This window comes from Plectropomus leopardus, chromosome 10 (genome assembly GCF_008729295.1).
Source record: "Plectropomus leopardus isolate mb chromosome 10, YSFRI_Pleo_2.0, whole genome shotgun sequence".
NCBI lineage: Eukaryota > Metazoa > Chordata > Actinopteri > Perciformes > Serranidae > Plectropomus > Plectropomus leopardus.
Genome location: NC_056472.1, coordinates 32,101,648 through 32,173,736, shown reverse-complemented (window position 1 = coordinate 32,173,736; position 72,089 = coordinate 32,101,648). Strand labels below are relative to the sequence as shown.

At 39.2% G+C, this 72,089-nt stretch overlaps 2 protein-coding genes across 2 annotated transcripts in view; one reads left to right on the top strand and one right to left on the bottom strand.

Annotated features, from left to right (window-relative positions):
• plcl1 (phospholipase C like 1) overlaps positions 1 to 36,178 on the bottom strand; it is a 97,220-nt gene extending 61,042 nt beyond the window's left edge. The window contains 1 exon segment of the mRNA XM_042494105.1: positions 35,230 to 36,178. Within this exon segment, the coding sequence (XP_042350039.1) occupies positions 35,230 to 35,409 (180 nt within the window). The 5' untranslated portion in view covers positions 35,410 to 36,178.
• Positions 36,179 to 47,369: 11,191 nt separating this feature from the next.
• On the top strand, positions 47,370 to 71,841 carry rftn2 (raftlin family member 2). Its single transcript, XM_042494057.1, has 6 exons — positions 47,370 to 47,842; positions 66,392 to 66,572; positions 69,405 to 69,513; positions 70,323 to 70,497; positions 71,501 to 71,719; positions 71,819 to 71,841. Exons 1-6 carry the CDS (start codon positions 47,704 to 47,706, stop codon positions 71,839 to 71,841), a joined length of 846 nt encoding a protein of 281 aa, XP_042349991.1. The 5' UTR covers positions 47,370 to 47,703.
• The last annotated feature ends 248 nt before the right edge of the window (positions 71,842 to 72,089 follow it).

The window sequence follows — 72,089 nt, the reverse complement described above, 5'->3', positions numbered from 1 at the left end:
TATATATGTACAGTATCACATTAGTCTTCAATACAGTGAGAGATATGGAGGAAAGTTTACCCCAGTTTATCTCCACATACCAACAACATTGTTTTGATACAAAACTGGTGGAAATTGGAAACATATCCCTTTCACAGTAGTGCATATTTCATGGGTTCACAGACAGAGAGCCCTGATACTACACGTCAGTGGTTTTCTGTTGTGGCACAGTGTCATTATGTTTGGTTTCATATCAAACCAGTTTGAATTTTTTTATTTTATTTTATTTTTTTATTCCAGCCAAACCCTGGTACCTACCAACATCACTGCAATACATTTGGATAACATGGCTGCAAAAAAGACAGAAATCACAAAATCTTTTTCGAATTTTAGCCTTAAAAATCTATAAAGTATCACATTGAGAGTCGTCACTCTCAGTATCACAGCCTCATGGTAAAGCTGTTTGTTGTCACATTTGCTTTTCGTCATGTCTCAGCATCAATCTGCGTCTGTGCTGTCGTTTCGTCGCCGTCTCCATCGCTGCGTTGAGTGTCTCTCAAGGGAGGCCCTACAGCAGTCTCCTAACCACTCTCCACCTCTCCTCAGCCTTCCTTCCTCCCCCTGTGCTCCACTTTTCACTGTATTTTTACCACCAAACAAGCATCTTTTCTTTTTCTTTTTTTTTCTCCCACAAGCTCTAACATTGTTGTCTCGCTCTCTCTGGTCCTCTCCCTTTTCCTCACAGCTGGATAGGACACACACAGGGCAATAATGAGAGCACACAACGCTGTCTGCAGGAGGCACGCTTTCATAGGCCATCCTGGATCACCGTAACCATGGAAATAAGTACCACTGTGGTGACACACACACACACACACACACACACACACACACACACAGGGATGTGGTGCTCTTGACTCCTCAGACACCGAATGCATTCGTTCTGAAAAATCTTTACTGTGAACAGTTTGTCACCATATTCTCTCCACAGGGGCGGCTTGGACCCCCGAGAACACATTGATGCCTCGAGGGACAAAAATACCAACAATGTCATCTCACGGTGCAACAAAATATACATCACAAGAAGAAACAATAACGCACACACATCATGCACGAGATGACAGAGGCTACGAGCCCTAAAAAAAAAAGGTTGAACACAGGATGCCCCAGTGACCGAGGGGTTAAAACCTGAACCACAATGAACATGACTCACATCCAGGCAGAGACCTTTGTTACATGTCATTCTTAATCTCTCTCTCTGATTTTTTGCCGTCTCTGTAAAGACAGTGAACCAAAAGAGGCATAAAATACAAGTCAAAATACCTGCTTTCCATCTTCAGAATATGTGGTACTAAAGGCTGTGTGCAGCTGATACCGAGGGTAGTCAGATTACTGGCCCACACTTAAAGATTTTCAAATCTTAAAGGGATAGTTTTTTGAAGTGGGGTTATATGAGGTACTTATCCATAGTCACTAGGTGAGTTTCCATCAACCCCCAAATTGTGCAAATTAAAACTGCAAATTAAAATGCACCTAATGGAAACATGCTAATTTCGAAAAAAAAAATCCAATCCAGTTTTAATGCTCTCATGAGGAGGTATTTCAGGTGATTTTAAAAGGCCATATTTCACAAAACTGCAATGGAAACACTTTTTTTGCTTTTTTAGGTCACATGATGCTACTTCTATGTGCCGTCAGTAGGAACTAGCTCCCTCAGGATGCAGCAGGAGCTACAAGAGCTGTTATTGCATCACTTAACTCTGAGAAAGTTGAGTGGATCATCTGGAAATTTAGAATCCACAATTCCTCTGTGAAATCGTGGACTATCAGCTCCCAGAAATCCCTCATACATGTCCGCTCCCACATATAGGGGGCTCGCCTTTCCATCATGGCTCCATAACGCGTCTACGTGGCCTTGGATTGGAAATAATGACAGCTAGTTCAGTGGCTGCAATAGAAATAAAGCTGCTAATGTTTTGAACATCCATCGCCATGGTTACTGGACTGTTACCAGGTGAGAGGTCGCAGAGCATCACTCAGTGAAAACGCAGTCATCTCACAGTTGTGTTTTATCGACATTTCGAATATCGCCTAAATTTTTAAGCGAAAATCTGCGCAAGTCTGTGATGGAAACCTGCATACTGTAATACATACAGAAAATTTTAGTAGAATTATATATATTTAAAAATGTAGGATATATTTATTCAATTTTCAGGAATTTTTGGGGCATCACTTTCCTGCTTGTTTAGTTTTTTTTCTTGTTTTGCTTATTTTTTAGATGATCTTTTTGTACCTATTTTGCTAATTTTGAGGCCATTTCTTGTTATGATCGCCTTCTCTCCATGTTTTAGAAAGAAATCAACCAACTTGTTTAGGTTTCAAAGGGTTAACTCCAGTTACATACTCTATATGTAACATCCTCTCCTGTCTGACGCCTGTTTGTGGAGCAGTTTATGAGTTTGCATCACTGTGTGCTGAGTAATAAATCCCTAAAAATGCAAGGTATAATGAAAAAAATGTCAATATGAGTCAGGATACTTTAAAACATTATGAGTCAGCTTATTACATTACTGCATTTAATTGACTATTCAAGAATTTTAAGTGCAATTTTATAACATTTTCAGGCATCACTACATTTTCAGGAAATTATTACATCATTAGGTGCTACAGGGACACGGCAAAAAGACAAATCCACAGTGATCGCATGCAACAGAAATGGAAATATGACCCTGAAATCGCCTGTGAGTGTGAGTTCAACAAGCGTGAAGGTTGAAGGGCAAAGTTGAGCTAATTTTGAAGTGACAGGAGAATGAATATGGAAAAAAACTAACAGCAGCATCCATTCTTGCGGTTTATTGAAAGTTGGAGTTCCTATTTGGCCGAGGTAAATTGCAGCCAGCGGAGAGAATATGAGGCTGACGCGCACTGCTGCACAGCTAATGGTTTGTTACCACAATGTTGTGGGTCACGCCGCTCCGAATTTCAATTACATCTGGCGAGAACACACCCGAGCACACAAACACGCGCTCTCTATCTGCATCGCGTTGCTCTCAGGTGAGCAATGAGAATATTTGCATTCACCCCAGTTTCATGCTTCACTGCCGGGCTCCAGACTGAAGTGACTCTCTAATACAGCACTCAGATAAGACCCGACTCCCCTCAGTGCAAAGGTAATTGCTCAGAAGAAATAAGCCCCTCAAAAAAACTCACATGCACACATATATTCAAAAATAAACATGGGCACACATGACAGCACACAGGTGCACACACTTCTGCACACACACACACTAAAAAGGTCTCACAGAGGAAAAACGAGCCTCGAGCTCTCTCTGTTGCAGTCTCTCCTGGTCCCTCCATGTTATTGGCTTTAATAAGATGTCTCGGCAAAGACGTCCTCGAGCAAGAGGGAAGGAAATATGGTGAGGTGATGGTCAGAGAGACAAATAGGACTAGAAATACCACCACACGGTTGCAAGCCACGGTGTAGCAGTCAAGGTGCACTCACAGTTTACATCCATGTCTGTAAAAACACGCTTCACACACATCGGCAGCACAGAAGATCTCTTCAATCAGCACAGTTTCAGGATGAGTGTCACCAATTCAGTATCTGACCAAATGCCTCCCCTTCATTTCATGACTCATGACGCTGAGTAACAACCAGAAAAGTGTTTTTGCAGAAGATTATGATGTCACAGTTGACCTTCAACTTCTTGGAAATAAAATATGAGAACTTCATTATATCCTTGTAACATTTTTGGGAAATTTAAGCACATGAATTCTTACATTATGGCCAAAAACATGTTTTATAAAGTCACCATGACCTTTGACTTTTGGTCTTTAATCAACAGATTCTAATCAGTTCCTTGTTGAGTCCAAGTGGACGTTTTTGCCAAATTTGAGGAAACTCCCTCAAGGCCATCTTCATATATTGCGTTAAAGAAAATTAGACTCTCTCCCTCTGTCACACTTAAGCTGACGAATCTTATAAAGGCAAAAAGCCCCACCCAAAAAAAATCTTACAAAAAGAGAAAATGAGAGTAATGCAAGGTCACAGTAACCTTGACCTTTGAATACCAAATTCTAATCAGCTCCACATTGAGTCTACTTGAACGTTTGTGCCCAATTTGAAGAAATTCCCTCGAGGTCTTCTTGAGAAATCACTTTCACAAGAATGAGACAAATGCAAGGTAACCGTGACCTTTTACCACCAAAATCTAATCAGGTTATCCTTGAGCCCAAGTGAATGTTTTTGCCAAGTCTGAAAAAAATTTCCTCAAGGGGTCTTTTGAGACACTACGCTCACAAAAATGAGACAGATGAGGTCACAGGAACCTTGACCTTTGACAACCAAAATCAAATCGTTACATATTTGAGCCCAAGTGAATGTTTGTGTCACAGGGACCTTGACCTTTGACCAGTAAAATCTAGTCACTTTCTCCTTGAGTCAACATGGACAGTTTTGCTAAATCTGAAGAAATGACAACGTTCTCGAGATGCTGTTAGCACGAGAATGGGCCAAACGGACTGATGGACGGACAACCCAAAAACATAATGCATTCAACTTCTGCTATCGCCGGCGCAGAGAGGCATAAAAACGAGCCTCGAGCTCTCTCCGTCTCTCCCGGTCGCTCCGTGTTATTGACTTTAATAAGATGTCTCGGCAAAGACATCCTCAAGCAAGAAAGATGGAAATATGGTGAGAGAGAGACAAATAGAAAAATATGCTGAACAGGCAAAGCAGATGACATAAGACTGAGACGGGAGAGAAGAGTCAATAAAACAGGAGAACAGAGCAATAACTGAAAGAAGAAAACTTTTTTTGTGATATTTTGAGTTTTGAAAATGGGCATAAAAACCAGTGGACATAAACCATCCAGCGAAGGGGAGCTCAGTATTACATTGCAGTAATACATTCAGCAGTTTCAATTCACTTTATGCTTCTGGGTCAATGACCTGACGTTCTGAATTTGCTTCAGCTTCTGGCCGCAACGACAATGTAGGCTGACACGTTATCTCCACTTAAGCATAGCAGAAGCTTCGGTCCTCTGTCAGTGTCTGCACAGGACGTGTTCAGGCACTGTGCTGCTGCTGCTGGCTCAGATGCATTTTGGCAGCACTCCCGGCTCAGTGCACAATCACTGCAGTTATATGATGAAATCAGAAATAAAGTAGACTTTAGGGGGGGAAAGGTACTTTGTGCATAAAGTGCAAGTGAAAGTCGAGCTGCTGTAAAGCTGGTAAAGAAAGCTGCATTTATCAAAACGTGTTTTTGTAAATATTTCTGAAGAATGTCGCTGAAATGTCTGGTGAAGACATACAACAGTGATGCTACACTTTCTAACCGCGGGATCAAATCCCTGACAGGGTGCCGGACGGCCCCCCAACCATTTTGTAATTCACAATAAAAATAAAGCAACGTCCTAAAATTTGACAAACGTCCTAAAATCTAAAAAATGTCCTGAAATTCTAAAAATGATTTAAGAAAACAAGAAATGCCCTAAGATCAGATAAATGTCATAAATCCTAGAAATTTTCAAAAATCCAAGAAATGTCTTCAAATCCTAAAAACGTCCTGAAATCATGCATCAAAATAAGATTTTTTAAAACAGTTTCCTGTCAGTGGCAGACTCATTAGACTCCCTCTTTCCCTCCTTCACCCTCTTGTTAAGTTCGGTGCTGCAATATTTGCGGACATTCAAAAACTTGTTGATATCCAAGTGTTTCGTAAAGTTTAAAAGCAGGTGTGTTTCTTCTTCCGACCAGAAATTTGGGATTTTCCTTTGCATGCATCTACAGCCTTGTTGGCGAGCTGGTTTGTGTAAAACGCATCTATGACAACTCACAGAGACGACTGTAAATGCATATTCTGATCTTGGCTGTATTTATGTCCAAATAATGCTCTTAAAATCTGAATAATACTGGCATGTTTTTATCAGAAAATGCAAAATATTAAAGTTCAAACACGTTTACATGGCCAACATCAAATTCATAATATTCCCATATTCTGAATAACGGGGGAATATTGATGTGCATTTAACCGTAGCTGATGTCTAAACAGAAAATGAACATTTACCTGCTTAAAATAACTCCTCCAACTGCTTATTAATGTATAATTTGAGAGACAGAGAGACACACAACACAACCTCAAACACGAGTGAACATCTCACACACTGTTTAGAGCGAACCATTCATCCCTGTGAGTCCAAACAGCTGAGAGGAGAGTTTGACGGACAGGGGAGGAGCAGAGAGAGGAGGAATCAAACTCCTGATAAGATAAAGCACCGAGGCCAAAACGGGGAGGAGGGACGCACAATGGTAACAGGACAGGAAGAGAGATGGAGTGAAGATGGAGCAGAGACAGTCAGGAGTGTGTTTACGTGTGTGTGTGTGTGTGTGTGTGTGTGTGTGTGTGTGTGTGTGTGTGTGTGTGTGTGTGTACATGTGTGCTGGAAGGCGCTGTAAGTGAGCGGGAGTGACAGGCGGAGATGGAGATGGAGAGGACAGCTTTGTGCGCAGGCAGACATGGGGCAGTGCTAAATAAATCAGCCAGCGCTGCAACTAAGTGTGACTGAAATGTTTACGATACGCCAGCATAACGGAGAGAGAGACGGGGAGAGAGAGACAGAGACATACAGGGAGAGGGAGAGAGACAACGAGGGGGGAAACCCGTCTGCCTGTCATCAGAGAGACAGAAAAATAATTTAAAAAAAAGGAAGAATAGGTTGTCGGTGGATCTCTGATAGAGATACAAGAGAACATTTAAGTGCTTGTTCTGGTGTCTAAAAGGTGCTCGTTAAAACACCCACACCTGTTATTTTCTATTTAAGCTCACAGCAGCGGCGTCAAGACTCAGACGCAGACCTATGACCCCTGAAAAACTCCTGATGCAGAATGCATGCGTGTTTCTGTAAATACTGTGAAGGGTGTCTGCCCACACAGATGCACTGTGGGCGCACAGAGTTCACACAGTCATGAATTTTGGGCAACGCAGACACAAACAGCCGACAAAATTTAATATATCAAGGAGTCCAACAGTTATGAGAATCAGTGTTGCCAGAGCTCAAAGTAGCAGTATAATTAATATTTTTTATAAATCATTTTGGATAGCTTTGCATTAACCCTTTGAAACCTGGATATTTTTATTTTATTTTATTTTTTGCTGCATTCAGAATCCTCTGAGCCCTGAGCAAATCATCTTGCTTTCTTTTGAAAGCAGGTTCAAAACAAAACCAAAAAAAAGGCAATAAGCAACATGGCAACACATTTTCCACAAATTGCAAAGAAATTTGGAGATGTCAAAAAAAAAGATAAATTAAAAAACTAAATTCATAATTTTCTCAATTATATATTCAAAAATATTTTACAGTCATTTTTAGCAAATTTTTCCAGGTGATTTCCTTGTTTCTTTGGGGATTTTTTGTTTCTACTTTCTTTCTTTGTATGTTCTATTTTTTTAATTTTATTATAATACCAGGAATAACACGCTGTAATGCAAGAACAATGCTGTTTCTTTATTTCCATTATTCTGCAGGAATCATCACCTGATGCTGGTGTGTTTTTGCCTGGTACATACTGTTTCAGCTCCAGTCTTTCCACATTATATCACGTATACGTAAACATGATGCAATGTGGGCGATGCCCTTAAGCGTGAAGGTGGAACAGTCACACAGGAGCTGGCTAATTACTGCTAATTGGTGACATTATGTCACTTGTGGTTGTGTTTAATCTGTGAATAGTGACCTTAGCTCTGTGTGTCATCAATGTTTAAATTTATCCCAATTAGTGTCTCACGTACCCAATCCCTCAAAGATGCAACCTTTTTGGCTCGTGGACCATTAAGGACTCTGAGCCCTAAAGTGCCGTATTTCACAGGAAACAAGAGATTAGAGAAAAGTGCAACCAATTACAAACTTTTGGCGGACTGACACCATAAATAGTCATCCGAATTAGCTATTAGCTCTTTCTGTTTGTTACGTACATGTGAATGTAAAGACAAATATCACCAGATTAATACAAAACTAAAGAAAACTTAAAAATGTCGAGTTTCTGGGTCTCGTTCTGCAGTTACAGTTCTGAGTGTCTTTTATTCTTATGAATTCTCAACCACTTTATGGGCATTTATTTTCAATATATATATAAGATAATGATATTGTTAGAAAGATATTATTGACATAAAAAAGTGCCAGTGGAGGATTTTCCACACCCTCTGACAGAGGTCCTAGCTAAGTCCTTAATGTCCTAAAATCCCAGAGTCATCCTAAAATCTAAGAAATGTCCAAAAATCCTGAGTCCTAAAATCCTAGAAACATCCTACAATCCTTAAATGTCCCCAAATCCTAGAAATGTTCAAAAACCCTGCAAACATCCTCAAATCCTAGAAACGCACTAAGATATCAGAAATTATCTAAAATCCCAGAAATGTCCCAAAAATCCCAGAAATGTCCCTAAAATCCCAGAAATGTCCCTAAAATTCCAGGAATGTCCTTGAATACCAGAAACATCCTAAAATCCAAGAAATGTCAACAAATTCTAGAAATGTCAAAAACTCTAACAGTCCTTAAATCCTACAAAACATCTTAAGATTCTAGAAATGTCCTCAAATCCATGAAATATCCTAAAATCCTAGAAGTGTCCTAAAAATCTGAAAAATATATCCTAAAAGTTAGACACATCCAACAATCCTGAAATATCCTCAAATCCTAGGAACAACCTAAAATCCAAGAAACGTCCTAAAATTGTAGAAATGTACTAAAATCATAGAAACTTCTTAAAATTCAAGAAACATCCTGAACTCCTAGAAACATTTAAGAATTCGAGAAATGTCCTAAAATCCTAGAAACATGTATGTAGCTGCTGCTACCGGCCCCTGGCCTTCTGTCACTTTGCAAACGTGGCCCCTACAAGCAAAGCGAGTTGAGTATCTGCTTCACGCGTGAGCTGTCTGATCGAATACCGACCTTTCACCTCATGTTCGCATTACCTGATCAGGGCTGACTCCCTGAATAGGAAAAAGCAGGCATGCAAATTGAAGCGATGGCAGTTTAACCTGATCTCCTGGTAATCCTGTCAGAGTTAGCTGCAGCAGATTACCTCCCACACTCTGACCCCAGGAGCCGTGAGCGAAGTATTGATGATTCGTCGTGTATTGCAGAGGGGAAAGGAGGCTAATGGGATTGAGCCACGGACTGCTGCCGTGTTTAGCCCACTGTCACACAGACGGACCGATATGGCAGGAACACTCACGAATATAGAAACTCTAATGACACTCAGGTACAACAAGACCTGTTTGTGTCAGAAATCCTTTCAAGTTTCAAGTGCACTTCTGATTTGTTGTCAAATGGATTTCACTGATGAATGAATGCTAACGTCTATTTATACACACACTGTATACCGCCACATATACGATGGAGGGAGCTACGAAAGAGGTGATCCATCTTTTTGAGCATTGTTGCTTCGGGTGCCTTCGTCTCACGCGGTCATCAATAACCAGCTGATCTGGACGACACAAAGTGATGAAGAGACTGGAAACGAGACAGAGGAAACACGCTCGGCACACTGTGCAGTTCTGCTGCCCTCCCGTCATATATGACACAAAGAAAAATGAAACACACACAGTTTTCACGAAGTCACGTGTGATCGCGAGCCCGGCTCATGAAATCACTGAATTAGCTACTAGACCTGGATACTAGTCCAGAATGTAATATTTCACACCTTCACACCTTCCTGACATTTCACTGAGGTACATGAAATATGACGATATAAGTGTGCAGCGATTTAAAAAAACAAACTTTGAACTTTGTGAGTAATTGAATGTCATGTCATGTGACATCACTTGCGACACATATTAGGACAATATATTGTTATTAAAATTGACTTTTGTTTCACACAGGAAACGAACAGCAGTCTCCAGGGGTGTAAATATAAACAGTGCAGGCAGTGCTACTGTACAGGGGCCCCTGACGTGAGCGGGTCCCACCAGATAAAGGGAAGGCCCCTGGCAGAACTGTGTTTTATTATAGCAAAAAGGGATCTTGTGCACCTTCAAATATGTAAACCCATCTCTACCATGGTGTAATAAATTTAAAAAAGTCAGTACCAACTTAACTGCAACAAAATTATAAGCTTATTCTACATATACTATAAAACTATGAACAAACAATTAAAAACCATTCAGTCAAGTTAATATTTTCTTATTTTCTTTGGTATTTATGTCCTTTTTATTAAAAGCAGTTTCTGCAACTTCAGAAGAGCAGAAATTTCCAGAGCTGTCTGATGACGTCGGAGAGGTTACATAATAAACTATTCAACTAAATGAAGCTTTCCCTTGAACTCAAAGACAGTCTCAAGAAAAAGAAATATCTGTTTAGAAACCTTTAAAAAAACATAATAACATAATTTTTTTATGCCAAAAGAGGCAGAAAAGATCTCAAAGGCGATTGTCAACAATTATGACTAAATGGAATAAATAAAAATCCGCAAGATGAGTGAATGAAATGAGGTGTTGAGATGTTACAGAGGAGAGGAGACTATTTCAGGGAGTAAACAGTTTCCTAATGATGCATCCGTCCTGCAGCAGTAACCAAAAACAGCAGAGGGGAGAGAACATCTTGGTAATTATTTTAATTAGCCCTTGTTTAAATCTGAATGGAGGCCCAGAGTTTGAGCTGCAGCACAGACGACTGTGTGTGTGTGTGTGTGTGTGTGTGTGTGTGTGTGTGTGTGTGTGAGTACAGGCCAGCTATGGATGTGCCCCATATATCCTACTGTCCTCAAGAGGAATCACTTTTTTTAAAAAGGTCTGTCTGTGCACCAGCCGGGTTCCCCGTCTCCCTGCCTGCTCATTAACGAACACGTCTGCTTATCAGCTCCTCCCTCCGTCGCTGCAAAAAATGTCAGAGTGATAAAAGTAGGAAAATAATATCTAAAGAGTAACAGCAGCCGTGAGCAGCTTTTTGTGTTTATGGATCAGCAGTTTCAGCTTTAACTGCCTCACGAGTAAAGTTTCATCCACGTGCAAGAATCAGTGTTAGAAAATCTAAATCTAAACGTGATTAAATCCAGTGCTCTTATGTCAACAATTTGAGAAGTTTTTTAGAAGTGGCCCAACCGTAATTTCCAGAAACCATAACCGAGTTACTCGAGATAATCCACAGACCTTAGTGCAAGAACTATTTTCTTTCTACAGAACTACACCTACCAACTGTATCACTGCGGAGAAGGAAGCGTGCATCTGCTCATGGACAAGTGGCTGGTGGTCATAATGGTGCCTGATTTAAACATTAATGGCGTCCTCCTCGGTTGGAGTGTAACGTTAGCTAGCTAAATGGTGCTAAGTGAGCTAGGAGTAGATGCATGCTTCCTTCTGAGCGGTGATACCTTTTGTTGGGCGTAGAAGGAAAGTAGTTCCTACATGAAACGGCTCACAACGAGGTCTGTGGATTATACTGAATAACCGGGTCATGATTTCGTTTGTTATAAATACGCCAATGAATTTATAACAACATTGATGATTATATCTCGCGCTGGCACAAGCGTCCATGAGTAGATGCACTCTTCCTTCTGCATGGTGCACGCTGTTCTCATACGTTGTTGGTCTGTATACTTTAAAAAAGTAATATGTCACAATTTATATATAATCCACATAATTGGGAAGGCTGTGATCATGTTGCACTAACGGCAGTGAAGACAGAAATAGTATAAAGAGCAAAAATCTGCGTCGGCATGGTGGCGTGATAGATGGGTCAAACAAACAGGAGACTGCCGTTTGTGTCACATGCGAAACTAAGTGAACTTTTTTTTTTTTTTTTTTAAGATGTCACAACCACATTTCTTTTGGTAACTTTAGTTTCCTCAAGATAAACTTTGTAACTTTACATTAAGGACCACAACTGCGCCATTTTTGGGGCGCTAGTTTTCAAACCACTGTATGAGAATACATTGCATGGTGGTGCGGTTGGCCGGTGTAGTTCAGCAGACAAAAAAAAAAAGTTCCTACATGAAACTTCTTACAACTGTGGATTATCTCTAGTTAACCTGGTCATGCTTTCTGAAGAGACATTGCTGTCGAAGCTTTCAAATGTTCACTTAGTTTCATTATACTGAAGAGAAGGCAGACATCTCTACAGCCGATATCTCCAACACTCGACATCTCAAAAGTATCCGGATAGATAAAAAGCCTTACAGATAAGGGAGAAAAAATATGTATTTTTGCTTTGGGGTGAACTGTCCCTTTAAGTCAACTGTTACGCACGTCACGACCGATTCTCTAAGCTTGTTTCAATTATGCTCTTTTTTTTTTGCAATATTTTGATGCTGTTTGTTTTTCAGTTTTCAGCATCTCCGCTCCATTTTGATGCACAAACTGAAAACACACTTAAAAAAAACAGGTGGATGAAAACACGCCGCAGTCCTCGGCCTCCCACATTCAACAGTTTTTACTCAGACTGCTGCTGTATACACAGCTGAGACCCTCCAAAAAAAAATCTGCCGAGAGAAAAAAATGGGTGTGTGTGTGAAAAAGAGAGCCAGATGGAGGAGTCAGAGGAGCCATTATTTTTTTCCCATCTCTGTAGCCAAGGAAACCAACCAAAGATGTCCTCATCTGAGGTCAGAGGTCACGGCTGACGTGCAGGAAACGGCTGCTGGAGGACAAGAGACGCTGATGGAGAGAGAGACTTGATTTTACCATTTAAGCTCAAAGTGATACGGCCGAGTGTGACAGAGACAGAGAGGAGTGCCTCCACGGTCCTGACGAGGAGGTTTTTATGGCTCGTGTGAGATGCATCCACTCCACCCAGCGTGTCTGGGAGCACGATGACCTCATCATCTGAATCCACAGAACGATATGTACGGCGGCGAGCGACCGCACTGAACGAGTCACTGTGTTCAGACAAAGCACCCTAATGTGTCTTTTCTGGATCCAAACCAGACTTGACTCAGCTGGAAAAGGTCAATTTACCCAAATCACACACACACATAAAAAAAAGAAATTATTTTCCCATTTAACCCCTTAGTGGCATCATCTCTTGTGCAGATTTGCTGAGATTTTGAGATATCTGTCTAGACTGAAAACACTGAACACATTAATCTTGCTTTTGACAGAGGGATAAATAATATATAATATAGGTACATTACTTACACACACTTTAACCCTTTGACACCTCAGCAAATTGGCTTGATTTCTTTCAAAAACATGGAAAGAAGGCAACGAGCAGCTTGACAAGAAATGTCCCAAAAATTTACAGGAAAATTACCTTAAATTAGCACCCAAAAAAAAGGAAAGGAGGGTGCCATGAAAAAATAGAAAATCACCTGAAAAAAAGCTAAATGAAATACAAATAAATAAAAAAATAAATAATAATATTTTTTCATGGCACCCTCCTTTCCTTTTTTTTGGGTGCTAATTTAAGGTAATTTTCCTTGGATTTTTTACTTGGTCATTTGATTCACAATTTATTTAGCTAGCTAGATTTTGGATAATTTTCTTGTCACATTTTTTTCTGAAATTTGGGGGACATTTCACGCCAAGTTGCTGTTTGCCTTTGTTTTCCATGTTTTTGTTTTTTTTAAAATTGCCATTCAAAGGTTTAAATATTTGCAGATGGCGTCTAAGCAACGTACAAGAAAACTGATGTTGATGTTTTTAGTTTTTGCTAGTCTTTTGTTTGTGTACTTGGATGTTTACACCGAGGGTCTGAGTTGACTTTGACTTTGACATTATCGTATTTCATGTGTGCATATAAACTGCAGCCATAGCAGTACAAGGTATAAAATAATGCAAATATGAAATAAAAAATATCAATTAGGTGCAAATTCAAAATACACACAATACAAAAACTGAATCAGGTTAACTGTAAGGATCGTAGATAGTATCTTAATATTGCTATCTTTGTCCAATATCAAATCAAATGATCAGTTGACAGAAATTAATCTGCAGTTATTTAGATGATTAATTTTTCTGACATTCATGAATCAAAAACAACAAAGATTTACTTTTTTTTCAGCCTCTTCTTGTCACAGTTTTGATCATTAGAAACTAAAGATCTTGAACAATTGTTGAAACAACAGTAGACATTGTTACAAGGACTGCCCCGTTCTTACACCCCGGTATTCTGAAAACTGAAGTCCACTTTTGCAACAACCTGTTTCCACGAAAATACAAAAACACCCATTACTCAAAAAACACATGCCAATGTTAAAAATTGCTGTTTGCAGCTCTGTGGAGGCTTCTGGAGCTCAAAGCATCTAAAATCACATTTGAAAAACTCGAAAGCAAAGTCCTCCTTCAGAAGCAACGTCCCACCGTCACCTCACTGTGGACAGTCCTCATTAAAACTATTCTCTGCTGCAGAAAAAGCCCCAATTAAAAGCCTTCACGGCGAGGAGTGTGGATGGTCCTGAGCTACAGAGGCTGCCTTTCTGCAAAGAGATGGTGAGTTTTTAAATGCACTGAGGGCACAGACATCGCAGAAAAAAAGTTCTAGCAGCAACCAAAAGCAGTAACACCTAAATGCTGGACAGGACGAAAACAGATGCAAAAAATACAAATAAAGTCCGCACACTAGATAATGCACATTTGTTGCCATGAGATGTTACTATTTTCATAATAATTTTCATATTTTTCATCCATATTTTTTTTATCAGAATATTTAGTATCTTTAACATTATTATTTACTTCACATATTTATTTATTTAACTTTTTTTAAAAACATTTTTATAATTTTTATTTTTACTTTTTAATCTGTATTTTTTCTTTTCTTTTTTTCTACATTTTTTTAAATTTATTTTGCATTATTATAAGTGTTTGTGCTATTAATATTTTAGTTTCATTTTGTCTCCTGACACTCATGTATTGCATGGGATACTTTTATGTACATAGTATGTCACATTTTATTTGTAGGCATCTCAGGATTTTGGACTCACATGTCAGGTCTGTCAGGTGACCTATTCATGCTCGCATTTATGTGGTGTGTAGCAGGGCTATAGCCCGAAACATCACACGTGTAGATAAATGTTCATGGGTGCCTTATCTAGTGTGCTGACTTTATTTTTATTTATTTATTTATTTTTTTGCAGATATGCCAAATCATTAGGTGTTAAAATGATGAAACATCTGCATGGTTTGGTGTCAAAACTATTTTATGTCTTCATCTTTTATTATCATGATCTTTGCACATTTGTTACGTTTTCTCTGACCTTTTTTTTTAAGTTTGTTTGAATTTTTTCTACACTTAAAACAAATACAAAGAAGTTTGCCATGGCCTCGTATATTTGTGTATAAATGCTGCAGAGTGAATGAACGTGCCTCGCCTTGCATGGATACCGATGTGATTAAGAAAACATTTTTGACCTCTCTGACCAGCTCTCACTCCTGGCAGCTCACCAACACGACGACGCTCCTGCAGAACGGAGTCGAACTGCGCTGAATTGTTTCTGGCACATTTACAGGAAACACAGTTTGTTATTGTTGAAGAAAAGAAGCAGGTGGGAACTTGTGTGTTTTCGCGACTATTTTTATCGAGTTCATTCATCTGATGGTTTACTTTTTTTCTGTCTTATTGCCTGAGTTCATCCAGCATCAGCGTGTCTGTTCTGCTGCTTCTTTTCTAATGTTAAAGGGTAATATTGGTATTTTTTCCAACTGGAGCATATTTTCCCAGCGTTTTTGAAACTGGTCCAGTATTGAGCGAGAGGTCTGCAGCCAACAGCAGCTAAACAGGACCACCCAGGCATGTTCTCACCGTCATTGTCCGTCCATTAAAAGTGTTTGTTTTTGTCACTGACAGGCTCACATTATTATAAGTTTCTGAAGACATTATTGAAAAGATCCCTACAGAGAAAGACCAGAAACAGCCTTCACCAAACCCACCAGACTCCATTAAAAGAAACAGACGTTTATAAAAACAATCTGTATGGAGGATATTTTTGGCACAATTCAAATGAAAAGTCCAAATAGAATTTTTTAAAAAAAAAAATATGAATTTACCACACCACTAGGAACAATCAGGCCATAATTAAACTTTATAAGAAAAATATTTTTTAAGAAAAGAAAAAAAAAAGATTATTAATTTACCACAATACTAAGAACAATCAGGCCATAATTAAATTTAAGAAGAAAAATAAATTTAAAAAAAGAAAAATATTAAAAAGATGAGAAAATATGTGGGGAAAAGACAAAGAGCAAGATACCTGGCAAGACATTTCCCAGAAATTACAAGAAATTAATAGATTCAGAAGAACTTTTTTTAGAACTTGGGAAATGTGCCTTTTCATAATTTAATCTTTACATTATGTTGCAGAATTACTATTAGAGAAAGTGCATGTTTTTCAAGTAATTTCCTTTTGTTTTTCCTTCAGTTTTTCCCCCTTTTCTTGTGCTGATTTTCATCGTATTCTTTAACAAAAAGGTCCATCTGTAAGGATCCCGTATCATAATGCTGTCAGACACGTGACACTGACGGAAAATATGAGCCTGTCAGTGGCAAAAAAAAGAGAGAAACATTTTTAGTAAATGTGAAGACGCACACGCCCAGAGTAGTTACACTGCAGCCTGTGTTGCTGCTGTGTGCTGCAGCACTCTCGCTCAATAATAAACCAAATATTCCAAAAATGATTGTTTCTATTAGTCACTTAGATACAAAAAAAACAAGAAAATAGAGGAAAAAATGGTGGAAAAATAAAAAAGTAATTCTTTATTTCTCTCACTCGAAATGCTGAATGAATAAGACCTCCAAAGATTATTTAAACTAATCAAACATTCACAAAGAAAAACTCTGGGATTTCACATCAGCTTCGCCACAATGTCAAGTATTGCCTCTGATCACATGACCCACCAAAACAGAGGCATTCTGGGTAAAACACCATGTGCAAAACAAGCATTTGACCTGAAGCCGCCCTCCTCACGCTCCCGCTGTCAGCTCCGTAATGTTTGTCTGAGCAGAGCTTTGGCTGCGTGTGAACTTTCCACATACTGTGCATGATGTCAGCCGGCTGCATACCATGTGGAACGGTTTTATTAAGAATTCAGTGGATGTTTTGGTTGGAGGGTTTTATATAGAAATTATAAATCATGCAGCATCGGCGTTTGGGGGAAATGGCGAATTCTTGTACGGGGTGTCATGAGTGGTGGATTAAAGGAGACTCGAGTCCCGCTCGTTACTCTCATGACATGTTTTCTGTCAAAGCTACAAAACACTCAAATAAAAAATTGTTTTTTTTAATAATTCTCCTGAAAACAAATGCCCTTATTGAGTATACGCCATCTGAAATCTGCTCGCAGTCACAATCCAGGGACAAAAAGCTTAAGGATAAGACTGGAGTGGTGCTGTGTTTTTCAGATTGTCAATAAATCCGTGAAAAGATCAGAACCAACAGTGTATTAGTCAGCCTCTAAATATTCCTCTGTGGCACAAGTCTATTTGTTCCCACTGCAGACGGAAATCTTTGCAAACACAAATATGTGATTTCACCCTTTTCCCAAAACAGATGGTCACTGTGCTTTTTTAGCAAAGCAAGTGCATTTGTTAGGGACTATTTTCAGAGGCGGATTAATACATGTTAGTAAATGAATTGTTTTTGTTGACAAAATGCCAGAAAAGAGTTAAAAATTCAAATTTCCTAATGCTCAAGGTGACAAAGCACATGTGGCGGCACATGTTTTAAATGTGGCAGCCTGCCACACATAAATGAATGAGTGGGAAACTCTGTAGTGTACGGGGAGCATAAATTAAATAATAAAGACCTTCTTATCTCTAAGGGTCGGAGAAACGCAGTCGTTAGGGAACTGCACAAAGCAAAAACCACATACTTTAACACAGTCTTACTAAACTAAAATCCTATCAACCAAAGTCAATTACAGAGCTACAAATAAGCAGAACAGTTAGAAATGATCAATTTCAATTTTTCAGAGCAAACAAGTGGACACTCGACCTCCTGATCCCACAAGATAAAAACAGTGATTAATCACGATTAACTGTTGAAATTCAGCAATTAATTGTGATTTAAAAAATTCATAGTTTGAGAGCCCTAATTTGAGCCTTTTTATTTGACATTCAAGGTAAATGTGCTGTTGTATGTTTTGCTTTGATTGTGGATTTTTGTCTTCCAGTGTATTTTGACAAATTAAAATAAAATCATTTTTTTTAAAAAAAACTATTGAAATTAAGTTGTTTTTTTTTTTTTAAACTGATCTGATTTTAAATATATATATATATATATATATATATATATATATATATATATATATTTGACAGCCCAAATTCTAGATTTTTTCTTTATTTGAGGAATTGTGGATCATGTGAAAAAAAAATAATTTTTTTTTTTTTTTTTAAATCTAGTGCTGTGATTAGTGAAACAGAAAGATTTTGTTCACAGCTTGAAATAGAATAACACAGAGTACTGAGGAGTTTATAAGCTGTAAAACGGATTGTAGAGGGAAGAAAAACAGCTGTGGGGAAATCGCAACACCAGAAAGGAGCGATAGCAGAGATGAAATGTTATTATTTTGGGTAAAAAACAGCCCTCAACAGCAGCAGAATATCATTTCTTACTGGAATATAGCAATATAGAGTCAATATATTGCTGTGGGAGGACAACTGCTGTATTGCTTCTTTTGTTTGTCTATTTCCAGTCTACCTTTCTGCTTCTGCCTTTTTGTATATTCACTACCTCCACACGATGATTCACAGCGATTTGTGCCTTGAAAAGCACCTGACCGTCCCTCTTGTTTCTCTCACACACTCTGAATCCTCCAGCCCTCCATGTCATTATCATTTTCCTCTTTTCTCTCACTCCCCGCCAATTCGTTCTGCAAGGCTGAATAAAAAGGATGAAATAAGAGAGAGAAAGAGAGCGCGCACTGGTGTGATAAATGCAGTAATTTCTGGGGGGATTTCTTCCAAAAGTCGTTACGAATGTATCACAAAAAAAAAATCCAACTTCGGGGTGAAATGATAAAATGGTGGATATAAGCGGAAAATTACTGGAGGACATTTTAATTCAGAGGTTTTAATTCAGTTTTACTGTGAGTTCATTTTACATGAATAGATGTGCATGCGTGTATTTTGTTTCATAGCGTCTTTTTTTGGGCATTAGCAAATGTTTTTAATTTTTAACGTCTGCAAACATGAAGATATCAGAAAAAAAAAGTTTTAGAGAAACACGTTTGCTGCCACTCTTCTTTGTAAAACTTTCACTTTTTTATTGCTCTATTTAATCTTTTTGTGTTCTCTGTACATACTGTACATATCTTTATTGTTATTATTGTTATTTTATTTTATTCTATTCTATGTTAAGTGCCCTCCTTTGTATATATATTTGAATTATTATTAGTATTTCTCTTCTATTCTAATTGTTAATTATGAAGTCTTCACTTGTTTCATTAAAAGTTGTTGCTCTGCTGTTATTTGTGTTCTCATATCACATTTCGACGTTCAAAAAGACATCGTCTGTCAAAATATATCGAACATTAGCTGCGCGTCGTCTTCAAGACATCTTGGATTAATAATTAAGTGGAATTTTGAACTAATTTTTAACATAAGTTTAATGTCTGAAATGATATCTTATGGCATGAAAGCAGATGCAGTTATGGCAAAAAACCAGACAAATCATTTCTTTTGAAAATGTTTAATTTGCACGCTAATAGATTTATTTACAAATTACAAAATATCCTGCAGAGTTTCTGATCACATGTAGTACATTGGTGAAAGTTTTTTTTCAATGGGTCCCGGCTTTGTTTGTATTGTGCACGTGCGGGGAAGTACTGTACTCAAGTTTAATAATAATAATAATAATAATAATACATTGGATTTATATAGCGCCTTTCTAGAACTCATGGTCATTTACAAAGAATACAAAAAAAGTTTAATTTTCAGTTACTTTTATTGTACTTGAGTATTTTCCATTTCTGTTACCAGCTGTGTCATTAAAATGATGAACACATTAAAGCACCAATAATCATAAGCTGGTGATATAATCAGTTCCTTTTACATTAAATTATGTCACATGATCAAATTGCAAAATAAATGTAACTGTAATTTGTTAGAGATACCAAAAAAAGGGTTAATTAAATTAAAGTTACTTATCAAAACACTGGTGATTACAAAGGGATTAATTTGTGTATTTTTGTCTTTTCATTTATTCTTGCCAAAAACTAAATTTTCTTTTTCTTGATGTGACATTTGAATACATCATGATTTTTTTTTAGGTTTTATTTACCTTTGTCTAATTTTACTGAGCTGACCTTGAACACATCACAATAAAACCGTATGCAGCCTTATGCATTGCTTCTTTTTTTTTTTAAGTAGATTAGGTATATACTGAGTCATTTGTATCCTAATTTATGATGGTGCAAGTGTTTGTTTCTGTATTGCATGTGTAACTGTTGTATTCTTATTCTATAAAAAAATACAAGAAAACAACAATGGATATATTTTGGGAAAAAAAAAAACTTTCCAACACTGAATTGAAGATATATTATTCTAAAATGGTGTGTGTGCTGTTATTAATATTATATCTTCAGCAGAGAAGAACAGCCTTTTATTCTGATACCACGATGCTTTTAGACGCCACGTGCTCTCACACACACACACACACACACACACACACACACACACACACACACACAGTGTGCTGGTGAACATATAGAGGAGAATTTAGCAGGTAAAGAGAAGCGAGATTTCCCTCAGGAGTTGGTGCAGAGTGAATTAAATTCACGAGGTAGCCAGAAACACGACTAAAAATCTGCTGCATGTTTGAAAACAAGTTCAAAATCATCCTGCTGACTAGAAATACTTGGAAAGTTATTATTATTTACATATTTTGCACAATGTTGAATGATTAAAATGTGCATGCACGTTTGGATTAATTGCATTAGTTGTACATTATTAGTGTTGGAAGAAGTAAGCTAGAAGCTGGAACAAACAATCACTTCTCAACGGTTTTTTTTGTACACAGTCCCCAACAAAATAAATAAATAAAGAAACTTAAAAGGTGATGATATGTTAATGTTGTGTTTACGGCTGTTTCTGCTGCCCCCAAGTGGCCAGTTTTTCTGTGATTAATGCAGGTTTAAAACCAGGGGTGATTAAAACGGCACTCATTAATATCACACACACAAACACTAATTACAGTCCTGAATAAAGGATGATCTCCCCTAGATTTACACTGCATTTTAAACACACACGCACGCACACACGCGCACAAACACACACGCACACGACTCATTTCCACATGAGCAAACCTCCGAATTTTAGAGGAAATTTAACAAGGTACAGAGAGATGTTCAAACACACAGTTTTTGGGTTAAGGACGGCGGGGGGTGTGGCGGGGGGTTAGAGGGGTAGTTTGTCATGGGTCCTGTATGTGGTTGCCATGGCAGCAAGTGTGTGCGGTGCCAGGGATCTCCGCTGGTCCCAGTGAAGTCACAGCAGCCGAGTCTGGCAGCCGCACCACATTCCTGCTCTCTAAAAGAGCTGAAACATGCCCTTCACACACACACACACACACACACACACACACACATAACTAGGCTCAACTTTCTGGTAAATCAGGACACACCCATTAGCATTATAAACCAGCCAGTCAGCTGGAGTGGACACTGTGTAATTATGAAGCACTGCTGCAGACAGATAAGAGCGCAGGGAGGCTTACTTACGCAAACTGGTGGTTTAGTCAGAATTCACCTTAAAAAAGTGGTTTTTCAAACACTCCTTTAAAAAAAACTTCTTCTTCATCTTAAACGAGCTGGTCTGAGAGCAGTTCTCCAGCTGAAGAAAGTTCAGGACTGCACATCATGATAACATCATTAGTGACATTCCTGCATTGCCGGCAAAATAAAACAGGAGATAAAACGCCTCAACATGAAACTACTCAACATGTTTCTCTCTGGTGGGATCAGAGAGGACTTTTTTTTAATTTCTCTGTGGCTCATATGTGCGGTCACATTCCCTCCAGCTGCATCCACATAACAGCCCGCTCGACATTATTAAAAAAGTTAAAACTTTGCACCAAAACAGTTTGTTTTAATGCAACTAGAGCTGCTGTAATAAGCCGGTTGATCAGCTGAGGAAAAGCAAAAATGCCAAAGATTTGATGTTTCCAGGTTCTGGATTATAAGGATTTATTTCGGGACGTCATTGGCCAATATTGCCTTAAAATGGATTATCATAAATGGCCAACATGCTGATTTCTGCCGATGTCAAGCAGAATGAACATGTACAAAACATCAACCGTAAATTCAAGAGCTTTTCTTATTTTTCACAATTATTAAATACACTGATAAGCATTATATCTCGTCTCTATCTGTTGCTGAGCCGTCACAAACCCCCAAAAATGTTATGAAAAGTCAAATTCTGACACCTATTCCTTATTAAACAGAGAAAAACAACTGTACGTCTTTTGAATTCAACTTTCTCGCGGCCACAGAAGACCTTCGTTAACTCATCACAAAACACTCTTCATTCAAACTCAACAGAAACAAAATAAAACTAAATCCTTAATTCACCAAATTAGATGTAAAAAAACGTGTCGTTATTCTCCACAGTCTCTCTCTGCCTGCTGGCCGCCAGCTGTTTACAGTCCTGTAACTTCTCCCTTCAACACTAGGTGTCACTGTGTCTTTCAGCTGCCTGTTCAGTAGAGACCAGAGACTGAGCTCTGATGGTGCATGCTGTGCACTACATGCAATGAGTTTAATAGAAAGAGGAGCGCCTGTATCTATGACGGTATTAAAAAAAAACACGCCTTCGGGATTTCTAAGTACTCTGGTACACTGTGACTCTGTTATAATGCCCAAACCTAAATATGATATTTTAAAATCAGGTCCTGTTTCTTGTCCTTGTGCCGAGTTAGTCAACAACTCGGGTCGAGGAGGCCAAAAAAAACATGATAGTATGGAACAGTTCAATTTCTGAAAATGAAAACACAAAAATAACTGTTTTAATGAGTAAAAAACTGTACTGAACTGAACCAGACTGCTTTATGGACACGAGCTTTTTTCACAGAGACATTTGAATAAATTTCACTGTGGCTTTTTTTAACGTGACTCGGCTTAAGGTCACCGACATGGCTGCTGGGACGTTAGTGAACACCTGCAACGTGTGGATGAAAGGCAGACGAAGGCACCACGGAGGAAGACCAGCGGGGCTATGGGGAGTGGATTTCAAACCAGAGAATCCCAATGGGAAAACAGCCTCTGGTCTGTGTGTGTGTGTGTGTGTGTGTGTGTGTGTGTGTGTGTGTGTGTGTGTGTGTGTGTGTGTGTGTGTGTGTGTGTGTGTGTGTGTGTGTGTGTGTGTGTGTGTGGCCCCCTAGGCTGAAGCCCAAAACAGCAAAACAACCCGACATGCAGTCTCTAGAGTTTTCCCCCGATCTATCCACCCTGAGGTGAACACCACGCACTGCTGAGCAGACACACACACACACACACACACACACACACACACACACACACACACACACACACACACACACACACACACACACACACACACACACACGCACACACACACACACACACACACACACACACACACACACACACACACAGCCAGCTGCATCTGCCTGGATGACTCTCCTCTGCCCCTCTCCTCCTTTTTCAGCATCTCCCCTCACGTTGACTCCTCTGCGCTTCACTTTTCTACAACCTGTCGATCCACATTCGGCGTCTCTCTTCATCTGTCTGCTCTGGAGATGCTCCCTCTCTGCTTCCAGAAATGAAATGTCATCTTCGTCTTTGTCTCTGGCGTGCTCAAAGAGAAACTGACAGTGATAGAAAGGCGAGACAGCCTGTAGAGCGGTTTCAACAGGAAGTGATTTGTAGATAAACGTCCTTGCCACAGTCACCCTGGCAGCCGCTCAGCTTCTCAACTAGTTTGTGATTCCAGTTATTCAAATCGAAAATCCTCTTTTATGTGTTGGTGTTTTAATTCCTGCACTGGAAACCTAGCAGAGTGAAGGTCACTCTTTAAATCCCACATCATTCGTATTAACTCAAACGACAGACATGAACACTCTCCCACATGTATTCAGTCTCTCTGTTATTTTATCTCACACTAATTTCCCACACGCACCCTCAAAGAAGACTTACACGCCCGTCATCGCTAAAACTGTTAACGCCCAACTAAGAACTCTTTTTTTTTCTGCAACACGTCCCTTTTGGGATAAACAATCAGCCTGAACGTGTGAAAATGGTGCTATAATTATAGTTTTCATGATGCACTTAACAGATTCTCGGATGATAATCATCTCTGAGTGAACTTCTGTTAATGAACTTTGCATAAAACAGAGTAGAATAAACGTCCCTAAAAAACATCCTCGTTTCAGGGCTGAAAAGCTGCTGGAAAAACAGTGACTGGTTGCAAATTTTGGCTTGAATGTTTTAAAATGTTTTAGATTTTTTTTGCACAACTCCAGCCGAAAACACAGCACTAAAAAAAACACCGCTTTTGTGGCACTGACCCTGCTAGAAAACCAGTAACGAGTCACTTTTTTTAAAAAATGTGAAATGCTTTGGATGCAAAGAGCTGCACAGTCACATTAGCAACCGGACAGTATCCAACCTCACGGCACAACAAGACAGACCTAAAATAATTTAGATTTTGTGCTGCACCTTAAAGCTCACTGAACAAACTTATTCTGCTTGCACGAGTCTGCAGGCTACATGATTTAGTTAATTAGATATCCCACTTTTTCACATTAAAACCTGCTGAAAAATACAATTGTAACGGTTGTAATTAGTCTATTTAAATGCATAATAGCGTTTTTTCAATTCTTCAACATCACTGCAAAAAAAAAGAAAAGAAAATGTCATCTGTCCTCAGCTTTTATGCCACACTCACTTCTTTCTGCCCCCACTGGAGCTGTCAATCAAACACACAAAAGCACCACCGACTCAGAGGCTTCGAGGCCAAAGTGACTTTTCTGACGCATCTCCAAGATCATTTACTCTCCCCGCAATAACAAAACGCACAATAACGACACATTTGAAAACTGATTTCACACCATTTTTGAGGCACTTTGGTGATTTCAGTTGAAGGTAAACGGGAGAAAAAACAAGAATTCAAGCCTTTCACAAGAAATTCAAACTTTGAACTTTGAGCAAATTGATTTGATTTCTTTCAGAAACATGGGAAATAGGCAATGAGTAACTTATTAAGAAATGTTCCATAAACAAGAAAATGAGCGAGGGAAAAAAAAATACAGAAAAAGGGGAAAATATATATATAATTATCATAATTACATATTTAAAATAATTTTACAGAATTATTATATTTTCAAAACTTCTTCCAAGTCTTGGTTGTTGTTTTATCTTTTTTAAAAGAATTTATTTTATTTTTGGTTTTGTTTTTTTACTTTTTGTTTTGTACCAAATCAAGCCAATATGGTCCGGTTTCAAAGGGTCATTCATCAACCGTTGATTCAACACCAAAGCAAACATGACCTTTGTTGACCTCCTGATGAGTTCTAGTTTTGGTTTAAATTTTGGATAAATGGAGTTTTATCTGTATAAATAGAAAAATACTGATTGATTTTTGTCAAAATGTGGCGGCATCATTGATTATCTGTCTAAGTTTTGGTTAGCAAAATGTAAAAGAAAAAAGAAAGGGAAAAACTATATCTATATTTGTCTTATGTACATATTTAAAAAAGTTACAGTAACAACTTTAATGTTTATATTTTTAACTTTGTTTCTTTCTTTCTTTCTTTCTTTTGACTAATATTCAGGCAATTTTCTTGCACTCTTTACTAATTTCTTGCTAATTTTGGGTAATGTCTTCAGAGTTCATCGGCTTTGCCCCATATTTTTAAAAGAATTGTTCACATTTTCAAAGGCTCACATTAGAAATTTTTTTTTTAACATACATTACAGTTATCACAAATTCTGTGTGCAGGTCGGAGAAATCTGCCCCGACGTTCACCACAGTTGTTTTCGACACTCTTGTGAGGTCCAGCCGGACTCAAAGATAAAACAATGAGATGCTGATAAGATTTCTGTCTGCGCTCTGATTGGCTCGCCGCCTGAGAGCCAGGTGATACGTGTAATCAGGTAATCACGCTGTGCAATCGTGTCACTCATGAGGCTCAGCGGAGGAACGAATTATTACGTAATGTCACTTGTTTTGTTCTTGTCTCGTCTTTAGCTTGATCTCTGGGACATAAAGTTTTCTGCAGGACGATGTGAGAAACATTACTTTACTGTTATCATTTTTTATCATCAAACCTACTGTTTATTCAGGGAAAGTCAACTGAGCATAAAGCTCTTTTACAGCAAAGTCCTGAATTCACCTCCAGTGGGCTCAAAGGATATATAACATATGATAGAAATCGCAATAAAATTATAACGTCCACAAAAACAAATAACTAGCAGCAATGTCAAGAATCATAAATAGCAATAAAAACTGTAAATATACGAAAAAAAAGCTAAAATAACAAACAAAAAATTAAATAAAATCTAATAATAAAATAAAAAACAATAAAAACAATACATTTTATTGTTTTTTATTTTATTATTATTATTTTTTGTCTTAATGTTTATAAATCTAGCCTCTTCCAATGGTGATAATATCCCCTGTGTGAGAGTCCAAACAGTCCAAATTAATGCATGCAAACACCTCAATTAAAGGGAAGCATCCAGTGCAAGATAAACAGAATTTGGTGCACCAGAATTAAGACCAAGACCTCACAGCAATGTCTGTCAAGAATTAAAAATAGCAATAAAAAACTGTAAAAATCTCAGTTTTGATTAAACATTTGCTAAAAGCATGTAAACAAAGTTCCACGTTTGTTATGTTCCAAATTCTAAATATTGACAGAAAGACTTTCGTTTTTATTGTAAATGCATATCTGTTCCAAATCTGGTTATGGGTCGGTGTCTTATGTCTTCTGAGAAGTTCTGAGTTTCTTTTGAGGCTGAACTTCGTGGCGTTCTTCTGATGAATCGCGTAACATCGTGATGTGTGTCGGAGCTACGTGTGCTTTGTCTCTGCTGCGGTCACACACATCAAACTCCTGACCAGCAGCTGTGATGAGGTGGTGATGTGGCACCAGTATCAGAGTGACACTGGCAGACAGAGGGCCCTCAGAGGCCCCTAATTGCTTTGCGCGCACACACAGGATACATTGTCGTTTCTGTTGACCGGCTTCCAGGAACACGTTGTTAACAAATCATTGTTCGCTGCTCGGCACGGCAGGATCGTGACGGAGAACTACAGCGAATACAACAAAGTGAGAACAATACCGGCAAAAAAAACAACAACGGAGAACATCAAAGCGCCGCCGAATGAGAGGCGGGAGGGAAAAACAGGGATTCGGAAAAGACAAAAGGAAAAGACAATGCAGAGTTTGAGATGCAGAGCGAGGAGTGCAGATGGGAGAGGAGAAGGAGGCAGAGCGGGATAAGAAAGCCACATGGCGCTCCGACTGAGACGGGACAAAAATAAACTCCTATCGAACATAAACACGGCTCCCACCGTGGCCCTCGTACGAAATTCCATGACTTTTCCATGACTTTCCATAATGGAGTCGAAGCACTTCTGTGCACTTTTCAAACTTTCATGGTCCCTCTCTTTCTCCTCTCTCTCTCTTTCCTGTGTATCACTTTGTCATCTACTGTAATTTAAGTGTTTTTTACAACATCTATTCTCTTCCTGAGGTTTCTACCATTTTTTCCTGTTATAGAGTTTTTTGGGAGTTTTTCCCGCAGTCGATGTGAGGGTCTGAGGCAAATTGTGATTTGTGATAATGGACTTTATAAATAAAACTGACTTGAAATGGGCTGTTTGTCAGCTCATGATGATTTAAGAGATAACTGGCATACAGCTGAAAACCACTACGAGTTTGCTCCAGACTGAAATATCTCAACAACACTTTTTCATTATGCACCACTAGCATGCTAAATTTTATAGAGGACTGAAACCGACAAAATCAAAAATAAATAAATGTGCCACAAATGCCAATATTTATTTAATTTCCCATTTAATTTTCCATTTTATTTATCAATGTATTAATTTTACATAAATAAATAAGCAAATAATATAAAAATAAATTAATTAATAATAAATTAAATTAATTGATAAAAAAAGGAAAATTAAATGGGAAATTTAAAAAAATCTAATCTAAATAAATATTGTCATTTTTTGGGCATTTTCATATATTTATTGACACATTTATTTATCTATTTTTGATTTTTGTCAGTTTCAGTCCTCCATAAAATTCAAACACATTTCTTTAAATATCTGAAGATTAACTACATGGATTGGCACAGAGGCTGTGTATCAGTACTCCATACTTTTACCATATCGACTGAAATAAACAGGACTGATGATGAAAACTGAGCCGGCTGAGCCGCAGCAGCTGCTGACGGAGTTAAAGAAGTTTTTCAAACAGTCAAAGGTTCTGCATTTAGGTTTCCTTTGATGCGCCGTGTTGATGTGCTTGCACTGTGCCATCGAGGTCGACCGATATTGGTTTTATCAGAGCCGATACTGATTAGTCCGTAGGGGTCAACCAATATTGGCTTTTCACGGCTGATACCGATTATTAATAATTAATAAAATTGATAAACGATATTTGGAACAGATATGTATTTGCAATAAAAATGAAAATCTTTTGTCAATTTTTAGAATTTGGAATATTACAAACTGAGCTCTTAACATCATATATGGCAAGTTCCCAGCAACTTTTTTTATAAAGTCAAGTGAAAATTTAAATAAAAAATGAATAAATAAAAACAGCTCCCTGAGGTTTTACAAAGTAAAAGTTCCTCCCATGCCGACACTTTCTGTCTGCGATCACTAAAATAAAATGCTGATACAGATAATCGGCAAAACGCCAAATATGATCCTTGATAATGGGCCAGGCCGATAATCTGTCGACCCTTATTGTGCTAGAAGATACAAAAAACTGCAAGTACGGCTCCAGTAAGACCTCAGCAGCCTCCCCGTGTCCACGCTGCAACGAGTCCTGATATGAGACCGATTTAGATAATCCGGGAAAACGCACCCATTCCCATTTCAGTTCCTAGACATCTTTAACATTCAGGAAATCCTGCCGAAATACTAAACACGGTCTGGCAGTCAAACTGTGAGACACCAAGGCCTCTGCTCTGCAAACACAACCGCACGAGAGAGACGGCGTCCTTCAGCGCTCCAACAGCGAGCAGTCAGGCTGCACGCCGGCCTGTCAGAGACACGTCCAACCATGTCTCCCCTGAGCCTCATCCTGGAAAAAACCTGTGTGTCCGACCGTGTGTGTGTGTGTGTGTGTGTGTGTGTGTGTGTGTGTGTGTGCGCGCGTGCTCTCATTCGACCGTTAATCCCGCACCGCTCTCCCCTCCCAGGCCTGACTGGCGTGTCTGCCGCCGCGCTCCGCGTGTGTGTGCCTTCTGGCCCGTTACACTGTAATGCTGTAAGCTAATCGTTGGGGGGGAAATTAATAAAGCAGCCTGAGCTCTGATGTGTTTAACTTGATTGAGATTAACGTCCCTTTAACCCGCTCTTTAAAACGTGATGAAGCGGCGGTGCAGCTCATCTGGGCGACTGGAATAACAATGCATGAGTGAAAACGAGGAGGAAACACAGATTTTTAATTTAGTTTGGGGTAAATTGCTATTACATTAAAATGGGGAAAAGCCTCAGTCTTTCTGCTGTACTCTATTAACAGATACTCAGGTTTCAGCCAGTTTCACAACTTCATTTGTCTCAGCTGCAGAGAAAACGACAGCGCTGACGTCATGACGGGTCTTCTTTTTCTGTTCGGCTTCTCTGGACTCGAGCTCGACATCCTTTAGGAGAACCAGCAGGCTTTTCTCTAAAGCCGGCCGAGCACATACAATTATTTTCTTATTAAACCGGAGAAGAAGGAAGAGTTATTTCTGGCGTCCAGGGTCAGGGGTGACTGGCCGTTGGAGCTTTTTCAAGGGTTGGATGGACGCGAGACTCAGGATGAATCATCAGCACAAAGACTGAACAACCGAGACAAAATCTGGTTCTTTGATATAAAGTCAGAGATAAAACATTGTTGAATGTTAACTTAATTCACTAACGTTAACTAATATTTAGAGCAAGTGTCATATAACCGGTTCAATGTGACCTTTGCAGCATCTCACTTCTGTCTCTTTTTTGCTTTGTGATTTTTTTCCAGATAGTCCTAAGAGTTTTAAAATAGTTTATTTAGCTTCTTTTATAGTTGAATTTTCTCAGCACACATTCAAAATCACCAACTATGGCTGCAACTCATCTGCAGATTCTATTTCTTTCATTAATCGATTATTATTTCATTCTAATTCTAAAAAAAATAAAAATACCGTCACGATTGTCTGCCTCCACGCACCAGTCAAGTTACACATCCACGTCTGTAAAAACATAAACGCTTCACACACATAAGACCTCTACAATCAGCACATTTTCAAGATGAGTGTCACCAATTCAGTACCAAATGACCAAATGATGACAAAAAGTGATTTACTGAACATTAGGCCGTCATAGAGAAGTTGACTTTTGAACCTTTTGGATTTTATTCTCTTAGACATGGCTGTAGAATTTTGTCCAAATAAGCGAATAAATTCTTGAGTTGAGGCCGAAAACATGTTTCGTAAGATCACGGCACCTCGTTCATTTCATTCTTGAGTCCAAATAGACGTTTGTGCTAAATTTGATGTAATTCCCACAAGGTGCTCTCGAGATATTGCGTTTATGAAAATGAGGCGGCTTATGCATGGACTTATTTACGTACTGGGCAGTATCACAGTATTACAGTATACCATGATATTTAGAAATCCCAACGGTGTGATTTTAAATACTGTCAAATATACGGACCCTCATCTTTATATTAACTTCATACTGGAGAGGCTGTTTTGGGATGTTTTGCAGCAGTGCACATCACGCCCGCTGCACCGCATGTGCGAGCAGAGTGTGTTTACATTAGTAGTGTTTGTTGCTGCAGAGCTACCATCTTTTACAACTACTGTATTTCCACAATTACATGTGCATTCTTCACTTATTTACACACACACCACTCGATTATGAAGCTGTGCAGATCCAGCATCATCAACACGGTCCTGCAAAACCGTTTCACACACACCGGCTCTCTGGCTGAGGATGTAATCTCTGCATCCATGCAACAGTTTCAGAGCGCGCAGACAGAACAAGGACTTAATTGCTTGCATGTGTGTGTATATGTGTGTGTGTTTTGATGGGGTGAGCTGAACAAACAGGGGTGTGTGTGTGTGTGTGTGTGTGTGTGTGTGTGTGTGTGTGTGTGTGTGTGTGTGTGTGTGTGCGCAGACACTAACACGGTATGTGTGGGCGTCTCAGGCACATGTGAGCGTGTGTTGTCGTAGTAACGTGAGCTGTGCAGGAGATTACCTCTCCCTCATTTCAACTGGTAACCTCAAAAAAACTCCACCTAGATGAAGACGTAATCTGCTGGTTTCGACTCAAGCGATGAGTGTGGGGCGTGCATATATGTGCGTGCGTGTCTGCTCGGTGCGTGCTAGCGTGCATGCGTGCATGTGTGTGTGCGTGCATGCGTGCGGTACAATGAAGTTCTGATTCTGGATCTCTGTGTCATTTATCTTTTGCTAAATATTAGGCGATGTATTTGATTATCTCATGTTTTGTGATCTGTAACAACTTTGTTTACATTTTCAAATAAAGTTGTTGAGGTCTAATTGATGAATTTGATTTAAAGCTAGAAACAACGTAGAAAAACGTATTGGACCAATTCAATTATTAGTAGTAATGAACATAATAATGTGTGTTAACAATTATGGTAATTAAATACTCAATTACCATAATTCTGAAAACAAGTTCTTAAGTAAGTAACTCATCCAAGTTAATGTGTTCAAACTAAGTTTCCCACATTATCTAAAAGAAATTCTTAAGGCTTATGTATTCAGTTACCATATTTATGAACACATTTTTTAAGTTAATTACTCACAAATAAATGTTGTTCCAACAAATTTTGTCATATTATTTATAGTATGTCATAATTACTATATTTATGAACAGACGTTTAAAGTAAATCACTCAACAAATATTTTCACATTATTTAAAAGGAATTTTCAGTGTTAATAGACTGAAACAACTAATTTGTTATCAAAAAACGGTTGCAGATTAGTCGATTAATTGTTGTATTATACTGCAAGTTGTCAGTGGTTGCCAGTTAATAATAATCTGACATATTTGGGCGGACTCTGAGGGGTATTGATACCCATCCCCGGCTGTCACAGCGGAGCGCGCCTGTCACTGACATCACTCCTCTCGTCTGTCCGTCCTTTCATCCACTTCCTCCCAGCAGTCAAAGCTCCCTCTGTTCAGCTGGATCTTCCAGATGGGTGTCGCTGCTCTGACTCACACTTCCCCCCCGACACAGTGCGGACGAGAGGCTGGCAGAAATCACCACCTCCCCCCCGTGACTCCGCCGCTGACATGAAATATGGAGCACGATATCGGCGTCACATGTGAGAAGGTCACAATCTATTTCCTCCTCCGGCCTGATTTCTGACACAGGTGACACAAAACCTGAGGAGGAGCGGATACGCCGGAAAATTAAAATATAATGATCCCCTAACATGATCCGCACTTCCACACTCGGCTCCTCCGAGAGGTTCGATGACCTGCAACCTGAGCACAGGTGAGGGTGGAAAAGCACGATGTCACCATGACGTCGCCCAGTCGGTCAGTAGGTGAGGGGTCTTTGCAGCAGTGGCGGAAAGTAATTAAGTAAATATACTTAAGTGCTGTACTACAGTAAATCTGCAGTTTATCACTATGATTTGCTAAATCACTGAAGTCTACCGGCTTATGTTTGGGACAGGATTTTAATAATTACAATAAAATTATTTAACCTTTTAATCTGAATAAATTGGCTTTATTTTACTATTATTTTGGGAAGAAAGTGATGAGCAACAAAAGAAGAAATGACCAAGAGGTTGGCGAGAAATATGTGAAAATTACAAGAAAATTACCTGTAAATTTGTAACAACAAAAAAACACAAAGTAAAACAGAAAAATATATGAAGCAAAAAACAACTGAAAAAAATGCTTAAATTATTCTTTTTTAAAAGTAAAACAACTTTAAATATATAATTATGAATATATTTCACTAAACATTTTCCCCTAGCTTTTTTAAAAATAGTCTTCTACATCTACTTATCTCTTTTTTTGCGTCTTTCCTGTTAAACACCACCTTCTTCGGTGCTCACGGTTTCAGTAAAATAAACTTAACGATTGATGAGGAGATCTTACCAATCTAATGATGTGTGTAGCATGTCCATACTGACAAAAGTTTAAACATATGCACATATTTGTATGCGTGATCTAAGCAGCCAGATAACGATATCTCCAGCAGGTCGCCAACAACACGGTTTTATGCATCCAAAGAACTTCGATGAAAATGAACTGCACAGAAACCAGACAAAATAAAAAGGGACTGGGCTTATATTTGAAGTTTTACTTTGATACTTTTTTCATCTACTTTGCTGCATGTCAGAGAGAAAATTGTACTTTTTACTCCACTACATTCATTTGCATTCATTTGACAGCTATAGTTTCTTTTCTGACCTAAAACACGAGAAAGGCTAAAAAAAAAACAAAAAACAGTGATTCAGGCATTTTTTCGTCTTTAAAAATGTGTGTATCCAATATCCATTATTTCACAAATTATGGCAAAAATCAGAGAAATGTCTGTTGTTCTTCTTTCCTGCCCCATTAATCCTCTCATGACTTCTCTGATCTTTCTGGTGACCCTTTGAAGGGGCCAAGCCCTTAAATTGGGAACCACTGGGCTTAAATATCACAGTCAAGTAATTAAACCTTCTTCTACCTTGAACAGCTACAAATGCTGCTTCCACATTAATGCATCAGTATTTAATGCACAATATGTTATTTTCTGTTGCTAGAAAGATATTTAGATGGATTTTCTATTAGTCATTTTGGAAAAATCACACAGCAATCACCAAACACAACAGACAGCTCGAATAACAACACCAAAAAACACAAACATGCACAACTGGTCACCTCCTCCATATACTACACCTAATCACCACAGACCAATGAAGTGCTCTACATATCATAAAGTACTGCATCCTCACACGCAGAGGCTCAACTATTTGCCGGGGGTCTCTACATCAAAACAAAAGCAAAAGCGGAGAAATGTCGTCACTGCAGTGTTTCTCCCAGTTAGAATTCCTTCAGTGTTTATTCAGGAGGTTTTTACCAGGAGCCGAATCATACGCAGAAGTTTCTTCCTCTCTGAAACAAACCAATCACGTGATTTAAACCGATCAAAACATCAAATAAAGCAGTTTCGGGTTAAAATTCAGAGTTTCTCCAATGAACACGGTATGAGCTCGATTGGCTCAAGTTTGCCTGAAATCTCAGGATCCAGTGGTTTTTTGGGGGGTTTTTTTGTTTGTTTTTGAAGAGGCTCCCAGTAAAAACCTAACCGGGAGAAGTTTCAACTGGCTGCAATCTGCAATCCTCCACTAGCCGCCACTAAATTCCCCCAAATCTCACACTGTTCCTTTAATCAAAAGGTTTTTGCACATTTTTTGCTCATCTACTTTTACTTAAGAGAAAGAAATCGAGTCATTCTTCCAGCCAAAAGCAATTAAAGATAAGATGAAGTTCATCCACAGTTTAAGGTGCATTTGTCTTTAATAATCCCACAGAATCATTGTTCCTGTTAGAGACTTTCTTGCCATCATATTTAATCCTTGTAAAATATGTTAAATCTCATTCTTATGAAGGGAAAACTAATCCTTAAGGAGCTTTTGATTGCATGTTTCAGTGAATCCACACGGCAGCATGCAGCAGCTCAGAGTCAACACAGGAGTCAGAAGTTGTCTCTCTGCTGTCCTTATCATCTGAGAATGTGGTATGGCTACTTTGAAATGCAGTCGGGGGACAAAGATTGAGGAATTTGAAAATTACGCACGTGTGACGCGCGTAAAAAAAACACAAAAGGACGCGAAATGAGGGATTATTGGCGGACGTGTGGCACAACATGCTGCTGTCACACGCGCGTCAAACCCCGGCGTGGCCTTGGAGGAGAAATTAAAGACCTGTTACACGACAGTACGAACTGAAGCGCTGATTATGTCACTCATTTTCGGAGATTTTTTACTGTGTTTTCGCGTAAAGTGCGCCATTGTGTGGCCCATTTTGGGCCAAATTGCCCCAATAAACGCTCTGTATTTCCAGTTAAATGGGACAAAAACAACATAGGGCAGAAGCATGCCGGTTTCTTTACCTTGATGATGCTGCTCCGGCGAGGTGCCGCCTTCACCGAGTCCAGGAGGATGGTGTCGGTGTCCTGGCCGCCACCGGGGAGGATGACACCGCTCCGCCGGCCGCGGGACGCTCTCGGCGGAATGCACTCCGGCGCTCCGTCGCTGCAAAGCCCGTCTCCATATCCATCGCGCTCAGACATATCGATGAGAAAGAGATGGAGGGAGCGCTCGATTTTAGAAAAAGAAAAAAATTAATCAAGTCGTCGGATCTGACCCGAATAAAGTTTGACTCGGCTGCGCGTGGATGCCATTTACAGGAGAACTGGTTTTCCGAAAAGCATCAGCCGCTCGGCAAGCTGCTCCGGAGCGAACTAATCACCCCCAGTTTGGTTAATTATGAGCAGATTTTCATAGTCACTGAGCGCCGCGCTGACTTGAGGCTGTTCGCTGGTCACAGTCCATTCCCGCTCCGCTCACTGACTCACCGCTGAAATCAGAGCATCGCACGCAGGTACTGTGCGTGCACTTGGATGAAAACTGGACTGGTGCGCTCCCCGGATGCGCGCAACAAGTCTTCACCGTGCCCAGTCTTGCTGCTTGTCCTCGAGGCGGTGAAGGCACCCCCCTTTCTCTCTGAGCACCAACAAACGCGTTAAAGCTTCAGCGCGTGACGAGAAATGATGAAACGAGGTGCTGGTGGTTGGAGGGAGAGAAAAAATGTTTGACAACAATCCAGCTTTGGCTTGAAGGCGACGCGGAACCCTACTCCTGTTCTCCCCCAAAACACATCGATGTCAAAGTGCAGAAAAAGAGCGAACTTGCGCTTCGGTTTGCGGCGAGAAAAGAGAAGATTGGCTCACATGTCGGTGCGGAGCGCACTGCTCTGAGCAAACACAGATCCTCACACCGTCTCGGTTCTACTCAACAGCAACAACAGCCGACTTTTGACGAGAATAGGGAACACAATTGACAGTCGCACCGCCTCTAACCCGCCACCCCTCCCTTCATCTCTCCACCGAGCTCCTCCCACACGCCGCCCGAAATCAGGAGTGACGCGCCGGGCGGCCAATGCGCTGCGCCGCCGGGAGATTTGGAAACAGACGGAGGCGCTGATTGGCGGAGTGTCGAGTCCAGTGCCTCCCTGTCATTTTTAAAGACAATGGGGAAGGCACTGGGAGCACTGGGAGCATTTTCGTCTGTGTGACTTGCAAACAATAAAAAACTGCAGAAATCCTGATGAATTAAAATGAAAAGAAAGTGTCAGGAGAGGTCAGAGGCTCATATAAACGAACCCCACACACTCAACTTAAAAAAACAGCAAAAAAACAAAAATGAAGAAAAAATAAACAAAAAACAAACAAACCCCACCTCAGTTAACATTTAACATAAAAATACAACAATATATAAATGATAGCAAAGATCAGAAAAAGTGACCGGTCAGTAAATACTAATCCAACAAAGGCATGATGTGCATGGAACACACACATACACACACACACACACACACACACACACATATATATGGCACCTTATGTATATACTATACATAAGGTGCCAGAGTGCATAAAAGAGCGTCAGAATAGAGCTTGTTAATTAAAAATGTGCCGGTGGAGGATCCTCACAGTCCCAGCTAAACTGCTAATGTCCTTACAATCCTGGAAACTTACTTAAGTCCAAGAAATGTCCTAAAGTCCTAGAAACGTCCAAAAATCAGACAAATGTTCTAAAATCCTAGAATCATCTTAAAATCCCCAAAATGTCCACAAATCTGCTAAGTGTCTTAAAATCCCCGAAATGTCCTCAATCTTAGAAACGTCCCTAAATCCTAGAAACAAGTGAGGGTAAGTTGAGTATCCTTGCTTTAGTGTCAATAACCACTCAGAGTGAGAATTTTTTGGGCCTAAAAACGCCTGTTTTGCATAAGAACCGACCTTGACGTTATATAAGAAGTTTTCACAGCACCAGCGGCTCGTCTGGACGAGCATCACGACATGTCGACATGAGGGGAGCTCATCATTGTTACTGTGTAAAGAACATTTCTTATTTAAAAATCTAATCTTGAAAACATGACGGAGCCAAATTCTTCTTCTTTGTTGGGAGGCGGTCTTGTGGATTGAGATGTGTACATTTGACCTCTGACCTCTCCTTATTGTCCAGTCGGAGCTGGTTCAGAGCGACAGGCAGACCGCTAAAGATTGGTCGGCCGTGGAGAGGTTTAATAAAAGTGTGATATATTATTCATCGCTGTGACAAAATTACCTTTTTTCTCACTTGGGCCTCTTCCAGGGAGGTCAGAGGTCAGGGTCAGGGAGACGACGGGGATTTAGCGTCGTGCTCAAGGACACATCAGCAGCGCCGATACAGACACTTGATATATAATGATATAATTCTCAATCTGCCTCTACAGCTGCGAGGGAGTGGAGGGAAAGATTGTGAAGAAGGCATTGAAAAGCATCATACAAAACATATTAAAGTGTAAAACCTTGCAGGAAAAAAAAGATCTCTCATATGAAATAATAGATTTATATCCCACAGGGGATAAAGGCGAACACGTGTCCTAAAAAAAAACACACATTATAAATCCAAAATGATCTATGAGCCTTTTTCATATAGTGGAAACACTTTGAAGGTAGATGTGACTTTAACTCTCTGAATCCCCTGAACTATGTTTTGAAGGTGTTGCCGACAGAGCAGATACGTGTGTGTGTGTGTGTGTGTGTGTGTGTGTGTGTGTGTGTGTGTGTGTGTGTGTGGACCTTGAGCCACACAGCTGTGGAATGTGGTCAGCTGGTGAGGCCTATTAGTGCATGAAGCTCACCACCAGTCGCACCTCTCTGTTAGTATTCGTGGAGCCAGAGTTCATTCGCAGAACGAGAGCATTTGCCGTGTTTATATTCTCTCACCATGACAGAAAATCCCAAAATAGAGGGTGGAGACTTTTCTGCCGCTTGTTGGTTCATGCACAGACTATACAGTGAATATTTTTATTTGTTTATATTTGTTATTTTACGTATCGCCCGATAAACCTGCTCACAGCTGCCTTCATTGTCATCATCAGAGGTGGAAAGTAACTAATACTTTTTAGGTACTCATAGTTGTAGATTTCAGGGGGGACTCAGGGGACACGTCCCCTTTAATGTGTCCTCCCTTAAATAAAAACTTTAAAATAGCAGACAACTTTTATTTTGACAAAATCAAAAGATGTTAATATCGTAAAATGGTGCAAAAAAATTCACCAGAATGCAGGAAATTAAGCATTTGATGCTCAAAATCTTCTAGCAGAGGAGCCCCCAAACCCCCAATTTAAAATCCCCTAACTGTACTTAAATTTTTAATATGGCTTTGTTGTTTGCTTAACGGAAAACTGGATCAAAACCAGTTTTCTTGTTTTGCGTTCTGACTCATTTCACATTTTTAAGAAATTAAGTTTTAATTTCTTTCAAAAACACAAGGATAAGGCAATGAGTATCTAAAAAAATGGACAAAAAATTGCAAGAAAACAGTAAAAAGTAACAATAAAAATTACCAAAAAGAAAACAAAGTAAGTGAAAAATAAAAACAGAAAAAACGCATTACATATATTTATACTTTTTTTCCTGTAACATATGTGTAATGTGTAATCATAATGATTATTAATATAGTTTGGGTACATTGTCTTTTTTTTTAATTCCCCCTTTTTAAAATTTAATTATCAGATCATTTTTCTGTCACCTTTTTCTTGCAGTTGCTCATTCTGTTTTCCCATGTTTTTGAAAGAAATCAGCCTGATATCCTCAGGTTTCAAAGGGTTAAGTAAAGGTTTGTCTGCTCTGGGCTCCGGTAGAAACCGGTCGTAGGACCCGCTCCACATATAAACAGCTCACGCTAAGGTCACGAAAACACAGTGATTTTTAATTTCAGATGATTACACACTAAATAAATAAAATCATATTCTATTTCTGAAATCCAGCACAAATAAAAGATTTTCATTCTTCTTCCACCGCCGCTGTCTGCAAACCAAATTTCCCTCAGGAGGACAACAAAGTTGCTTCTATCCGAAATGGAGACACATTCAGCTTCCTGTTTATTTCTTAAAGAATGTGAGTCATTGACATTTAAATGCCAGTTCCCTCGGCCTCGCTGCAGAATGACAAAAGGCTCAGAGGTGAGGAGACGGTTAAATTAAACTCAGACAAAATAAGAACGTTTTCTGATCCCGCGAGAGGAAAATCAGCAAACGGTAAAAGAGGAATGTGGCTCCGTCTTCAAGTGTCCCTCTGCTGCTGAAATTCGTGCCTTCATGCTACGCTGCCACCGAGGTGTGAGAAAGTCTTTTGGAGGTCCCGTGTGGTGTGTGTGAGCGTGCGTGCACGTGTGTGTGCACATGTGTAAAATGTGTGTGGTCAGTAGACAGGTGCGTGATGTTCTCTGCTCGTCTCCTCAGGACCTTGAAAGAAAAAACAGCCAAAGCAGAGGACATCTTTTGCAGAAACCCCGTCTAATATAAACATTGTCTTTGGATACATTTATAGTCTCTGTACGCCTTCGTGTACTTCTGTTTTTATTGGAGCACATTAAACATATTAGTTGTAGCTATTTCTTCTTTGTTGACTCTACCGTTACTCATGTAGACGGCTGCGTAAAACATTTAGCTGTAAAACAGGCCGCAGTGGGTGGCTAATCAGCTTTTTATCCCTTTGTTTCTGTACATTTACACCAGCTGAGCGACTGTTAAGCCATGCAGTCATTACAGTGTTCGAGGTATAAATCAGCACGAGTGATTATCAACAACGTCCATGTGCTGGTTCTTCAGAGTAAATTCTTGTGTCAGAAGGAATACTTCACCACATGCCCAAAATGTCAGCGGCCTCTGCTGGCCTTCACCTACAAACTGTCCTTCCAATTAGCAAGTATCGAGTCTGCATGTACCAAGACGAGACTCAAAATGACCACAAAGAGACTCAAAATGAACACATGACACAAAAATGATCACAAAGAGCCTAAAAAATAAACACAAAGGGCTGCAAAATGACCATGTAGACACTCAAAATGACCACAAAGAGACTCAAAAAATGGCTGAAAAAGATGCAAAATGGCCAAAAGAGACTCAACAAACACAAAGAGACTTAAAATGGCTACAAAGATGCTCGAGATGACCACAAAGAGATGCAAAAACTGTCCAAGAGAGATGCAAAATAAACACAAAGAAATGAAGGAAACTGCAGAATGAGAGGCAAAATGGTCACAAAGAGTCAAAATAACCACAAAGACACTCAAAACGCACACAAAGAGATGCAAAATTAACACCAAAAGACTCAAAGTTAACAGATAGAGATGCAGAATGGACACGCGGAGACTCAGAATGACAAAAAAAAAAAGGACTCCAAAATGACCACACAAAAAAATACTCAAAATAAACACAAAGGGATTCAAAATGAACACAAGAGATGCAAAATGAATGCAAACAGATCCCAAATATCCAAAAGAAGACTCAAAACGAATACAAGGAGACTAAAACTGAAAACAAAGAGACTCAAAATGAACACAAAGAGATGCAAAATAGCTGCAAAAAGAGACAAAATAACCACCCCTCAAAATGATCTCAAGCAGACACAAAACCAAAAGATGCACAAAATGATGATGATTTTCTGAACCGTTGCTTTAAAATCTCACCAAATGGGGCTGTGTGTGTGTGTGTGTGTGTGTGTGTGTGTGTGTGTGTGTGTGTGTGCCAGGTGTGTGGGGGAGTATCTGCATGTCAAAGTGATGCACCATGGGGAATATTTGCATGTAAAGACGAGCAGGTGTTGTGTACAGATCTTGCTCTGATCCCACAGTGTTTTGTGGATCTGTGTTCTGGGTCACAGTGACAGCAGAGTCTCACAGCTGCCCTCTGAAGCGCTCCCCGTTCAGCAAACTGCTCTCCGAAAACCACACGGGATGAAGCACAGATCCTTCCATGTTTTGTCCGGGTGCTTATTACACTCAATAATTCCCTGTTTTCCGTTGATTTTAAGGTCACGGTGACACCACAGGGCTCACAGACAGGGTCATAGAGCTGCCGTGGTGACTACAGTCAATACAGACATGAAATATCACTAATCCACAGGTGCACTGATATCTTTAGAAAGAGGTTCAAAGGAGATTGAAAAATTAAAAATCTCAACTCTTTAATATAGTAATATTAATCTGGGAATTTCTTTGCAGGACAAAAAGATTAAACTCCTTAGAAATAATTGCAATAATTGCAAATTAAAATCACAAATGTAGATTTTTTTTAAAAGTTATTTCCTGTTCTTGCAGCTTTTTTTTTTTAAATTAATGGCCCACCCCTTTAAAATCAGGAAAAGAGTACAAAAATGTACTTGAACACTATAAAACTTGAATTGGCTTGATTTCTTAAAAAAAATAAAATTAAATAAAAAAAAGTTACAAGAAAATTATCTAAAAATGTCTTAAAACAAAAGCCAAAAACAAAATAAATGAAAAGAAAAAAAAGAAAAAGAAAAAGTTTGAAAAAAAAACAATGCTAACAAGACTTGAAAAAAAGGTGCTTAAAATGTAATCATTCGGTAGCATCATTTTAAATATGTAATTATTTTATCATAAATCCAGTATTTCTCCTCTAGCTTTTTTCTTTTTCTGTTTTTTTTTTATTGCCTTGACATTTTCCTGTTGTTTGTGTTGTTTTTTGTTTTTTGAAACACTTTTCTAAATCTACACATTTCCTACAGTTTGTGGAACATCTCTTACCAAGTTACTCATTACCTTTCTCCATGTTTTTAGAAGATGCAACAGCAATTTAATCTCAGTTCAAAGGTTTAAATACTTGTGAAGCAGCACAAGAAAAGTGATGTCACTCCGAAAGGTTTAAATAAAGGTGTCAAACCTGAGCGGAGCCCTCCCTCCTCGACTATAATGCGAATAAACACTAGATGGTGCCATCAGCAAACCAACCAGCACAGAGCAAACAGTTGAATTCTCATCCCTGGTTTGAATAAAGATGCACTCATTTAATAATCTACATTATTACCTGTGAAATTAATAAAAATAAATAAAAACACATACAAGGAATTTAACTTTGTGTTTTGGTGCAAAACAATTAACATGGAGGAGGAGTCCAAATTCTAACTTTAAATAGAAAAAGATACAGAAGCAGAATAAAATGATGGTGCTATGGAGGAATTGTGCAGAAGTTACAACAAAAACATTTGTCAACACGTGATAAATGTGCAGCAGCTCCCTGAAAACCGTCTCTGAACTCTTCAAGACGTTATGAATTAAAGCTGAGAGGATGAGAGGAGACATTTGATGTGTTTAATGCACTGCTGTATAAACTGGTCACTTCCTGTCCACACTGAGGGCCCTGTTTAGTGGAGGAGGGCCCCGGGTTTCCTTCCCAGCGCGTCTTAGACGGGTGGAGCTCCTGAATGATAGTGGTTTCCTGCTGGAGGGGCAGTTATTTTTGAGGCATTATTTCATCCGCTGTACACTCTGTGTGTGTGTGTGTGTGTGTGTGTGTGTGTGTGTGTGTGTGTGTGTGTGCTGTAGAGTTAAGTAGCCTATAAGGACTACCACTCCAAAAAGTGTACGGATGGCATTACATATCAAGAAGTACATCCACATATAATTTGACATACAGTTTAAAAGGAAAAAATATCGACTTTGTTGTAGATTCTGATATCTAGAGGCGCTGTCGCAGATGAAACACAGCTTATTGTCTGACAGCAGCAGTGAGACAATCTGACAGCGCGGATCTCCGACAGCGCAGATCTCCAACACAGTGTTTGACAGCGCATATCTTCGACAGTGTGGATCTCCGACACAGGCTGGCAGTGCAAATCTCAGACAAGGCAGTTCTTTGACACAGCAGCTGGCAGCGCAGATCTCCGACAGCACGGATCTCAGACACAGTGGCAGGCAGCACAGATATCCGACACAGTGGCTAGTAGCGCAGATCTCCGACAGCGCGGATCTCTGACACAGCACGGATCTCTGACACAGTGGCAGGCAGCACAGATATCCGACACAGTGGCTAGTAGCGCAGATCTCCGACAGCGCGGATCTCTGACACAGCACGGATCTCTGACACAGTGGCAGGCAGCACAGATATCCGACACAGTGGCTAGTAGCGCAGATCTCCGACAGCGCGGATCTCTGACACAGCACGGATCTCTGACACAGTGGCAGGCAGCACAGATATCCGACACAGTGGCTAGTAGCGCAGATCTCCGACAGCGCGGATCTCTGACACAGCACGGATCTCTGACACAGTGGCAGGCAGCACAGATATCCGACACAGTGGCTAGTAGCGCAGATCTCCGACAGCGCGGATCTCTGACACAGCACGGATCTCTGACACAGTGGCAGGCAGCACAGATATCCGACACAGTGGCTAGTAGCGCAGATCTCCGACAGCGCGGATCTCTGACACAGCACGGATCTCTGACACAGTGGCAGGCAGCACAGATATCCGACACAGTGGCTAGTAGCGCAGATCTCCGACAGCGCGGATCTCTGACACAGCACGGATCTCTGACACAGTGGCAGGCAGCACAGATATCCGACACAGTGGCTAGTAGCGCAGATCTCCGACAGCGCGGATCTCTGACACAGCACGGATCTCTGACACAGTGGCAGGCAGCACAGATATCCGACACAGTGGCTAGTAGCGCAGATCTCCGACAGCGCGGATCTCTGACACAGCACGGATCTCTGACACAGTGGCAGGCAGCACAGATATCCGACACAGTGGCTAGTAGCGCAGATCTCCGACAGCGCGGATCTCTGACACAGCACGGATCTCTGACACAGTGGCAGGCAGCACAGATATCCGACACAGTGGCTAGTAGCGCAGATCTCCGACAGCGCGGATCTCTGACACAGCACGGATCTCTGACACAGTGGCAGGCAGCACAGATATCCGACACAGTGGCTAGTAGCGCAGATCTCCGACAGCGCGGATCTCTGACACAGCACGGATCTCTGACACAGTGGCAGGCAGCACAGATATCCGACACAGTGGCTAGTAGCGCAGATCTCCGACAGCGCGGATCTCTGACACAGCACGGATCTCTGACACAGTGGCTGGCAGCGCGAATCTACTGTTTGATCAAATTTCGGTCTAAGTTTGAGAGAGAAAGGCATGTAAGTCTTTCAATCCAGTGCTATAATCTTTGTGTCCGCGGTGGCAGCGCCATGATTTACAGACAAAATGAAAACGCAGAGTTGCAGCCTGAAGATGGAGCAACAGCCTGAGGGCCACCGAAACATTAACTGTAGGGAAGGCTCCACAGTTGACACCAATACTATCAAGATTAATAATCAGCACTACAGGTTAGAGGAAAATGTGATTTTTGATTTGGGGATGAACTGTTGCTTTAATGAGCACAAATACTGACTCACGGCTGCATCATACAGAAGCTATTCTTTATATACTGCTAATAAATTATAAATAAAGGGTCGCTGATCAGGTGGACATATATTTATAGACAGTTTATACACAGTAAACATTTTTAGGATTTCCACTGCTGTCCTCCTTTCCTCTAATAGCGCCTCTCATCCACCAGCTGCTTCCTCTCTTTCTCTCCTTCCTCTCATTCATTCAGACAGAAAAAGTTACAAATCAACAGAGAGGAAAACACACATATTAATCACATCAGAGTAAATTATGATGTTTGTAATTAACAGCTAATACCATTATATTACTTAATATCTTGTACATAAAATAACATCACGAGGTGTAAAAGTCCGAGTTGTTTTCCCCAAACAGTTATTCTTTAACAATTATCGCTCTAAGGTCGTCAACAACGAGACCAGATGAGCAATTAATGGAGCTGAAATGGATCCAAGTGTGTGTGTGTGTGTGTGTGTGTGTGTGTGTGTGTGTGTGTTTGACAGGCAGCACCTGGCAGTGGTTTTTGCATGAGGGCCTGCAGCTGGTGTTACTGGCTCAGATCCTCTGCTGCCACTCTGACTTCAGTTTCCCCTTCACTCTACATGGTGAGTGTGTGTGTGTGTGTGTGTGTGTGTGTGTGTGTGTGTGTGTGAGACTGTTCTTTAGAAATGTTGCGGTTTCTGTGTGCACTTGGGAGATGAGGACAATTGCCTTCACCTGTTTGTCTGACCTTGAAAAAAAAATCAATTTCATAGATAATATTTGGATAATTCGACAGACTAAATTGTAGAAACAAAGACACAAACTGTTCATGATTAAAGAGAGCAGGATGTCAGATTTAGCGCCATCAGGTGGTGACGTCGCAGGTTGCAACCAGGTGAAACGTCAGTGTGCCAAGCATGCAGGAAATCTGCAGTGATCAATGCATGAAGCACTAATGACCCTCTCCTGAACCATAGGCTGTATAAAATGATGGATGTAGCTGCGTGATCTTACACATCAGTCTGAGGACTTAAATACACACAAATAAATACCTATCTATCCATCTATAGAGAGAGATGTGCATGTAGAAGCACTTTCTTCAGGTCATATTCTTGTTTTTATTTATACTCATTTTAGTAATGAGTGAAGTAATTTCCGTGTACCTTTTTACTAATTTCTGCTAATTGTTTTTAATCAAGTTGCTCATTTCCCTCCTCCCTTGTTTTTTTTTTTTTTAATTAAGACAATTGCTCAGGTTTGTTAAGTGTTAATAGTCTGAATTTACAAAATAACAAGTCACTAAAACAATCAAATGCATGTAGTTAATGAAAAAGTGTAATATTTCATGAGTAAAATATCTAATAGTATGTACTTAGTTTATGGTCCTGAACTAACATGTCAATACTGTTGCACTTCATATGCATTCACCAACTATTCAGAATATGAGACGAGGACTAATAAATGTAAGCTGTGATGCCGAAAACAAAGAGAAGTGAACCTGCAGGAAACAGAGAGGAAGTGACAGACCTGGGATCAGTTAAACACGTTTATGAGTTCGTCTCTGCGTCTCTAATGAGCCGCCTGCTGCACATCAGTTTTCAACTCTGTGCTCTTAATGGCTTTAAGTGGAGATCAGTGAGCGACAGAGGTCAGAGGTCAGCAGCGTTAAGGTGTGTGTGTGTGTGTGTGTGTGTGTGTGTGTGTGTGTGTGACACCGTCCGGATGTGTTACAGATTCATTAGATGAACATGAGAAGAAAAGGGCAGCAGAAGTCACAGTTTTAAGTTACAAAGACCATAAATGAAGAAAGTAAATCCTTATTGTTGCCGCGGTGATAAATGTTCACTGACTGAATTACTGAGCGGTGATTAGAGGAGCAGACGGCTCACAGCAGTGCAGGCAGAGCGGAAAAAAGTGTGATTACAGTGCAACAGTGGTGGAGGCAATAAGTAAAACTACCAATAATACACTGTGAAAATACTCCACCACATATCTGACTTACATACAAGTATGATCAGCAAAATGTACTCCCATATGATGTGCTCAAGGAGCATAGGACATATGTGGTTTTTTCAGTTTCTGGCCATAATAAATGGTGTTATTTTGGCAAATTTTATTTCGCCTGTCTCATGGGTTTCTTTAAAAATCACTCAAAATTTTAAGGAGAAAACAAACTGACAAAAATATGAGAAAAAAATACTCAGAAAATTTAAAAGAAAAAAATCCATTTTTTTAAATCAACAAAAGTTTTAAAAGAAAAACAAAAGCGAACACACATTTTTTTAAATCCCAAAAAATAAAAAAAGAATGCCAAGAATTGTTAAAGAAAAAACAAACAGCCAAAAGTTTTTAAGAAACCACCAACATTTTAAAAGAAAACAAAGTGCCTAAAATGTGAGTAAAAAAAAAAAATAAAGTCAGAAAGTTAAAAAAAAAATAAAAATTAAAAAAAAGAAGACAAAAATTTTTAAAGACCAAATTTTTTTAAAAATCGCTATACCTATATATATAATTTCTGTTATTCTTATATATTCTTATTTTGACTTTAATTTTGTTTTGTTTGTTTCGGTTTTTTATTTATTTTTCACAACTTTTCAGGTAATTCTCTTGTACTTTTTACTAATTTCTTTATTTCGAGGTCTTTTCTCTCTGCATTGCTCATTATTTTCCTCCCATGTTTTTGAAAGAAATCAACCCAAACTGCTGAAGTTTCAAAGGGTTAAATCATTGAGCTATTCAGTCTCTTATTTTGAAATGGCAAAGGGAAGTTGTAATTATTCTGTCGGACTTGATTGTGGAGGAAACTTTTTTTTTCCAGAGACAGCAGCGGCGGCTCCTCCTCTCCACGCTCCAGACCTGCGGCCACATCAGCGGGACGTTTCTCCAAAAATACCGCTCCGTGAACAGCAGCCTCTGTCCGGTAACCGGCGGCTCTCCGGTGCTCCGCTGATTCATCTGTGAGCGCTCAGAGGGATTAACGGGAGGACGGAGCGGGAGGTGATGGAGCGGTCCCGTTAAAAGTTGAAGCCAAAGTGAAGCTGTGTGTGTGTGTGCGTGTGTGAGTGTGAGTGTGTGTCGGCGGCTCCTCCGGTGCTCCCACCGCGCGCAGCGAGCGGCTGTCCCCGCCTCGGAGGCCATGGGCTGCGGCTTGAGGAAACTAGAAGACCCGGAGGACAGCAGCCCCGGGAAGATCTACTCCACTCTGAAGAGACCGCAAGTGGAGACGAAAACGGAGACAGTGTACGAGTATGTGCTGCTCGACTTCAGCCTGGAAGGTAGGAGCACGCGTTCTGATCAAAAATCAATCGATCAATCAATAGATTTCTATTTCTGGTTACAGATGAAACTTATTTTTGATCAAAATCAGTCAGTAGATTTCCATTCATACAGATTAAAGTCGCTTTATCCAAAATGCAAAGCAGAACCAGATGCAACAAAGAGTCATGTTCGCATTAGTGCTGAAACAATAGGCGATTAATCGATTAGTTAACCCTTTCAAACCTTAGCATATTGGGTTGATATGTTTTTACAAAAAACACGGGAAGAAGGGAAATACCCGAAAATGTGCAAGGAATTCGAAAAATGCAAGAAAATAACCGGAAAATTAGTTTTAAAAAATATAAAAAAAAATATGCAAATGCATGTAGTATAAAATATAATTGTATAATAATTCTGTTACTTAATCTTAAATGTATAAGTAAGATATATGTTATATAAATTTACAAAAGGAAAAAGAAAAAAGAAATAATAACAATAGAATAATCCTGTGTCATAATTTCAAATAGATAAGTAAGATAATTATAAGTTCAGTTTTTCCCTGGCTTTTTTCTTTTATCCCTGGACATTTTTCCATAGCCACGACTGAGACAGATTATCGAAGATGCCACTAAGGTATGTCCATAATCAATCAATCAGTCAATCAACCAAGCAGTATTTATACAGAAACATACAGAACAAACTCCTTTTTATCCAAAATGCAAATTAAAACCAGACCCCATCTGGAGGTCAAATATAACAGAGTGATGTTTGCATTCGTACTGATACAATAGTTGATTAATTGATTAGTCAAGTGAGCATGTTGGTAAACAGCCTCTCTTGATCAGCTGTATATCTTTGTGTCTGCGGTGGCGGGTAATTCGAAAATGTGGAAGTACAGCCTGTAGTTTTAGGAGGGACACGGAGTCGCTGTTCATCTACACAGACTGCCGACAACGTTTTTAAACAAAACTGGTTGAAAAGTGGTGAAATATCCCTTTAACTGTAATATGAGATCCGGCCAGGCAGCATAGTATCACATGGACCAGTCCACATCACATCACCCACCAGCGGGAGCGTTTATTGGGCTGGTGGAGCGCAGTGCATTCTGGTAGTTGTAGGTTTTTTGCATCTTGAGCAAAAGCAAATGGCAAAGTCCTTTTTTCTCTGGTTATTATATTTGTGTCTTTTTGCTGCAGAGACGGACGAGTTTTATGTGGAAACCGTCTTTATATCTGTGAAATACTTCTTTCAACATTTAAAGCAATAAAGTGCAACTTACACATTAATGCAGAAGGAATATTAATCTAAAAAAAATAATCAGTCAGAATAGTAAAACACAGACGGGGTTCATTGTACTGTACAATGAATACTTCTAAATTAACCCTTTGAAACCTGGAGCAACATCACCTTTCTTGTGCTGCTTTCAGACACTTTATAGAAGTATTTAAACCTTTGAACATTAAGCAGTTTCTTCCAAAAACATGAAAAAAAAGGCTCTGAGCAACTTACTAAATTTAGGAAAAAGGTACAAATGTTGAGGGAAAAAAAAGACAAGAGATAGGAAAAAACGATATAATTAAAAAAATAATAATGCTAATGATAATAATTGCATATTTAAAATTATGTTACAGAATTATTGTAATAAAAAAGGCAATGACCAACGTGGCAAGAAATTACAAAACAAACAAACAAACAAAAAAAACAGTATAAGATGACAAGAAAAATAACTTGAAAGAAAATATATAATTAAAAAAAAAAAAACCAAAAAATAAAAAAAATGTCAAGAAAACATATAATTTTATATTTATTTGCTATTTTTTCCAGGTCATTTCTATTATTTTAAAAATATTTAGTATTGTTATTATTATAATTATTAGTATACTTTTTGTGTGCTTATTTTCAGGAATTTTTTTGCAACTTTTACTAATATGCTAAATTTAGAGTGTATTTCTTCTAAAGTTGCTCAATCCCTTTTTCTTATGTTCTTGAGAGAAATCAGGCCAGTTTGCTCAGGTTTCAAAGGGTTAAAAGTGCTTTTTTTTCCTCTTTTTTTTTTTTTTTTTTTTAAAATATTTTCCATCTTTAAAAGGCCTAAATGTGGCCTTTATTGTTCCTTACTTTGACTTAAACATTTACATCTTCATTTATTTGTCTTTAAAATGTCATAAATAGCAGACATCCTGTTTTTGGTAGCTTTGTTGGAGCATGTTACCACTTCATTATTAACATGAGTGGGTTGCATTTACCCGTGATGTTTGTAAAGTGTCTGTTAATGTTTTAAGATTTCACTCAGTTTCATTTCAAAGCTCTTTCAAAGTGTGAAATGTGACGGCATCTAACGGTGGACTTTTCCCTGCAGCAGAGCTGTGGGTTCAGCCTATCTAGAAATAGGTCACACAAGGTTTTTTCCTGCCTTCTTCCCTTGGCACACACACACACACACACACACACACGGACACACGCTCATCCGCACACCCCTTCCCATGTGAGAGGCATGTAGAAAACTGCAGAGAGAAGCCCACCTGCTGTGGAGTTGCCATTTTTGGGGGATAATCCCTTCATCTGGTCCTCAGACTGGCTGTTGTGACTGTGACCTATTTGGAAGGAAACGGTGATTAAGTTCTGAATGGGAGCCGAGCACGTAAACAGCAGGCCGGCACCATCGGGAATCACGGAGGGAAAGTGCCGCTTTCCAAATTAGGGGGGTCAGGGAGGTAAAGCACGTAATGACTTTCAAGGATTGTCCTGCGAGGATCCAGTCCTGCCCGCGTTACATCCGATCACGTAGACTCACCTCAGACTAACGAGGATTTTATCATCCAATGATGAGCTTCCAGAAAATGTCAGTTCAAAAAAGTGACAGATGTGCATCACACCTGTCAGATCAACACGAAGGATCAGTGTGTTTGTAAGTGACCGCTGATCCATCGTGTGTTTACATCCTTCAGCACACTGGTGTCGTAAACAGGGAACACAGTTTTTGTCAGATTTTCAGGGTTTATTGTAATGCTGCTACTTTAAAAACTCACCAAGGCGTGTTCTGTATTTCAACAGTTTTTGGCCATGTTGTTGGCAAAGTTTGTTTATTTTTTGGGCTTTTTTTTTTACAAAAAATTTTGTCCTTAAAAAAAGTTAACTTTTTTTATGTTCTTTGCCTTTTTTTTTCATCTTTTAGATCTTTTTTTTTTTTTTTTTTTTTTAAAAACATGCCTCCCAAACCTGCGGGCCTTCCAAAAATAAAAATCACCAAATGACTGTTTATCACAGCCAGAAACTTCAAAAAAAAAAAGAAAAGAAAAGAAAAAGAAGAAGAAATTAGCACTGGATTTTCAAATTTCTGAAGGTCCTTGAAGACATCATGTGGGACAATGACGTCACTCAGGGACACTCAAGGCAAAATATTTGCAGCTTTGGGGAGGATTAAAAAAAAGCCACCCTCCTGGTTTTGGAAAAAACAAAACCAAACAAAAGCATGCAACATAATACCAAGAACGCAGAAGAAAGTTACTTTTCTCAAAAAAAACAACCTCTCCCTCTACAGCAGGACACTGTGCTTCACAATAAAAGCACTGTGCTTTAAATTCACTGTACTTCAAAATAAAGTGTATTTTTCACAAACTTCATTTATGGTGCATTCAGAATGGACCTGAGACACACGAGTCGGGGACGTCTGCACGAGACCACATGCACCTACAAACTGCAAAAAACAGCAGCGTTGTTGAACAGAAACGAACGAAGTCCAGCCGCTCACACTGTTTACGTTCAGCGTGACGTTTGTTCGGTGAGACTGTTGATGTCGAAGGAAGCAAAGCTGACGTCGCGTTAAGTTGTTGATTTAAAGGTGGCGTCAACGGTCGTCTTCTGTTTACCAACTACGAGACCTAAAACTGGACTCTTATCATCACATATATCCAAAAAACGATGTGTGTGATGAAACACCACTTACCCAGACTGGAGCAGACCTGGTCCATCCTGGTCCATCCTGGTCCATCCTGGTCCAATCCGTCGTCACGCCCAAATCTGCTCAACAGTGGCGACATGTCTCCGTCTTAAGAAACAGAAAATATTGATATATATAATATTTGAGAAGCTGGAACAAATGAATTTTTGCTATTTTTGCTAAAAAAAAAACTCAAACAAATAATCTGTCATCAGATAGTTGCTGCCCTCCGTAATTAAATTAACCGACACTCAGAATTTTATGACATTGAAGATGGGACTTTATTTAATGAGAATCAGCCAATTATGGATGAATCCCGAATCCGCTTAATAAGATCAATATCTGTCAGTAACTGATACTATGAATCAATAAATCAGATTGGTGACAGGCCTCGGCAATATAAAGATATTATATGGTATCGAGATATGAGAATATATATCATCTTAGATAATAAGTGTCGTTGTATCAAGGTATTGGCTATTTTTATATCATTATATGGAATAAATTGTTTTTTTTTCCCTGATTTTAAAAGTTGCATTACAGTAAATTTTCTGAACTTTTCAGACAGTTCAACTTCTTTTAATACTAACCCTTACTCACCTAGTCAATAAATCTATATTTCTAATGATTATTGATCAAAAATGTAATTGTGATCATATTTTTTGTGCCAATAGTCACTCTTACAATGTTGGAAGAAAATTTAGAAGGAAATTTAGTTCAAAAAAATAAATGTTAGATACTGTCTCCCAGTTCTAGCATTAATGAAGTGCTTTTGTTTTTTTTACAACATATTATATACAGCTTTTGTTACTACATTTTTTTTGTATCTTTTTTTTGGTATTTTTATTAGGTTACTTTTATTTTTAGGTTATAGTACGTTAACTATGCATTTTTTCAAGTGCATCACGCTAAGAAAATGTTTTTTTTTTTTTTTTTACAAATAGTTGATGCGTTTTGTTTTGAAAAAAAATCCATTGACGCCTGTCATGTGGTAGTTCGTTATCCTCACTGGGCGACTCGACCGGCTGGCTGGTTAATCGTCTAATAATTAACGTCTCTGGTGAACGCCGCTCTGCTGCATGTGCTTTTGTTTTAGGAGTTTGTTTGGAGGCGCAATGATTCTTTGTTCCCGTCATCAGCAGGGAGTCATGAGTTCTGCTCCCAGACACACTCATAAATACAGACAGGGTGTGTGTGTGTGTGTGTGTGTGTGTGTGTGTGTGAGTCATAGATTGTGTCTAAATCCACCTTAAACAAACACTGATGATCAGAATAAATCTAAAAAAAAACGTCTCTCTTTGTGGTCTACTCGCCTGCAAAGTCAACACGGAAATGTTGAGTACCGTAAAGTTATAAATGTTATAAATGTTATAAAAGTAAAGTTTGGGTCCCTAACATTAAGAAACTGCCATAGGCTAACACGCATGTTGGGCAATTTGCAGAATTTATAATTAGTTTATAAACTGATCTGTAAGCTTAGCAGCTGTTATAACAAGTAGTGGACATATAGTTCTCTTTTCCATTAATGTGGTGTTTAATTTTTTCGGGTCTTGTGTGTCCCACCTGTTAAACATGACGTTATTATACCTAATTTTACATTTTAAAAATTATATTAATAATAATAATAATAACTTTATTTGTGTAGCACCTTTTAAAAAAGTTGATTACAAAGTGCTTTGACAGACAAAAAGGTGGAGAACAGTCACACAAAGTCCAGAACAAAATACACAAAGGGGTCAACAAAAATAAAGCAAATAAAAGGAATAAAAGTAAATAAAACAGGCAGATCACCAAAAAGGCAGGTAAAGTAAAAAATGAAAAAATTTTTAAAAAGTTTTAGAATATATTTGCCCTTTTTTGTAAAGTTCTATTCTTCTGATGTGAAGTTATTTTAATTAATTTTTTAAAAAAAATTAATTTAATTTGAATTATGTCAGAAACATAAACTACAGTAAGTTACCTGTCTAAGCCACTCAATTCAGTGTCCTCCAAAATGTCTCAATTGAATAAGAATTCATCGGTTAAAATATGCAGACTTCAGGTTAAATAAAAAACATTTTGAACTTTGAAAATGTCAGAAATGGATTCAGCATCCTCAATAACCCTAAAAACCACGCCGATGTTGTTGAAGTACCGTCAGTAGTGACGGTACTTCAGTTGCTGAAGTACCGTTGCTGAAGTTGCTGAAGTACCGTCAGTACTATAACTTAGCATCCGGCAGTTTCGTAATACTGGGGACCAACACTTCACATCTATAACAGAAAACTTTGAACTCAACGTTTCCCGGTTCAGAAAGAAAGAAATGTGCGTCGCGCAGCCACAGAGGAAACTGCAGTGGCTGCTGGGTAAAAACTTGTCTGAGCTGTTTGGCGTGTCGACTGTCTGCAGCTGTGTTTGGGAGATTTCTCGTGTGCAAACGTGCTCGACAAATTTCAGACTTTTTCACCTGCAGTTGATCAAACCGGCGCTCACTGGTCTAAATTTGGTCACTTGCATCCTGAATGCTTCCACATGTGAGTGAAGTCATCGAAGCCTGATTCATTTTCACTAAACAGCTGTTTGTTTGAGTGTTTAATCGCTAAATGCTGCTTTTGACGAACGGAGAAGAGAAATCCAGACTGCATTTTCACTGAGTTAACAGTAAAAAAAGGGTTTTAATGTGGAGGCTGTCCGTGCTCGCGGGCTGAAATGAAACGTGCCAGTTTTCGTCCGTCTCAGAGTGTGAAGGCGCCATAACTGGCAGAGCCAAAGAGAAACCGGAGCGATTCCAGTCCAGACGAGTCATGTGCAGTCTGGTGACGGCTGGCGTTTCTCTCCGTGTTTTACAAGACTTTAAACCAGATAATCAACGTGCTCTCTCACAAAATGACAGGAGGCAGGAGGCAGGGGACAGGGGACAGGGGACAGCAGCCCTGTACATGTTTGCAGGATTTTAGGACATTTATGGGATTTCAGGAGACTTTTAGAGTTTTAGGACATTTCTAGGATTTTAGGATGTTTCGACACATTCAGGACCTTTCTAAGATTTAAGGATGCTTGTAGGATTTTAGGATGATTCTAAGATTACAGGACATTTTTAGGACTTAATGACATTCTTGGATTTTAGGATGTTTCTAGGACTCTGGGACATTTCTAGGATTTCTGGATGTTTCTAAGATTTTAGGACATTTCTATGATTTATAACACTTCTAGGATTTTAGGATGTTTTGGGTGTTTTTAAGATTTCAGGACATTTTAAGGACGTCAGGACATTTCTAGAATTTAAGAATATTTAAAGGATTTCAGGAGGTTTCTGCATTTTAGGGACATTTATAGGATTTTAGGACATTTCTCAGATTTCAGGATGTTTCTAAGATTTTAGGACATTTCTACGATTTTATAACACTTCTAGGATTTTAGGATGTTTCTAACATTTTTGGATGTTTTTGGATTTCAGGACATTTTATGGACTTTAGGTCATTTCTAGAATTTAAGGATATTTAAGGGATTTTAGGAGGTTTCTGGATTGTAAGGACATTTATAGGATTTTAGGATGTTTCTAAGAATTTTGGAAGTTTCTAGGATTTTAGGATATTTCTAGGGGCTTTAGGTCATTGGGGTCTTAGCTAGGACCTCTGTCTGGGGGTGCCGGGGATCCTCCACTGACACTTTTTCTGATAAACAAGCTCTATTTTGATGCTGTTTTATGCTGTCTGTCATCTTATGTAAACTAAGAGTACAAAAACAGTTCAGTGTGAATCACTTTATTTTTTATTGTGAATTAGAAAATGGTTGTGGGGCCACCCGGGACCCTATCCGGGGCCAGATTTGGCCCACGGGCCGTAAGTTGAGTATCACTGCTTAAAACAGTTTCCTTGTGTTAATCACTTAATTTTATGATTTGCTAGAAAAGAAAATTGGCGTCGTTGGTTTCATAGTCAAGTTTCTTTTTGCCAACTGGAAGCTGAAACACACAAAAAGCCAAAATGTTCTGGCTTCAAAGCGGAGCGTCTCCTCAGTCCAAAACGAGGCTCTGCAGGCTTCGCTCCACGATAGAGAGGATATTTGATGTGCGCCCAATTTCACTCGCTGTTCTCACCTCCCAGACGGAGCCGAGCCAGGGACAAAATGCAAACACCCGCTGACTGCAGAGCAAACAAAGGTGCTACAGTCTCCTGATTTCATCCACACCGCCTAAAAAATAACTGTGCAACTCAGGATTTGTGAAGAGATTGTCTGTGTGATGAAATCACCAGAAATAATTGGACTAATTTAATGTCCTGTTTACTGCAGCAAACTTAGAATTACAGCAAAACTGATAATCCAACTATTATTTCTGTTTTTTACAGTTTCTGATAACTGGTGTGACTTTGCTGATTTTTATTTTGGTGGGCCAATGACTTTGGATGGCATTGATGATGAATCACCAAAGATTTTAGGTTAAGTTAAACAATTTCACGCTCAAAAAATAGAAAAACAATTGCCCAAAAAGATTAAAGAAAATTGCCTTTGTTTTTTTTTACAGAAACAAAAACGCTGCCGACAAACTTTAAAGGAACATCCAAAAATGTTTAAAAATCACCAAAAAAAAGAAAAAAAAGCCAAAAAGGTTAAAACACCCACAAAAAGTTGCTCAAAATCACCAACATTTCTGAAAAAGAAAAAGAAAAAAAAAATGCCCAAAAAAGAAAATAAACATAAACAAATAAACAAATATTTGGCATGTGTCACCCTTTTTGCACCGGCCCCTCCCCCTCTCATAAATTACCAACAGTCCCTAATGATCAGAAAACGTCCTGGATCTAATCATCTGTCATTCTGTCCAAACTTGGACTATTTTTCTCTGGTCATTACATTTCTAATGATCGCAGTTATAAAATATCCTGTTTCTGCTCAGTATTGATTATTAACAACTACTAATAACTGCACCAAGTAAAGCTGCCTTTTGATATTTTTGCAAACATTAAGGACTTTACCAACCTGCTGGAGTAAACATAAAACTGTGAACATAAAAATGTGAACAGCCACAGACTCTGCAGACGTGATCAGCTCGTCGTGAGTTTTACTCACAGTTTGCGTGATGAACCCGGATGCTTCGGATGATTTAGGAGTCGATTTGATTTGCAGGATGTGAGGAGAGTCGCAGGGTGAAGCCTCAAAATCAAAAACCCCCACAAAGTCAGCAGGGTGATAAACAAATTCATCAAACAATAAAACTGAGATTAAAGCAAACGCGCAGCAGTTGAAGGCTCCCTGCTCTGCTAATTTGGCACAGCTGCCTTTAATGATCCTGAGCTGCAGGTCAGGTGATGATAAATAAAATCAAAATTATAATGGCTTGTTAAAGAAGTCTCAAACGTGCAGGTTCTGTGTTTATTTTCAGTGTGCTGAAATCGCAGGTTAACGTTATAAAAGTTCAGGATCAATAATCTCTCAGTGTCTTCATGCTTTAATTGGGCTTTTTGTCAGCGGAGAGGTGTGAAGAGTCGCTCGTCTTTGTGAGATTCTGAAATAACACATCTGTCGGTACGTGCCATTCCCACCGAGCACCTGGCTAACAGATGCCTCACAGGTCGACGAGCGCTGTTTGTCTTTTTGAATATCTCGCTGAACTACTTGTCTGTAATAATTTATGTTCAGGCAAGTTCACCTGCACCCTTTTCTACACAAAACACCCAGATTTATTTAAAGCCTGCTGTGGTGTCATCAGAGGAGGAGGGCGTCTGAGGCTTCAGCCCGAGTGTCGTAGAAATAGCCTCAGATATATGCAGATTCAGAAATAAGAGGAGGCCTAAGGGACTGTTCTTTATTTATCATTTCCAAAGCTACAAATGTTGTTTCTTCTTTTTCTGGAGCCTCCGTGATTAACTCGGGGAAAATGCATGAAGAGTTCGTCCCACATGATGTGTTCAAAGACTGTTTTTTATGCAGATAAATGGTGTCATTTTGGCAATTTTTATTTTGGTGAGCCTGTGGGTTTGTTACTAATCACCTAAAATTTTAAAGTTAAAAAACAGCCAAAAACATTTTAGAAAACAAAAAAATCAAAACTTACAAAAATCACCTAAAAGTTTTTAAAGAAAAAAAATCACCAAACATAAGCAAAGAAAAAATTACTCCCAAAGATTTGAGAGAAAAAAAATGCAAAAAAGAGGGGGAAAATCACCAAATATTTTGCCAAAAATTTTAGAAAAAAACTTACAAAAAGTTTCATAAAAATCACCAAAATTTCTAAAAGTAAACAAATTGCCAAAAAGGTTTGGAAGTCATGGTTTCCTTAAAAATCTAGGGTAAAATAAAGATAAATTCCTTCTGTGCTTTAAGAATTTTTTGACATGCTTCACCCTCTTTGCACCAGCCCCTCCCCTCTCATAAATTATGAACAGTCCCCAGTTATCATAAAAAGTCCTGGATCTAATCGCCACTCCGTCCATGCGTGTACTCGACTTAATGTGCTTACTTAGTTTTATAAACTATACAGTTTATAAAAACACTATTTTTCCAACTCTGGTCAACACATTTTAATTATAGCAGTTCTAAATTATTCTGTTTCTACTCAGCACTGATAACGAACAACGACTAAAATCTTTAACATCACAAATCATAATTTAAGTTAAAAAATGTATTTTTTAGTGCATAAAAATGCATCAAAATAGAGCTTGATGGGGCGTCAGTGGCTTAGTGGATAGAGCGGGTGGCCCATGTACAGAGGCTGAGTCCTCGCTGCATGTCATCCCCTCTCTCTCCACCCTTTTACACGTATACGCTGTCTTATCAAATAAAGGTGAAAAAGCATTTAAAAAAAAAAAATAGAGCTTGTTTATAAAGAATGAGGATCCCCCTCAGACCTCGGGCTTTGGCCCCAGTGCCGTTAAATCCTAAAAACGCCGCTGACACTCTGCAAACGCTGATCTCTGAAGTTTACAGTCACCAGGACGTCTTTGTAAGAATCATCCCTGCACCGCTCCGCTCTTCTCGGGCCTCTCTTTTTCTTTTTCTTTTTCTTTTTCTGGGACACACGCAGAGTCACACACCTCCTGTCTGCCTCTCACACACACCATCACCCCTGTGTGTCTCCCAGTGCCGTGCCCAGTGGCTGCAGCGCTCCCAGTCAGCTTGGCCTGGTTTTTCACTGAGACTGAGAGGAGAGTGGACGTGGAGCCAGAGGCAGCGCAGCAGAGCACCGAATGGTTAACAGAGTTATTGATCTGTTCAAAGCAAACGGCTCACTGTGCTCCTCGCTGTCTGTGCACAAAATGCACTTTTCATAATCAAGCTTTGAAAATATTATATTACAAATAGTTGTCATGGTGCCACTATGTTTTTAGATGTTTTTTTTTTAAATATACTACATGCTAAGTGTATTATTATTATTATTTCGATTATTACAGAGATGTCAATGATTAGCAGCAATACTGCATTTTATACATTATTTATTTTTGTGCAGTGTCAGATACTAACACTTATTTTTGTAACCAACATTAGTCCTAATCATAAATATCAAATGTTAATTAATTTGGAGAATTTTTACCCTTTAAATGTCAGGCTTTTGTCATGATGCCACCATGTTTTTAGAGAAAAAGAAAACACACGCAAAAAAGAATTATTGGCAATATACTATCTGCAAAGTTTTTGTTTTTTTTTAAATGCATTTATTTTAAATTGTATTTTATTATTCTTTTTTATTATCAGAGCCTATTTCATTGATTAGCATTGGAAACACGAGTTTTTTCTCCATATGCCAAATATGATAAAAAAATGTGGTCATTAGGTGGAAAATAGTCGAAATGACAAAGTTAAAAGCCCAGAATGACACCCGGAAATAATACAAGTCCTGTTTTTCTGCTTTGATGGCTGTGGGATCAAACATGTCAGTCTGAATGTAACTATTTAGTTTCCACAGTGTATTTTAGACTCATTGTAGGAGCTGAACTTGAAATAAGATCAAACAAAAATACACAATCTTGATGAAATTTATATCATATGCAAGAAATATTCCTAAAATGTGCCAGACAGTCCCTAAGGGTTAAGCTGTGGTTGTATTTTTGCATCTTTGTAGTTTTTATGTTTGTTTTTTGTATATTTTCTTTACATTGATTGATTTTTATTGACATATTTTCATATATCGAAACAAAAAAAATCTAAAGGATAAAAAGTAAAAACACTTATTTCCAACATGGTCCCAAGATGTTAAAAGTCAAAGAAGATATTCAGCCTACTGTGATATTTGTAAACGTGCACTTATTGATATTTTATATTTGTCCTTTTTTTCCTGTGTTTTGCTGCGTTTTGCTGCAGCTGCTGCACAACAGTTTCCCCTCAGGACGAATCGTTACATCTTAAATAACTTTCTCATGTTAAAACGACCAAACTTCAGCGTTTCCTCCTTTAACAAATGACTCTGTACGTGAAGCCTGAAGCCTCGAGGCTGGCAGCCGCCCCGACCGTCCTCCACTTCTCTGCACGCCGCGGCGCCACGCAGAGACTTGAAGTGGACGCTGAGGGGAATCAAAGATAAGAGGATGATGTGAAGGGTGAGGGTCAGGACGAGATGAACAAATGGGACGATACAAAGGGATTTGCGGTTGCGGAGACGGCTTAACCTGAGCTGACGTGCGTTCAGCGCTGGTTGGTTGAACTCGAAGACGCTTGAAGGAAACGCGGGCTGAATTGTTCCCGTCTTCTAATCCGTGAAGAAAGAGCGACTGATTTATTTATATTTGACCCACCGAAGCTTCAATTTCGCTGTCCTGATTGTAAAAGAGTATCTGCCTGCCAGCGCTCGTCATTATTTCCAGGGTTGAGTGCAGTTTTCTGTAATCTCCGTTTAATCTGAGAATCTAATCTGGATTATTTCAGATTAAAGACAGTATTTTATTTTTATTAAATTTAGAGGAGAGTTCAAGGTCAGCGTGAGGCAGCACAAACGGGGCAGCTCGGTAATCAATCATCTTTGAATCCAGTTCGTGGAGTCCTCATCGGTCTTATGTGGCGTCAGTGATCTGAGGTGGACACTTAAGTGGCTTAAATGCCTCATCGAATAATCTCCATTAATCTCTAATCATCACTCGGTCGGTCGGTTTAAGTTTCGGCTCATTGTTTATCTTAAAGCTGTAACTTTACTGTTCTGGTTTTTCCACTCATCAGAGTCAGGCGGGACGAATCCAAGTCCAACAAGGACCCAGACCGAGACTAGAGAGCGACCGTCCGCTCTTTTGAATCATACGGAGCCCGCGAGGTGCCAATGAGAGGAAAAAATAAATAAATCGAGGCCACGTTTTAACTAAATCGAGCGCACAAGATGTGATTACGTGGCCTTAAGACACATTTTTTCCCTCATTTTGATTCATTCATTCCACTGTTTTGATTCATTTGTGCACAGAGATAAGTGTGACGTCATAAACGTTAAAGAGAGACGGCACAACAGAGCAGCCTTTCTCCCCAAAAAACTCAAGTGCACCGCGCCGGCTTCAGGTGAACAACGCCGACGTTAGCTTCCAGTTCAGCAGTTAAGAGGAGAATTAAGGCTAATGTGATTTATGAAGCTCAACCGCTCCTACTATCGTGAAAACATGTTGGACGTTTACTCTGCAAGAAATATAGTGAAATTAATGTACTTTTTTTCATTTTCAGGAATAAAATAACTGTTTTACAAATCTGATATTGTTTTTTTATTTTTATTTTTTAGTAATCTTTAGCCTCTCTGGGATGATCTAATCTGAGTTTGACCCGTGTAAGTATAGTGGTTTTGATCTGGACCTGGTTCAGTGTGGTCTATGTGTGAAAAATGCAGTGAAATCTTTATTTTTTTATTTTTATTTTTTTGCATTTTCAGAGATAAAATAAAGGTTTCACAAATTTAAAAGCGGTTTTCAGACAACGTTCAGGCTTTAATTAGACGTCCAACGTGCTTTCACCACAGTAGGAGGAGCAAAATATGCAAAATATGTTCAACCTTAACTCCCTAAACTGAATCTGAAGCTAACTTCAGCGTTGTTTCAGCGAACAAGAGAACAAATGTTTGAGTCCACGCTATAGCATCTCGTGCGCACGAGTCAGTAAAATGTGGCCTCGATTTATTTATTGTTTCTCTCCATGGCACCTTTTGGGCTCCATATAATTAGCTGAATTTATTATAACTGTAATTGCCAGTGACGTCTTTAAGTCTTTAAGGACATTATGAGAGTCAGAAATGATCTCAGACCAGGAAATACACCGCTCGGAGGCCGATGTGAACGCTTTTGTTTCCTGAATTATGGTCAAAAGCGCGTGACCTGAATGTGGCATCACAGCGGCTGAACGCGTCCCGGTGAGCTCGCTGACGTTTGTGTTCAGCTCAACGAGTTTCAGCCTCACAGAGCTGCTTGTTTTTCTGCCTCTAGTTTCCTTTTTGTTGCCAGGCAACTTTCTCCTTTTCACACCTTCTCTTCCATTCACATACGGCTCATAAAATCCATCTTGTAACTGCTGTCTGGCTCCTTCCTCCTTCCTTCGCCTCCCTTTCTCTCGGCTCTGTCTCCCCTCGCTCAGTTGTTGCCCCCCCCCCCCCATCCTGCTGCTGTTCCCACTTCTACTTTCCTTTCCCCCCTTTTTTACCCTCTTTGCCCTTCTTCCTCTCCTCCTCCTCCTCCTCCTCCTCCTCCTCCTCTTTTTTCTCCCACATAGCCCTAAACAGAGGCCTCAGTGTGCGGGTTGAGGGGCGAGTGGCGGCAGGATGGGAGGGGGGTGTGAGGACTGAAAGCAGGGGAGGAGACGAGCAACAAAAGCTTTGGTTGGAGGTGTGTTTGTATGACATCATGCTCCTCCTGGGAGCCATTATCTGCAGCGTGGTCGCCTGTTTTGACCCTCAGCACGCTGCAGGAGATCCATGTTTGACTCGACTGCACATGTTTCGCACCCTAAAGCACTGATTCTCAACTTACGGCCCGCGGGCCAAATCTGGCCCCCGACAGAGTGCTGGGTAGATCCCAACCATTTTCTCATTCACGATAAAAAATGAAGTGATTGATACTGAAAACTGTTGTTTTTTCAGTGTACATAAGGTACCAGAGTGCATAAAACAACATCAAAATAGAGCTTGTTTATCAAAAAATGCCGTAGAGGGTGTAGAGGATCCCCCGCACCCCTCGATAGAAGTCCTCACTAAGCCCCTAATGTCCTAAAATGCCAGAAATGTCCTAAAACCCTAGAAATGATCTAAAATACTCATAACGTCCTGAAATGCTAAAAATGTGCCAAAATCATAGGAATGTCCGAAAATCCTACAAAATGTTCTAAAATCCTGGGAATGCTTTAAAATCCTAAAAATGTCATAAATCCGAGAAACATCCAAAAATCCTGGAAACATCCTGAAATCCCGGGAATGTCTTAAAATCTTAGAAATGTCCAAAAGTCCTTGAAACGTCGTAAAGTCCTGGTAATGTCCCAAAATCCAAGGAATGTCTTAAAATCCTAGAAAAGTCCTAAATCAAGAAAAACTTCTGGAATCTTAAAAATGTCCTGAAATCCTATTTATATCTAAAATCTAAAATTCTAGAAAAGTGCTTAAATCCCAGAAATGTTCTAAAATTATAGGTAAATTATATTATATTATTATATTTAAAATCCTAGTGATGTCTTAAAATCTCCAAAATCCTATAAACGTGCTACAATACTTGAAATGTCCCAAGTCCTAGAAAAGCCCTTAAGTCTTGGAAATGTCTTAAAATCCTGGAAACACGTATGGGCCTGCTGCGACTGGCCCCTGGCCTCCTGTCATTCTGCAAAGTCGCCCCAAAGCAAAGCAAGTAAATAAAGTAAAAGTGAAGTATCGACTTGAGTCACCAGCTGCAACATGTACATGTTGGTGTTAAACCGAAATAGTTCGGAGAAAGTTTAAACCCACAGGAATGCCCGTAAACTGCAGTTTTTGTGGCTGTGTTTTGCCGCGGCCCCTGCGTTCGAGGTTTCATTGAGGTTCTGGTCTTCAGTCTCATAATGGAGCCGGCCAGACAAACCATTCAGAGGCTGCCGTGATCTCAGCTGGTCTCCCCGATCTCTGGGGTGTTTGTTCGTGAGAATGTGGGGGGTTGTGGTGAGGAATGCACACACACACAACTTGAAATGTGTTAAATGGACTCTGTGTGTGTGTGTGTGTGTGTGTGTGTGTGTGTGTGTGTGTGTGGCACACAGCCAAGCCCCTCTGTGAACAGCCACTCTTTGTGGACACAGGAAGTATGGTGATGGTCACAGGGATTTCCAGCCAGGATTTTCAAGAAAAACAACACAAGACTGAACCAGCGACAGAGCAGCGGCTCCTCAGCGCTGAGCGTGCGCTCGCTGCACCTCTAACTGTTCAGAATAAGGATAACGTGAACAGGAGAGAGAGATGGGTAGACCAGATGACAAAACCTCTGATTTAAATGGTGCATGGGTGGGAATCCTGTATGAGTGTTGTTTTTAAGCAGGTTTATGTCCGTTTATCTTGAAGTAATTGAAAATTCCTGCAGTTACATGTCACAGAGCGGTATAAGTGCGGCAGCTGACCTGGCAGAGCGGGCGTCCCGTGTACAGACGCTGTGTCCTCGGTTTCGACTCCCTTTGCTGCATGTCATCGCCTCTCTGCCTCCTTTCACTCAAGCGCTCTCCTGTCAAATACAGGTGAAAAGACAAAAAAAACAAACAAACAGTATTTAGTACAAAAGCAATTCATCAAAAAATAACAGCAATACACAAAAAATAAACTTTTTCTGGGGAAAAATTTAATGGGTATTTTTCTGACATTTTATTGCTTGATAATTAGTCAAAATTTTGTTTCACTCAAATCAGAAGTGTTAGAGGTCATGATCCAGGCTAAGACGTATTAGAGACTAAACAATTACGAATGGAAAGAATCGTTAGTTGCAACAATAACAATCAATTACCCAATAATGTCACAGCACACTGACATCTGACAGCTGATTTTATTTATTTTTTTAGTCTAGGAAACCTTGAAAAATGTAAGTAAATATAACTATTAATCTTAATTGGTGTTTATATCTAAGGGTTAGGTTTACTCAGAATTAAGTTATATTTACTTAATATTTTGAGGTTGTTGCAACTTAACAATCATACATTTAATGAAATCAATCTTTCTAAGTTTAAGCGACTTCAGTAAACCAAGTTTACTGTGCAATATATCTGTATCTGCTGGTTACAAGCTAGTCCGTCATATTTGTTTTTTCTTAAACAAGTCAGATTAATTTTGTTTACTAAAGTTGCTAACACTTAGAAAGAGCAAAGTAATTCCACTTGTCATTTTAAAGTTGCATCAACTTCACATAATTAAGTAGATTCAGCTGATATCAAGTAAACAATTAGATATAAAATACACATAAATTAAGATTTGTTGTCATATTTACGTTCCTCTTTCAAGGCAGTCGGTTTCCAAGATTATTTTAAGTAAGATTAACGTTTCGGCTTTTCTAGTTCAGCATAAAGAGTATACTCGACTACATGTTTTTGTGTGTGTCCTTCTCAGTGCCGCACCTCGTATGTAGCAGATAGAAAACCACATCAGACGTCACAGCTGGAGCACTAAAAATACGCGTACAGTTAGTACATATACATGTGCTGTATGTAACCTTTACGTAAGAGTGTGGTGATGTGGTGGTTCCCTCTACATGCCGGGTTAGCGGTTGTTGTTTTTATAGCCGTCATTAAGTCTTTGAAGCCTTCAGACACAGCTGGACATTAAAAGTCTCAGACCAGGCGGCAGCATTTTTAGTTTCCAGATACACAATGTTTTTATTTGCAGATTTGATGTGAAGATGATAATGAGTCAATTTCACGAGCTGCAGGATTTGTAACTATATATGTGGAAGTATATCTAATAAATGGTTCCATAAGGGATAAATTACGAAAAATAGCACTTTATTTGACTCTGGACTAAAATACAAACTCATATTCAAATAAATGCTACGCTCGGTCATGATTAGCATCTGTATTTACGTTTAACAGACCCCATTTTGTGTGTGTGTGTGTGTGTGTGTGTGTGTGTGTGTGTGTGTGCTTTCCTTTTTCTAGCAGCAACAGTGGAAAAGTGATGTTTAAGTCATTATACAGGAAGGAAAAGAAAACTTTCCCAGACAGCGTGCATGATTTTGGACGCTGGACCGTGTCCCATGTTTACAATAACACAGACAAATCTGAAAATACCATCTTTTTCTGTCCATTTTAGGCTTTCACCCACAGTTCTGCAGCACATTCACTGCTGAACTGAGCCGTCTCTGTGGCGGGTACATTTGGAAACACTGGGCTCGTGTTGCGTCGTGTGAATGGAGTAAATGGTCCTCATGTACGGGCGTCAATGTTTAAATACTTTTTTCAAGCAAAAACAAAAAGAAAAATCCTGCTTTTTTGTCACATAACAGACAACAAAATAACTTTGTGTTTTGGGCTATTGTGGTGGATTAAGAGGACGTCAGAAGGCTTAAAACACAGACAGCATTAAGGGTTGGCTGCAAAATGGCAATAAACTCAGAATGAACCAAAGCTTTTCCATTAATGCATGATGCCACTTTTCTTTCCCACTAATCTGCCTGAAGTGCATGTGGCAGTAACCTTCATAAACCCGCTAAAATGCATTTCACTGACTTGTTTCCGACTGTTCATTTCTCTGTTAATGCAGGTAGCCGTCCTACAGTTCAGTACGTGGCTTCGCTCTCCGAGCTGCCTCAGGCGCTGCAGCCCTACTACACACAGGGCTACGTCCTGACCGCCCTGCACCCCATCATCCTGTCTGTGGGCCGAACCCGCTCACTGCCCTTCAGTCTGCTCTACAGAGCCATCCTGGCCCGTCCCAGACCGAGGTACTCCAATCCAAACCCTCTTTTAAACACCAAACCTCAAACAACGCTCTTAATTTATTACCTGAACATCTGAAATTACTTTTATTTGAGGGCTTTTCTTCTTCAGTCATTGTAAATTTAGACACACACGTTTATTAACTTCATTTCATCAGTATTATTGAAGAAGGAAATGAGTCAGGGTTGGAGTAGAGCCTGGGACATATAAAACTGTATCATCTGCATAAAAATGGACATCAAAATACGGACTGGAGTGCTGATTGATTAAAATCTTTTAAAACTGAAATATTGGATTTTTTGGTAATTTGACAGCCTTGAAAATCTCTAAAACACATTGAATACTGGATACGCTTATCTTTTCAGGACTCTAAGATACTGAGAAAAGCCCAAATAAGCAAAATACTGAATACTTGCATTTTTGTTGGACTTGGTCTGGTCTCTAAGATGCTTAATGACACTTAACATAAGTGACATTACAATTATTTCAATTTTGTATGACCCTGAAGTGTAAAATTCTGGATATTTTTACCTTGTAAGATAGACCAAAAAAATTAAAAATAAGGGAGATACTGGGTACAACCTTTTCACCTTTTCATGAATCGTGAAAATAAGTGAAATGGTGGAAGTTTTCACCTTTTCATGATTAGGATTCTAAAATCCTAAAAATGAGTGGAATATAGTATATGTTAATCTTTTCAAGCCACTAAAATCTGCTAAAATAATTTAAATACTGGATACTTTCACCTCTTTAAGCCTCTAAAATCCTTAGAGAATGTTAGATATTTTCACCTTTTTAGGGCTGTAAAATCCTTTTAATGAAGGTGAAATAATTGCTATTTTAGCATTAAAGGTAGACTGAGGATGAGCCTGGGTTTGGGAGGAGCCTGGAATATATAAAGCTGTATCATCTGCATACAACATTAACATTGAAATATTGGTCAGGAAAAATTATGTTATTTATGTGTAATGTAAAAAACAATGGGCCAGAAATAGACCCCTGTGGCACCCCGTTATTGATGGAAAGTGGGTTTTAGTTCTCCCTTTAACGTGAGCAGCGATTATCTACACCTATAGTTTGTTAATTAACGACTGACAGTATCAAATGCTGTTGAGCAGATCAGTGTATACAGTCTGACACACACGCCTTCCTGCTGTGCCCACATGTTCACCTCCACACTGTCTAGTAAATAGATGAATGATGAATGAAGTCAGCTGCATATTTAATGCAGAGCTTCGGTAGCAGGTCAGACTGGCGTGCCTGGAGGAGACTGGAGGATGTTTTGGTTTGACTTGCTGTTTGTCTACCAGGATTTCTATTGGCTGGAAATTCACCCAACAACAGGGGTCCCTCAGCAGCCAATGGTTACGAAGTATCTCTGACCTCTGACGTTTGATTGGTTGGGATACTCGAACTGTGATGATAATTTTTATTTCATAAGGAGGCAGTAGAGGTGAAGTAATGACGTTAATGATGGTGTTTCTATGCAAAATGAACCAATGGAAAAATATTTCAATTTCATGCTACTTTATAGTTCCACTCAGTTTCAGAGGGAAATCTTTTACCTTACTTACATTTTACTTACCTACCTTTATCTGAAAGCTTTTACATTACAAACACAACATATGATCGATTTATAATATATAATAATGTACTTTGTATGGAACTGTCCAGCATATTAAGTAGTTGAAATGTGTTCGACATTCAGCAGCTGTCACATTAAAATGCTGCTCATGTTAAAGCATCATAATAATATCAAAATATTATGAAAAATGTAATTATAGAACTTTCTGGAAGCGACTATTCAACCTAAAATGTACTTTCACTGTAATAGTTAACACTTTGAGTGATATTTTTCTGTTAATGCACTATTACTTTTTTTGAAGGGGGGTACCGATCCATAGTTAGTATATTTCATACATTCACTGAATACACTGATTATTGTACTTTTACAACCCCACTTCAAATGAACTGAACTACCCCTTTAACCCTTTGAAACCTGAGCAAATTGGTTTGATTTCTTTTGGAAAAATGAGGAAAAAGGCAATGACCAACTTGGCTAGAAATGACCCACAAGAAATTTGTAAAAGGAGACAAGAAATTTTTATGTTTAAAATTATATTACTGATAAAAAAAAAAAAAATACATAAAGCTTTTTCAATTTTCAGCTCTTTTTGCTGGTAATTTTCTTGTTTTTGTTTTAGGTTCGTTTGTTTTTATACTTTTTTTTTTTTGCAAATTTCAGGTAATTTTTTTGTAAAGTTTTTTAGCACTTTTTCTTGGTCATTTTATTCTCTTTATTTTTGGGGTTTTTTGTTTATGTACCCCCCCCCCCCCTTAATTTTCAGTCACAGTCTTGTCAAGTTTCTTGCTAAATTTTGGGCCACATATTGTTAAATATGCTCATAGCCTTCTCACCACGTTCTTAAAAAATCTTTTTTTTTTATTTTTTTTTTTTTTTTTTTCCGGGGGGGTTTTCCTCTTTTTTTTAAAGAAAAAAAAATGGGTACCTCTTCCAAAACTCCTCCATTGTGTGTTTTTTTACACTCAACACTTTGATGCTGAATCTGCAGTATGTCGTGTTTGAGCTGCCATCGTTTCAGGTTCCTAAATAGTTGTTTACCGTTTTGAGATAATTGCTCAGACAGTAGGTGGTAGCCGCCTCCTGCTGAGCGTATAAATGATGGATGCGTTGGCGTCTGCAGCTCAGTGACAATTACAGCTGAACTATGAACCCTCCAGCTGGACACTGATCCACAAACTCCCCACTGACCTCAACAGCTCCACCGCCAAACGCCGTCAGCGCTCAGCTCGTGTGTCTGTGTGTGTGTTTTCAGTAAGCAGATGGCGTCCATGTGCTACAGCGTGCCCATGCTGAAGGTGGAGGAGTGGCCGTTACCCGGAGACTCGCTGACGGGCGACACGGTCAGAGCGCTCATCGACAGGGTCAGTGGGATTTACTGCGACCTCTCAAACCCACTATCACTGTAGTCCAGCGGTGCCCAACCTGTGGGTCCGAACCCCCCAAGGGGTCCCAAGATAACTGTGAAGTGGTTTTTTAGTAAGAAAAACATAATCTGGAAACTTTCACGCCTCGAGAATCTCTCAAATAAGTGAAATACTTGATAATTTCATTGATTTAGGCCTGTACAAAATACTTAAAGAAGTACAATTTGGATATTTTAATGGTTTCAGGACAATAAAGTCCTTAAAATAAGTAAAATACAGGATAATTTCACCTTTCCAGCCCAATAAAAATACCGTAAAAAATTTAAATACTTGACACTTTGACCTCTAAAATGTTGTAAAAATGATCTAGAATCTCTTAAATAAGTAAAATACTGATTAATTGAATCTACTTAGGCCTGTAAAAAAGTGCAATTTGGATATTTTCATGACACTTTTAAAAAAAGAAATACTTTCCCCTTTTTTTTTTTTTAAGAAAACATGTTTGGAATCATATTTTAAGAAGTATAATGATTTTAAACACCAGCTGGTTCGGGATCATTTCAGTTCATATTTTTTGTAAAACAGAAACGGTGTTTTTGAGACGCTCTGTGTTCACTGTCAGTTTCATCACACACGTTCTCGTTCAAAGAGCAAATAAATTCAGTTTGCTCATAAAATGTCACACTTCCAGTATTTCTGGTTTTTATGACTTTGCGTGCGCCACCTCTTCTTCTGTGGTGTTCAGAAAAAATGAGCGTAGTTTTTTTAGTTGCGCGGTGCGTTCACGGTGTGTCTGACTCTGGCAGGTGAACAGCAGCGCTCGGGGAGGCGTTCGATTCGTGGGCTCGGTCCTCCAGCAGGTGAGCGGGATCACCAACGGCAGGGTGCACAGTCCGAAGAGGGGCTGCCGCTCCCCTCCACGCACCCCTCCCCGAACTCCGCCCGGAGACAGAGAGCTGGAGGAAAACACCTACAGTCCAGGTGAGACACTCACGTCTCTTGTTTGTCTCCGTTAGTGTCAGTTAAGTATAATTTCTATAAACAGTGATCAGTGATGGAAGGAGTACTCAGATCTTTTACTTAAGTATACATAGAAATACTACAATGTAGAAATACTATTTTGCATTTAAAAGGCCAGCATTCAAAATACACTTGCAAAAGGTTCTTACAGTTATGAAAAAACTGAAATAAAAAAATCATGAAATTTGCAAAATGCAATTTCCAGGCCTGGAAACGTTTTTTGAAACTAAATATACCTTGAAAGTTTTGGAATAGTCATGGAATTTTGTTCCACCAGTATAATCTGACATGTTCAAGGACCGTCACAATGATCATTTCTGTTTGAATAGTTTCTGTCTGTGTTAAATAGTGTCATTTTGGGGGATTTTTTTTAACTGCCGGCCCACAGGTTTGACAGTCATGTTTTCACCCAAAATTTTTAAAGAAAAAAAAATGCCATTTTTTCTTTAAAAAATGGCCCAAAAAATTTCTTTCTTAAAAAAAATAATCAGAACTTTAAAAAATAACAACACCCAAATTCTTCTTTAAAAAATGACCAAAAAATGTGTCTTCAAAAATCACCAAAAATGTTTCTTTAAAAATGACCAAAATTTAAAAAATAAAATTAAATAAAAAAAAAAAAGACCAATTTAAAAAATAATTTAAAAAACTGCAGGCATGGGTTTGGAAGCAATGTTTTCTTAAAAATTGTCCCTAAAACAAATCCAAAAGTCCCTGAGTTATATTTAAGCATTCAGTTCTAATACTGGTCTGAATTCAGTATTTTTATTTTTTTAAATAATATGAAAAGGCTGCTGTATAGTAATAAAAAAAAAAAAAAAAATCCAGAGAAGTCGGTGATGTTTTCAAATAAATGTAGCAAAGTAAAGTGTAAAATCTTTTCCTCCAAAAGTTAAAAACAGCATGAAAGTGAAATGTGTCCATGACGTACCTCAGATTATATTCTCCTCCGCGCTCCCTCCAGACTTGCGGTTGCTGGTCTTCTTCCACTCCTGGGCTCCGGGCTGCGCTCCTCTGGACTCGCTGGCCTGTCAGTACCACCAGGGGGCGCTCTCCATGCGCGTCTCCAGGAAGGGTCAGGTGGTCAGCTCCCTGGAAGCTGATTGGCTGGAGCTGACTGCCGCTTACTACCGCAAAGGCTGGTCGCTGGTGGACTCCTTCGTCTACTGGGACACGCCGAAAGGTCGGTTTGATGTTAGATTGACTCTTAAAGGGACAGTTCACCCCAAAATGAAAAACATATTTTCCCTCTTACCTGTGAGGCTGTTTTACAGTCTCACAGGACTCATATACCACCTCATGTAAGCATAAAAACTCTTTAGTGATAAACGTTTTTTTTGATTGACGTGTTTCCATTAGGCATAATTTACATTCACAGTTTTAATGTGTGCAGTTTCGAGGGCTGATAGAAACCTGCCAAATGTTACTGAGTTGCATATTTCTCACTTCAAATGTTTTCAGAAACTTGTTTTAGTTTAGTGTTTTACTGGAATACGAGATCTAGCCGCGATTATGTCACCAAACAGGTATGGCGCAGTGCATTCTGGTAGTTG

Excerpts from the sequence above, each read along its gene's own strand:
- rftn2 (XM_042494057.1), top strand. The coding sequence starts at position 47,704 with ATGGGCTGCGGCTTGAGGAAACTAGAAGACCCGGAGGACAGCAGCCCC. Across the intron at positions 70,498-71,500 it reads GGAAAACACCTACAGTCCAG|ACTTGCGGTTGCTGGTCTTC; the intron begins GTGAGACACTCA and ends CGCTCCCTCCAG. Across the intron at positions 71,720-71,818 it reads CTACTGGGACACGCCGAAAG|GACTCATATACCACCTCATG; the intron begins GTCGGTTTGATG and ends ACAGTCTCACAG.